The sequence below is a fragment of the Zingiber officinale genome, chromosome 6B (genome assembly GCF_018446385.1).
Source record: "Zingiber officinale cultivar Zhangliang chromosome 6B, Zo_v1.1, whole genome shotgun sequence".
NCBI lineage: Eukaryota > Viridiplantae > Streptophyta > Magnoliopsida > Zingiberales > Zingiberaceae > Zingiber > Zingiber officinale.
In genome coordinates this window covers 83,536,332-83,597,458 of record NC_055996.1, presented here as the reverse complement: position 1 = coordinate 83,597,458, position 61,127 = coordinate 83,536,332, and the positions used below count along the sequence as shown (strand labels likewise).

At 39.5% G+C, this 61,127-nt stretch overlaps 5 protein-coding genes across 10 annotated transcripts; 2 read left to right on the top strand and 3 right to left on the bottom strand.

Annotated features, from left to right (window-relative positions):
- Positions 1–21,361: 21,361 nt before the first annotated feature.
- LOC121992903 (putative kinase-like protein TMKL1) lies at positions 21,362–23,889 on the bottom strand. Its single transcript, XM_042547530.1, has 2 exons — positions 23,265–23,889; positions 21,362–22,933 (listed from the first exon to the last, which is right to left on the bottom strand). The coding sequence occupies exons 1-2, from the start codon at positions 23,755–23,757 to the stop codon at positions 22,332–22,334; spliced, it is 1,095 nt and encodes a 364-aa protein (XP_042403464.1). The 5' UTR covers positions 23,758–23,889; the 3' UTR covers positions 21,362–22,331.
- Positions 23,890–28,125: 4,236 nt separating this feature from the next.
- On the top strand, positions 28,126–29,669 carry LOC121992902 (homeobox-leucine zipper protein HAT4-like). The gene is made up of 3 exons (XM_042547529.1): positions 28,126–28,566; positions 28,641–28,999; positions 29,100–29,669. Exons 1-3 carry the CDS (start codon positions 28,437–28,439, stop codon positions 29,523–29,525), a joined length of 915 nt encoding a protein of 304 aa, XP_042403463.1. The 5' UTR covers positions 28,126–28,436; the 3' UTR covers positions 29,526–29,669.
- A 1,267-nt stretch (positions 29,670–30,936) lies between these two features.
- On the bottom strand, positions 30,937–35,113 carry LOC121992901 (60S ribosomal protein L3-like). Of its 2 annotated transcripts, none has more exons than XM_042547527.1 (6): positions 34,976–35,113; positions 34,567–34,677; positions 33,641–33,751; positions 32,834–33,138; positions 31,614–32,023; positions 30,937–31,402 (listed from the first exon to the last, which is right to left on the bottom strand). In XM_042547527.1, the coding sequence occupies exons 2-6, from the start codon at positions 34,649–34,651 to the stop codon at positions 31,144–31,146; spliced, it is 1,170 nt and encodes a 389-aa protein (XP_042403461.1). In that variant the 5' UTR covers positions 34,652–34,677; positions 34,976–35,113; the 3' UTR covers positions 30,937–31,143. The 2 variants fall into 2 exon arrangements, with proteins under 2 accessions (XP_042403461.1, XP_042403462.1); XM_042547528.1 differs by having other exon boundaries at positions 34,567–34,687; positions 34,976–35,064.
- A 95-nt stretch (positions 35,114–35,208) lies between these two features.
- On the bottom strand, positions 35,209–42,796 carry LOC121992899. Of its 5 annotated transcripts, none has more exons than XM_042547522.1 (10): positions 42,601–42,796; positions 40,180–40,240; positions 38,162–38,232; positions 37,838–37,964; positions 37,483–37,669; positions 36,667–36,795; positions 36,491–36,540; positions 36,307–36,404; positions 35,954–36,241; positions 35,209–35,849 (listed from the first exon to the last, which is right to left on the bottom strand). In XM_042547522.1, exons 3-10 carry the CDS (start codon positions 38,228–38,230, stop codon positions 35,361–35,363), a joined length of 1,437 nt encoding a protein of 478 aa, XP_042403456.1. In that variant the 5' UTR covers positions 38,231–38,232; positions 40,180–40,240; positions 42,601–42,796; the 3' UTR covers positions 35,209–35,360. The 5 variants fall into 5 exon arrangements, with proteins under 5 accessions (XP_042403456.1, XP_042403457.1, XP_042403459.1 ...); XM_042547523.1 differs by lacking the exon at positions 38,162–38,232 and adding an exon at positions 39,291–39,362 and having other exon boundaries at positions 42,601–42,795; XM_042547525.1 differs by lacking the exon at positions 38,162–38,232 and having other exon boundaries at positions 40,167–40,240; positions 42,601–42,794.
- Positions 42,797–43,500: 704 nt separating this feature from the next.
- Positions 43,501–53,879, top strand: LOC121992898 (coatomer subunit alpha-1-like). Its single transcript, XM_042547521.1, has 5 exons — positions 43,501–43,645; positions 43,768–43,977; positions 44,409–44,900; positions 45,213–48,173; positions 53,422–53,879. The coding sequence occupies exons 2-4, from the start codon at positions 43,770–43,772 to the stop codon at positions 48,161–48,163; spliced, it is 3,651 nt and encodes a 1,216-aa protein (XP_042403455.1). The 5' UTR covers positions 43,501–43,645; positions 43,768–43,769; the 3' UTR covers positions 48,164–48,173; positions 53,422–53,879.
- The last annotated feature ends 7,248 nt before the right edge of the window (positions 53,880–61,127 follow it).

The following is a 61,127-nucleotide window of genomic DNA, read 5'->3' as shown; positions in this document are numbered from 1 at the left end:
CTATCGGGTTCTCTATATGTTCAACCTGGCTATTGATGGGGCGTTCACTCAACTAAAGGAAGGTGGCTATCTCTCCACCGCTTTGACAAGAAAAGTCATCAGTAGGGACAAGTTGACTGAGTTTAGAATTTTTGGAGTGAGCCTGTGAGTTTGGCTTCTGTAAAATTTTCTTGAAGTATCAATGAATGTACGTCCATCCAGCGAACTACTATTTTTCCTTATCTCTTTTCTGGTCGTTTAGCATTTTTTGACTTGTATTTAGATAAAGTATTGTCGCGTTGACTGCAAGTGTGGCCTCATGTTTCTCCGATCAGCAACGGGTTATCTGTTTTCTTAAGCGATCAATCAGTTCTGATTTTAAGGTCTCTGCTCGGTAGTTTCATGGCGTAGTCGTGAGTTTAAAGTCGCTGCTCGATCGTTGATGGCAACAAGGGTTTAAAGTCGTCGGTCGACCGTCGGTGAAGACATGGGTTTAAGGTCACCGCTCGACCGCTAATGAAGACATGGGTTTAAGGTTGTCGCTCAATTGCTGATGATGGCATGGGTTTAAGGTCGCCACTCGATTATTGGTGAAGACAAAGGTTTAAGGTCACCACTCGACCGTCAGTGAAGACAAGGGTTTAAGGTTGCCACTCGACCGTCGGTGAAGACAAGGGTTTAAGGTCGTCGCTCGACTGCTAATGACGACATGGTTTAAGGTCGTCGCTCGACCATCGGTGAAGACAAGGATTTATGGTCGCTGCTCGACCGCTGATGATGACATGGGTTTAAGGTCGCCGCTCGACTGTCGGTGAAGACAAGGATTTATGGTCGTCGCTCGACCGTCGGTGAAGATGAGGGTTTAAGGTCGCCTCTCGACCGCTGATGACAACATGGGTTTAAGGTCGTTGCTCTACTATCCGTGAAGACAAGGGTTTAAGGTCATCGCTCGACCGTCAGTGAAGATAAGGGTTTAAGGTCACCGCTCGATCGATGTTGTCTCACCGACTCATGAGTCTGGAATGCTTGTGGGTTTATTCATTTTTGTCCTGCATTTGGAATACATGCACGCACATACAAGTAAAATAACAATTTACACACCTCTTAACTGGCCCTATAAGGTTGGAGGTGGTTCGCACTCCACGGTCGCTCAAGCCGTCTTCTATTTTCGTCTTCTAAATAATATGCTCCCGAGCGGAGTTTTTTCACGACCTTATAGGGTCCCACCTATGGAGCTTCTGTTAGGGTCAAAATGTAGCTAGAGCCCCTCTTCGCGATCTTGTGCTAGTCGTTTCTTGCTTCTTGTGATGATGTGCAGCGGAAAATATAAGAAACAACACACTACAATGCTAACACGTAGATTTACTTGGTATCCACCTCAAGAAGAGGTGACTAATCCAAGGATCCACACACTCACGTACCATCCGCTATGAAAACACTCCTTTACGATAACTACCGAAGGCGGAGAAGCCTTACAAGCTCACAATACAACAATAAGAAAGAAGGAAGCAAAATATAAATAAATCTTACAAAATTTTATACAATGAAACCCTAGCTTCTTCTTCTTCTTGTCGTAACTCACCTCTTGACTTGGACGTGCCTCCAAGAATCTTCAAGAACTAGTGGTGAGGATGAAAGAATCGCTGTGGAAGTTTTCTGTGATTGCCTGTGGAGAAGAGAGGAAGAAGTCTACAGAAAAACGCTCGCCAACGGCTTTATCCGCGCCAACGGCCGAATCCCAATCAATTGGATTGCTCCCAATCGATTGGGGAGGCTTTGGATCGATCGGTTGATCGATCCAGAGTGCCTCTGTGCTCTTGGAAAACACTTGAATCGATTGCCCAATCAATTCAACGTGTCTCGCGCTATTTCCAGAGCTATCGCATGATTTTCCAGCCTCCCAATCGATTGCCCGATCGATTGGAGGTTTTAATCGATCAACGGATCGATTAAGAAGCTCACTGTTTGCTCAAAAACTCTCCCAATTGATTGACCAATCGATTGGGGAAGTTTCAATCGATTACCCAATCGATTCAGCCCATTTCTGCACGAATTCGCGTCAACCAATCGATTGACCAATCGATTGAACCCCCCCCCCCCAAATCGATTGACCAATCAATTGGAAAGCAGAAAACTAGATAGAGATTGAAATTAGCTTCGTTTTGCATCTGAGATCACCTCATTCTGATATTCGAGTCAAAAGTTATGGCCTTCGGAAGTTTACTACGTCCGAACTTCCTAGTTCCATGCCAACTCCCTATTGGACTTACGACCGCTAAGAATTCGGTCAACTTTTGACCCATCTAAACTTTCTCTTTACCAACTTCTCGTTGGACTTCTGATCACCAAGTATGGTCCTCCTTGACCCACTTAGATTTACCGTCTCATGCCAAGTGCCTGGTCCTTCATGATCCACTTGGACTTTCACCAGATGTCCGGTCACCCTTGACCCATCTGGATTTCTTCGTGTCAAGTATCCAATCAATCCTTTGACTTACTTGGACTTTTCAACACCAGATTCCCGGTCAACCTTGACCCACCTGGATTTCCACTTGCCTAGCTTCACTCACCAGGTTTTCTCATCTACCTAGCTTCACTCACCAGGACTTTCCATCTGCCTACCTTCACTCACCAGGACTTTCACTTCTGCCTAGCTTCACTCACTAGGTCTTTCACCTGACTTCACTCACCAGGATTTTCCTTCTGCCTAGCTTCACTCACTATGTCTTTCACCTGGATTCACTCACTAGGACTTCCCATCTGCCTGGCTTCACTCATTAGGACTTTCCATCTGCCTGGCTTCACTCACCGGGACTTTTCAGTCAAATATCCAATCAATCTTGACCTACATGACTATTCTTCACATCTACCTGGTCAACCTTGACCAGAGGAAAATTGTACCAATAATCTCCCCAAATGAACGATTGCACCTGCAATATCCATTTACTATCAGTTTCCATGTATTGTCAAACATCGAAACACAAACATCAAGACTTGAGCTTGAGCCAACTCAAGCTTAGTCAACTTGGTCAACCTTGACCCTAAGGAATATTGCACCAACAGCTTCGAGTTTGGTGACTTCGTCGAGCGGGTTTATCTTCTTCCACACTAGATTGCCGACCTGGAAGGACCGCAGGATAACCCTCTAGTTATAGCTCTACTTTATCCGATGTGGTATGGCATCATTCGAACGGTTGCCTTGTCTCGTGCTTCGTCGACCAAGTCTAGCTCCATCAGTTTTCGTTCGTCGTTATCCTCATCATAGTGCTGCACTCGATCGGACTCCACTCCGACTTCCATCAGGACTAGTGCTTTACCACCGTACATCTGATGCAATGGCATTACGCCAGTCGCCTCCTTCAGGGTCGTGCTCAGGGCCCATAGGACGCTAGGGAGTTCATCGGCCCACTGCCTCTTGCGTGGTCAAGTTGAGCTCACAATCCTCTGAGAATCTCTCGATTGGCAACTTCCACTTGTCCATTGCTTTGGGGGTAAGCCACTGAGGTAAAGGCCTGATGGATACCATAGCTTTTGCACCACTCTTTGAGCCTCCGACCGGCGAATTACCTCCCGTTGTCTAAGATGAGCGTCGGGGGATGTTGAATCTGTTGGTACGGTTAGCACTAACGGTCTAATCCAAGTTTTGATGAATGACAAAATAGGTAAGTGATAACCATGATTTTGGCTATATTATCTTGATTCATAATGCATGTTTTAATGATATTTTTATAGCTTAATCTCACATTTTACATCATATCTCAATATTGCATTTGATTTTGGACCTAATTGCAAATTAGCTAATTTTCATGGTATTTAGTGCTAATATTTGATTCTTATTTTGTAGGCACCAAAAGGGTCATGGACCCGATCAAATCAGACCGCATTTGGGCTTAAATCAAGGGCTTAATGAGGCGATTATATCTTGGAGCTATTTGGACCGTTCATCTACAATCAAGAAGATCTGATCCATCCGTCAAGCATCTGGTCCATCCGACCTAATGAGGAGCAGATCTAGTCCATTGATGAAGATCCGGAAGTTTTGATTCAGATCCGAGATGATCCAACCGTTGATCGAGCCCAAATCAATCTGGACCGTCCGATCAGATGAGGAGAGGTTTAAAACGTTTGAGAAGATACAGTGCTTCCCTGGGCTCGGCGTTTTCACAACACTGTGCATCTTCTTCTCTTCTTCTCTGCGACGCCGAGTTCCCATTCCAGAATTTCAGATCCGAGAGCATCACTCTTCACCGACGGCGAGTTCCAAGCTTCGGCGTTCACCTTCCGAGATGAAGAGTGGCAAAGGGAGGTTTCTTAGCCGCGTCTTGGATTCTGTTTCACTGTCGCGATCCGGTTGAGGGAGTTCTTCTTAATTAGCGATCTTCACATCCACTGGAGCTTTGAGGGAGGTTTCTCGGAGTTTCTGAACCATTTCCGATCTGCATTCCACAGAGAAGCTAAGTAGATCTGATCAATTTAGTTAGCTTCGTAATTTTTAGAATCCGAGCTTTGTTTTTTGGCTGATGAGGTTTCCAGTTTGTGGGAGCTTAAGGGGAGGTTTCCAAGGGCTTTGAGCATATGCTGGAAATAGATGTGAGCTTGTACATTGTTGTCGGGTGCTTAAGGGGAGGTTTCCAAGAGTATCTCTGTTTCGGTAGAGAGGAGGAAGTTGAGTTCGGAATTTGAGTTGATGAGTGTTTTAGGGTTTTGTTTTCTTCAATTTTGTCTTCGAATTGTCCATGTTCTTGATCAGATCCTCAAATCTGATTCCTTTACTGCTTTGTTTTGTTTGAGTTTTCTTATGCAAGAGGAGTAAGTTAGTATTGTTGTTGATCTAACACTCTAATCGAGTGTGCAAGAGAAACCCAGACAGGTCGACGGGCTGACCTAATGTCTGACATGAAGCCCAACTAGGTTGACGGGTCGACCGGATAGTTGGCACGAAGTCCAAACAGGTCGACAGGCTGACCGAACGTTTGACACGAAGTCCAGCTAGGTCGACGGACTGACCGGATAGCTGGTAAGTAAGTAAAGGCAAGTCACTAGAGGGGAGTGACTGTGAGGATGCGTTCCCGGGAAGGGAACTTAGGCGCCGATCCGACTTAGAACCATTTCGGAACTCTAAGCCGAGATCTTGACTAGATTCCCGTCTCAGAGAGACGAAATCTAATTAATACTCTTTCTGTTAAACTATGAACTGTACTAATAATCTGTTTTACATGAGATATAAGTGCCTCGGACTAACGTTTTCTTGCAGGAAGGAAGCTGCTGGAAATCAAGGTCCGGGCGCCCGGGAGGAACCCGAGCGCCCGGAGGCAAAGTTTTATCCCCAACGTCACTGTGTCACGTGGAGTTCACTGGTTGGCTCAGCTACATCACTTCAGGGCGTCCCGAAGTGCTGCGGGCGCCCCGAAACCTCCTATATAAGGAGGGTCAAGGCCGGAGCCAGAACATCAACTCAAAAACTGAAGAACTGCTCTCATGTGCTCCTGCGACGTTGAAGCTTCTCTGACAACGTGTTCTTTCGTTTATTTTTATTATTGTAGGTATTTCATTTCTTTTAGCATTTTCTGTACTTTCAAATTGTAAAAACTTATTTGAATTGCTAGTGGATTGTCCATCGAAAGCACCCTTGTGTGGTGGCCTTGGAGTAGGAGTCGCCAAAGGTTCCGAACTAAGAAAAAAGAACTTGTGTTAGCCTTGCTCTTTTCTTGCTTATTCTTTTTTCGTTGTGCTTACTATTTACAAAATTTTTTATCGATATTCACCCCCCTCTATCGATTCTTCACGATCCAACAAGTGGTATCAGAGCAGGTACCGCTCTGATTTGGTGCAACCACCAATCAGGCAAAGGAGATTTTTTTAAAGAAAAATTTAGATATCGTTGATCTTTAAAATAAAACCCTACGCCTTTCATTTTTTCCCTCCAAAACTATTTTTGAAAAATACATCGTCATGTTTTCACCATTGCTTAGTATTGACAAAATATTACATTTTCAAAATTTTGAAATAAAATTTTTTATTAATATTTTATTAATATTTGATTATTTTTCTCGAAATTAGTGCAATACTATATTTTTTTCCAGCACTGCTAATCCAAGACCAAGTCTTGGCACCACTTTTTAGTTTTCCATCTTCAGCATTCAATGACTCTTCAAGAAGGACGGAACCCCCACGTACCACCACCATACGATCAAGAAGATTTCAACTACTGGAAGCGATTAATGGAATGCTTCGTAGGAAGCTTAGATTTCGATTATGTGCTAATATTGAGAAAACCTTCTCAGGACTTGGAACTGAACAAAAATGTAAGTAAAATTATTTGTAATATTTTACCTAACAATGTTTTATGCAGACTAGAAAAGTACAAGAATGCATATGAGCTTTGGACACAATTGATCAAACTTCATGAGAAGCCGTTGGAGTTGGGCGATCAAGTCAAAATCGAATCCAAACTTGAGTCAAATCCAACAGAAAAGCCTACTGAATTAGGGGTTGCGCTCAAGGGTAGTAATATTTACCAAAATATCCCTGCTAATAGTAGTTTAAAGAACATACATGTTAATTTGGATATTTCTGAAATACATGTGAAAATAATGTAGCTGACAATACTTGTAAAAATACCCCTAGGAAATTTTTTGATAAAATAAATCTAATTAATTTAGAAAATTCAGAAAATCTGAAAATAATTAATAACCCTAAAAATTTAAATTTAAACCTAAACAAATCTGAAAATTCAAATAATAATGATAAGGTCAATATTGATCTAGATAAAATTATTAAATTGTTTAGTAATCTAGACAATATCAATCTGGAAAATTCTATCCAAATGCAAAATAATTTAATTAACAAAAAACTATGTTTTAAAGATAAGACTTATTTAATAAATTCTACTAATTATATCAACTTAAAAGGTAAAGAAAATATAAGGACAAAATTAAACATAAAATCAAAAATAAATTTAACAAACTAAAAATTAAATGTTAAAGATAACATATTAAACAAAGTTAATCTAGAAAATTCAAAATTAACAGTTAATAAAAGGTTAAAAGATAAACTTTTAAAGAAATATAATTTAAACAATTTAATTAATTCAAATTTAAAAATTAATAAAAACTCAATCATTAACGATCATCTATTAAATAAAGACAATTCAATTAACTTAATAAAATTAAAATTGAAAGAAAATTCAAATATTAAATACACTCTTTTAAAGAAAGATAATTTGATCAATTTAATTAATTCAAAGTTAAAAACTTAAATTACAAATTAAACATTAAATCTTAACTAAAACTAAATTATACAAAAAAAATCTTAAAAGGAAAATCAATAATTTAGGGGGAGGCTCCAGAATAGCTGGCACCTCTAAAAATAATTTACCCGACAGGGTAACCGAAACCAGTCTACCCGGCAGGGTAATTAGGGCTAGAGTAAAAGAGCAAGGTTTAACTTGACCAATAGTACTAGTGAAGTTTTGGATGATAGTACGTTAGGGGAGCTTAGTCTATGCATGTCTAGGAAGATATGGCTTCAACCTGGTGCATTTGGTTAAGTGGAACTAACCGAAGCTACCCTTTATGGATCCTAACCAGTTAGACCAAGGTTTTGTACTAAGTTCAATGGATAGAGCTATTTAGAAAACCTCGAAGGCATGGTTACTCTAATGATGCCCAGGTGACTCACCATAGCCTAGAAGTTTATCCAAAAAATGCTTGTTTGTTGAGCCCAAAGTTAAACCTAAATCTAACACAAAATTAAATCAATTCCTAAAAAATTGAATTTAATTCATCTCACAAAATTATAGGATCCCCTGATTAAAAATTTAGATCGGATGAGATGACTAAGGTCTAAAAATTAAATTAAATCTAATCTAATTAAATCCAATAAAAATTAAATTAAGGTAACTAAAACTAAATTAACTTAAAAATTATTTTAAACAAATTATTTTTAAAAAAAATATTTTAAAAAATTATTTTAACATAAAATTTTTTTTTAACTTAAAAATTATTTTTTTAACTTAAAAATTATTTTTAAAATAAATTTAACTAAAAAATCATTTTAAAAATTATTTATTTTAAAAAATTCTTTGAAAAATCTTTTAAAAATTATTTAAAACTTCTTTTAAAAATTATTTAAAAATCATTTTAAAAATATTTTTAAAAAATTATTTAAACATCATTTTAAAAAATATTTTAAAACTTATTTTAAAAATCATTTTAAAAAACTTTTAAAACTTCTTTTAAAAATTATTTAAAAATCATTTTAAAAATCATTTAAAACTTCTTTAAAATTTTTAAAAATCATTTTAAAAATATTTTAAAACTTCTTTTAAAAATTATTCAAAAATCATTTTAAAAATCTTTTAAAACTTCTTTTAAAAATTATTTTAAAAGGTATTTTAAAAATTCTTTTAAAAATTATTTAAAAACTCTTTTGAAAATCATTTTAAAAAATTCTTTTAAATATTATTTTCCACTTTAATAAAATTTTGTTAACTTAAAAAAAATTATGTTTATAGATTATTTTTAAAAAAATTATTATTAGTTAGACTTTAAACTTATTTTTAACCTTAAACATTATTTTGACTTTAAACTTATTTTTAACCTTAAACATTATTTTGACCTTAAACATTATTTTAACCTTAAAATTATTTTTAAACTTAATTTAACTTAACTGAAAATTAAAACTTAAGTGAAAACTTAATATTGAAATTACAATCAAACTTTAAAAATTTAACTTAAACTTAAAATTAAACTTAAACTTAAATTAAACACTAATATTAATTTAAATATAAAATCCAAACTGAATTAAACGTATGTTAATTGTCATTAAACATATTATAAAAATCATTTTAAAATCCTTTTAAACATCCTGTTAGAAATTCCTTAAAAATAATAATAAAAAAAAAATCTTTTAAATTCATTTAAAACTTAGACACCTAATTTAAAATTTTAAATTCGATTAACTTAAACTTTAAACTTAATTATGTAATTAATAAGTAGAACTTAATTGTTTAAGTCTAACTTTATTTGAGAACTAAAATTGACTTGAATTAAACCTTACTTAACTGTGTTTAATAACTTTAACTTCATGCTAACTTCAAACTAAGTTAATCCTACTTAAAAGGAAGTAAATAAAAAAATAATTAATGGCATGAACTAACACTTTCATTAACCAACTCAATCAATTAATACGAAATTTAAATTATTTTACTAAGTATTAAATTATTAAATCAAGTAAAAATTAATCAATAAATTATTGATAATGGTTAACTGTTATTGAATTAATAAAATCTTATCTTATTTAACTTTAAACTGAAGCTTAAGCACCTGAATCTAAAATTAATTATTGATTAATCAAACTCAAATAAACAATTATACCAAGGATATAGAGATAATTATGTAAATAATATAAGTGTTACTAAATCCCCTAGAACAATTAGGTAGAAAAATATGTTAGGGCATTGAAAGTTAACACATCCAAACATTAGCATTAGATTAAGGGAGAGTAATAAATTAAAGAAGTATCAAATTCAGGGGAGGTTTATTTTTTTAATTGTCTCCTTAAGTGTTATTTTTTTAATTTTCTCTTTAAAATATCTTTAGAAAATTCTACCTCAATTTATTTTAAAAAAAATACTTTGAAAATCTTATATTAAATATTCTTAGCAACTATTTTCAAAAGCCTTATTTTAATAATGTCAGGTTCAGGGGGAGCAATAATTATTTTCATATTTTTTTATTAAAAATATTTTTGAAATTAGGTTTTGGAAAATATTCTTCTAAAAATGTTTTAGAAATGTGTTTATGAAACCTAACCTTTGTAAAACTAAGTTTTATGTTAAATTTTCTTTGGTTTTGAATATTGTATGGTATAAACTTGGTTTGAAAACTGGTTTTGAAAATCGAATGTTAGAAACTTAGTTTTGCAAATTAGATTTCACAAACTTAACTTTGAAAAATTAGATGTTGAACATTAAATTTTACCTGGTTTTTGAAAATTTTACTTTTGTAAAATTATCTTTTATGCTTGAAAAATCTTTCAAGTTCAAGTTCATTTTGAAACATATAAACTTATGTTTGGAAGTTTGGATTTGTTTTGGTTAAACTTTAAAACTTATACTTGAAAAATTAGCTTTTATAAATTTATGATTGCAATAATTATCTTTTGAAAATTAATCTACAAACTTACTACTAAGATATGTTACTAAATTAGTTATCTTTCTAACTTAGTCATTTTTTTTTTCAAAACTTAGCTATTTTGGAAAAGTTATTCTTTCTAAGTTATGTTTCTTAGCTATTTTGAAAAGGATAAGAGATACCTTTTAAAGTAAAATTTCTAATTATTTAACTCCCCTGAGTCAATCTGATTTGTGTTTGCATTCTTTTTGCAATATTTTTGCATTTATGATTATTTGATCCATGTTTATGTTTGATGAATGTCAAAGGGGGAGGGCTAGGTGGTTAAGTTAGCTAAAACAAATTGAAAATAAAAACTAACTTAAAAACCTGTTAATGCTTGTTTTACTTGTATTTTACACTAACTTAACCAAGTTGTCATTCCATCAAAAAGGGGGAGATTGTTGGTGCGGTTAGCACTAACGGTCTAACCCAAGTTTTGATGAATGACAAAATAAGTTAAGTTAGTATTGTTATTGATCTAACACTCTGATCGAGTGTGCAGGAGAAGCCCAGACAGGTCGATGGGCTGACCTGATGTCTAGCACGAAGCCCAGCTAGGTCGACGGGCCGACCGGATATCCAGCATGAAGTCCAAACGGGTCGACGGGCTAACCGAACGTTTGGCACGAAGTCCAGCTAGGTCAATGGGATGACCGAATAGCTGGCAGGTAAGTAAAGGCAAGTCACTAGAGGGGAGTGACTGTGAGGATGCATTCCCGGGAAGGGAACTTAGGCGTCGATCCGACTTAGAATCATTTCAAAACTCTAAGTCGAGATCTTGACTAGATTCCGGTCTCGGAGAGATGGAATCTAATTAATACTCTTTCTGTAAACTATGAACTGTGCTAATAATATGTTTTATAGGAGATATAAGTGCCTCGGACTAACGTTTTCTTATAGGAAGGAAGTTGCTGGAAATCAAGGTCCGGGCACCCGGGGGGTACCCGGGCGCCCGGAGGCAAAGTTTTATCCCCAACGTCGCTGTGCCACGTGGAGTTCGCTGGTTGGCTCGGCTACGTCACTTCAAGGCGGCTCGAAGGGCTGCGGGCGCCCCGAAACCTCCTATATAAGGAGGGTGAAGGCTGGAGCTAGAACATCAATTCAAAAACTAAAGAACTGCTCTCTTGTGCTCCTGCGACGTTGAAGCTTCTCCGACAACGTGTTCTTTCATTTATTTTTATTATTGTCGGTACTTCATTTCTTTTAGCATTTCCTGTACTTTCAATTTGTAAAAAGTTATTCGAATTGCTAGTGGATTGCCCATCGAAAGCACCCTTGTGTGCGGGTCTTGGATTAGGAGTCGCCAAAGGCTCCGAACCAAGTAAAAAGAACTTGTGTTAGCCTTGCTCTTTTCTTGCTTATTCTTTTTCCGTTGTGCTTACTATTTACGAAAATTTTTATCGATATTCACCCCCCTCTATCGATTCTTCACGATCCAACAGAATCGGCACAAGATATTTCGCCAGACGAACTTAATGATCATCTATTCACTTATCTTTGACAATGGTTCGGCCTCCACCCATTTTGAGAAATAGTCTACAGTGATGAGCAGGAACCTCCGCTGAGTTGTCGCCATCGGAAATGGCCTAACGATGTCCATGCCCCATTGGTCGAACGAATAGGACACCATGGATGTCTTCATCTCTTTGGTTCGTCGGTGTGGGATGTTATGATATTTCTTGCACGACAAGCAGTTGGCCACCGTCCGAGTGGCATCTTCTTAGAGTGTGGGCTAGAATATCTAACGAGAAGGATCTTCCGGGCTAATTGTTGACCCCCATGGTTGTTTTCATGTGATTAACGTTAGGTTTGGTCCTGTTTGGTTTTAATCCCTGTGTCTAAGTGTGCAGGAACTTAGGAGCGCAAGAAGTCAAGCAGAAGATGCAGCTAGCGAGAAGGACGATACGGGAAGGGAGCCGACAGGCTCGGTGCATCCGAAGGACGAAAGAGCTGCGGAAGAGTACTCCGATGGACGAAAATAACATGCGTGACTTTCGAGGGATCAGAAGTCGGGACGAAAGCCTGCTCGAAGAGAAGGCCGGAAATTTGGTTTGGCTGAGTCCTATTTCGGTTGGTCGCAATCACCCAAGTAATCAGAATTTCAGAAACTGAAAAGAAGAAGAAAGAAGCCTGGAAAGATAGCTGGAGGCGCCTCCAACATCAAGCTGATGAAAGCGCTCTCAATGGCATTGAGGGCGCCCTCAATACCCTTGGAGGCACCCTCAATGCCCTTGGAGGTGCCTCCAACTGGGTCAACATGACTGTTTCGAATATGGATAAAGTTTTATCCAATACCTTGGCTGGAGGTGCCCTCAACCCCTTTGGAGGCACCCTCAAGACTCGAGATAGAGTTTCCAGGAGCTATATAAAGGCCCTTGGACCTAGGAATTAATGAATCAACTTTGTAATCAATTCCTAGCAACTCTTGAGCTCTCTAAGTATATAAAAGGCTTCTCCATCTTCAAAGAATGAGACTTTTAGTACGTCGTTCAACCGCCTTAGATTAACAACCTTCTTGGTTGTAACTAAGTCAATTGCTGAGTTCATTTTCCTTCTTTTCTGTTATTTTTTATTTTATTGTTGCTAATTTTTTAGTTGAAAGTACGAGGAGGGTAGTTATCATTTTGCAGGCAATTCACCCCTCCCCTCTTGCCAGCCCCGCTACACCAACAAATGGTATCAGAGACAGACTGCCTCAGATGGACTGATCGTAGTCTGAAGCAACAAAGACCAAGATGATGGCCGGAACAAGTATTCATCCCCTAAAGTTCGACAGTGACTTCACGACATGGAGACGCCGAATGGAGGTATTTTTCAAAACGGATTTTGATATTTTATTAACAATGAAGTATGGTTTTGCAGCCCCAAAAGATAAGGAAGAATACCAATGGACCAAGAAAGAGCAAGTCAATTTCGTGGCCAACGGAAAGGCAGAGTTCCATCTGCTCAGCATCCTGCCGCCCCAGAAGGTAAGTCGGATCGGAAGCTACGACTCCGCCAAAGACCTCTGGGAAAAATTCCTGGAGCTCCATGAAGGCACCTCAAAAGAGAAATTAGCAAAGTGCGACATTATCCGGACTCAACTAACAAATCTTCGGATGAATAACGGCGAAAAGGTAGTGCAACTCTAAGTAAGAATAAAGGAGTTGATAACTCAACTGACCAATCTTGGAGAATCGGTAACGAACCGAGATTCTATCCGGTATGCACTCAATGTCTTCCCAAGAACTCTAAAGTGGGCGTCCTTAGTAGATGCTTACTACATCTCTGAGGACTTTGAGCTAAGTACGCTAGAAAACTTGTTTTTTACTTTCGAACTTCACGAGTCTCGAATTGCAGAACTGAAACAAATAGAGAAGTCAAACCTCAATGTTGCCCTACAAGCCTAGATGGGCGATCCCGACTCTGAAGCATCAATCGACGAAACTGAAGCGGCGCTATTGGTAAGAAAATTAAATAGTTTATTAAGACTAATAAATTTAGAACGCAATCAAGAAAGCATCAACACAACAAAAGGACGGTTCGATACTATAACTACAACGAGGAAGGGCACATCAAGGATGACTGCCCAAAATTAAATAAAAGGAATAAGGAGAAGTCTCAAAGATCGACGTCCTCTAAACGCAAGAGTCTGAAGGCTACATGGGATGAATTATCATCCTCCGAATCTGAAGTCGAAGCCTTCTCGGGACTAGCACTAATGGCCAACAATCAATTGGAAGAATAAACCAGCTCAGAGATGAGCATAGATGAAGGGGGAGGATCATCAGAAGAAGAAAGCTACGATGAATGGGGAGCATCAGAGATAGAGGTAAGTAAGGTATGTTCTCTAACACCCAAGCAATCCTTCCAGTTCATTGAAGTGCTTACTAAAGATTTAGTTTATAAGTTAGAAAAGGAAAATAATATGTTAAAATTAAATTTAGCAAATGCATGTCATCTAGAAATGTATGATAATCTAAAACTAGAGAATGAAACATTAAAAATTGAAATTGATAAATTGAAAAATAATCATACATGCTTAAATAAATTTTAAAAATTAAAACTTAGAATTTATTATAAATTAAATTGGTATATTAAACATCACCAAGGACAACATAGAAAAAATCTCAGAAATTATATACTCCCTAAGTTTTTGATTAATCCAGTAGGAATGAACATATACTGGATTCCAAAATCTTTTCTAGACTAAGTTTTTTTAAGTTAGCACTTTTAGCAAGAAAAATTAAATATTTTATTTATTTATGAGGATTTGTCTAAGAAAGTGATTGTTGCTCCAATAACCAAGAAGGCATAATGTCTCACCACTGCCTAGCAGCCAAAATATTGAAATAAAATGTTTAATTAACTTACTGATAAAGCATGAAAATAGAAATTGTATAATGCTTTAACAAGTTTTATTAAACAATATTGTTGGAAATTTCTCAAAAATATTGTTTAAATTGCCTAAAAGTTAGAATTAACTTTGAAAATTCCTATCCCATTTTTGCTGTGATCAAAGGGGGAGAGATAGGAACAAGTTTAGGGGGAGTTAAAAAAAAATTTCAAGTTATTTTTAAAAGTTTGATAGACAAATGCATTCTATACTTAGTATTGTAATTTATTTTTAATTGCAAACTTTATGCTTGAAATGTTAATTTTGTAATTTCTTTAAATTACTTGTTTGGTTTACCCTAACTTGAACTTGGGTTGATGCACATCAAAAAGGGGGAGATTGTTGAACCCCATGGTTATTTTGATATTATCAACCAAGTTAGGTTAGGTCCTGTTTGATTTTAATCCCTGTATCTAAGTGTGTAGGAGCTTAGGAGCGCAAGAAGTCGAGCAGAAGATGCAGCTAGCGAGAAGGACAACACGGAAAGGGAGTCGACGGGCTCGGTGCATCCGAATGACAAAAGAGCTACGGAAGAGTACTCCGGTGGACGAAAATAACATGCACGATGTTCGAGGGATGAGAAGCCGGGATGGAAGCCTGCTCGAGGAGAATGCCAGAAATTGGATTTGGGTGAGCCCTATTTCGGTTGGCCGCAATCATCCAAGTAATCGGAACTTCGGAAACTGAAAAGAAGAAGAAAGAAGCTTGGAAAGATAACTGGAGGCGCCCTCAATAGTCGTTGGAGGCGCCTCCAACATCAAGTTGATGAAGGCGCCCTCAATGGCATTGAGGGCGCCCTCAACAACCTTGGAGGCGCCCTCAATGCCCTTGGAGGCGCCTCCAACTGAGTCAACATGACCGTTTCGAATATGGATAAAGTTTTATCTAATGTCTTGGCTGGAGGCGTCCTTAACCCCTTTAGAGGCGCCCTCAAGACTCGAGATAGAGTTTCCAAGAGCTATATAAAGGCTCATGGACGTAGGAATTAATGAATCAACTCTATAATCAATTCCTAGCGACTCTTGAGCTCTCTAAGTGTGTAAAAGGTTTCTCCGCCTTCAGAGAAGGAGACTTTTAGTGCGCCGTTCAACCGCCTTGGATTAACAACCTTTTTGGTTGTAACCAAATCAATTGTTGAGTTCCTTTTCCTTCTTTTCTATTATTTTTTATTTTATTGTTGCTAATTTTTTAGTTGAAAGTACGAGGAGGGTAGTTATCATTTTGCAGGCAATTCACCCCTCCCCTCTTGCCGGTCCCGCTGCACCAACACTAATGAACGGCCATCCGGATGATTCCTACAGGAGCCTTGATGTACTTCTTGGAGGATGCACTCTATGTCTTCTAATCCAACGCACTTAAGTAGGGGGCTAGAAAAGGCTCTCTTGTAGAGTTGATCCCCGATCAATGTAAATCGTCCGACCTTTTTCTTCAGTGGACAATTTGCCTCCTGATCAGACGGTATCACACTCAATCAGAGAAATTTGATGAGTGACATCCTCCAGTCTCTTGGGAAGGAGAGACCTTCCATCCGATCAATGTGCACTACCCATAAAACTTGCTTGATCGGGCATTCAATCATGATCGGCGTTAATGAGCTAGCCAATTTGGCTAAGTCGTCTACCGAATGATTGTCTGATCGCGACGTCTTTTGTATAGTGACTTCTTGAAAACTTGCCCTCAGATTTTTGAAGGCTTCTGCGTAGAGCTTGAGTCGGGAGCTGTTTATTTTGAATGCCCCTGACAACTGCTGAGCGGCTAGCTGAGAATCCAAGTGGAAGAGGACCTTTGTGGCCCTGACGTACCGCGCTGCCTACAAGCTGACGATTAATGCTTCATGTTCGGCTTCATTATTGGTGGCCCGGTATTTTAGCCAAACGGAGAGCTGTAATCGATCTTTCCTTGGTGAGATCAATAGTATGCTCCCTTGCCAAGTGAAAGAGTCGCCCATATATATTCTCCAGGTTGCTTCTAGTTCTGCGTTCTGGACTTCTGTGACGAAATCAACTAAGGCTTGTGCTTTGATCGTCGTTCGGGGTTGATATTGAATATCAAACTCACTTAATTCGGTTGTCCATTTGATTAACCACCCGGACATCTCTGGATTGAGGAGGACCTTTCCCATGGTACTATTGGTCATGCCGATGATCGAGTGAGCAAGAAAGTAAGGGCAGAGTCTCCGAGTTGCAAGCACCAGAGAGTAAGCTAACTTTTCTAGAGCAGTGTAGCGAGATTCAGCATCTTTTAATATATGGCTTAAAAAAATACACAGACTGCTATTCATGGTCGTTCTACTTGACTAATGTCGAGCCGACCGCATGCTCAGTGGATGACAGATAGATCTAGAGAGACTCTCCGACTCTTGGCTTAGCTAGCACAGGCAAAGAGTTAAGATACTCCTTGAGCTCTTCCAAAGTCGGGTCACACTCTGCATCCCATTGAAATCTCGTAGCTCGGCATAGTACTTTGAAGAATGGCAGACTTTGATCAGACGTCTTAGAGATGAACCTTGAAAGTGCGGTGATTCATACGGTTAGCTGTTGTACCTCCTTCAAATTGCAAGGTGGAGGCGTGTCTTGCAAGATCTTCACCTTACTTGGATTTTCCTCGATCCCCCACTCAGTCACGAAATACCCGAGAAAATGACCGCTCCTCATGCCGAACAGGCACTTGCTGGGGTTCAGCTTCATTCCATAGGTTCTTAAAGTTTGGAACGTTTCCTCAACGTCCATACAGAGGTCGGCCGCTTAGAGGGATTTTATTAGTATGTCATCGACATAGACCTCCGTATTTCGGTCGATCTGCCTACGGAACACTTTATTCATTAGCCTTTGGTAGGTTGCTCCGGTATTCTTCAGTCCGAACAGCATGATGTTGTAGCAATAAGTTCCATCGGTCGTGATGAAACTGGCCTTCTCTTGATCTTCTCGAGCCAGCGGCACTTGGTGGTAGCCCTAGTATGCATCGAGCATGTATATTAATTCGCAATCGGTTGTGGAGTCCACCATTTGGTCTATTCGAGGCAATAGATAGAAGTCCTTTGGGCATGTCTTATTTAAGTCACGGAAGTCGATGCAGACCAGCTATTTATTGCCTGGCTTGGAGGCCAGTACCACATTAGCGAGCCAACATGATAATTGGAATTCTCGTATATGGCCTGCCTCTAGTAATTTCTCTATCTCCACCCGGATGATTAAATTCTGCTCTGGGTTGAAGTCTCTCTTCTTCTGTTTAACCGACCAAGAGTCCGATCGGACATGTAGCTCATGTTGAGCCACGTTCGAAAAAATGCAAGACAATTCGTGCGTCAACCAGGCGAACATGTCATAGTTTAGTCTGAGGCAGGTGACCAACTCTGTTTTCTTCTCGCTTTCTAGATCGACGGCGATAAAGATCGTCGATTCCGATCAGTTTGGATGGATCAGGACCTCCTCCTTTTCATCGTAGACCAGAGCAGGAGGCTTCTCCATGACACCGCTCACCTCTAAGCGAGGTGTCTTCCGAGCGGTTCGTGCTTCTGTTTTGACCATCCCGATGTAGCAACGTCGAGTGGCCAACTGATCGCCTCTGACCTCGCCCACCTTGTCCCCCACCGGGAACTTGATTTTCTAGTAGAAAGTGGATACCACCGCTCGGAACTCATTCAGCATCGATCGGCCCAGAATGACGTTGTAGGCTAACGACACATCCACCACGATGAATTGGTCGTCCGTGTCCTCTTCAACAGCTCTTCCCCTAGCGAAATGGCCAGGCGCAGTTGGTCGATCGACAATACTTCGTTGTCGGTGAACATGTAAAGTGGAGTCATCATGGGCAGTAAATCACCCCGGTTGATTTGCAACTAATCAAATGTTTTCTTAAAGATGATGTTCACCGAGCTTCCTGTGTTGACAAATGTACGGTGAATAACATAATTAGCTATTACCGCTAGGATAATCAGGGTGTTATCATGGGGGATCTCTATCCTCTCTAAATCCTTTAGACCGAAGCTGATCACAGGTCTCTCGCCCTTCCCCTTGCTACAGCTGACTGCATGAGTGTCAAGTCGTTGCGCGTTCAACTTTCTCGGTCGGTTGGAATCACCGTCAATCGGCCCCCCGACGATCATTCTTATTTCACCCCAGGAGGCGTTGCTCCTATTTTCTTCCTCTCGAGCTGAGTGTCGTCTCCGTTCGGCCTGCTCTTGAACAGGACTTGGACTGTTCTGTTGTTGAGATTGATGGCAGCGTGGTTCGACCGCTATCTTTTCGTCTTCTCTTCTCCCAACTGATCGGAGCCTATATCTTCGATCGGGCGACGATGATTGACGATACTACCTTCTTGGGGCCGGCCTGCTAGCCAGGTAGCAGTCCCGTGTATTATGAGTCACCGACTGATGGAATGAGCAAAATATCGGTGTTTATATTTTGCTCCTAGAGGCTTTTGGCCGTTCGGCCCCAAGGTGTTGCACGGCATGTGTCCTAGGCTCGTGTTGTGGTTGAGTTCCTCCTGATCGAGGCCCTTTAGGAGGTTGATGGCTCCTCGGTTGACACCACTCGGATGCCGCCACTGGTTTGGCGGGTGCCTCATTTTTCCTGACCGCCTGGGCTTCTTCTACATTGATGTATTCATTGGCCACTTTTTTATAGATGGCCAAAGTCCTTTGGCGGCTTCCAAATGAGTGATCGGAAAATTCTCCTTCAATGAATCCCTGAGTGAAAGTGTTTACCAATATATCCGATGAGACCGTCGGGATGTCCATCACCACCTGATTGAAGCGTTGGATATATGCCCTTAAGGCCTTTCGCGACCCCTTACTTCAGTGAGAATAAATTCACGCTCATCTTCTGGTGGTGGCGACTGCTAGCAAAGTGATGTAGGAAGGCCGCTCGGAGGTCTTCGAAGCTATGGATCAAGCCGCTCGACAAACGTTTGAACCAGCATTTTGCCGATCCAGATAACATGGTAATGAAGACTCAACATTTTACCGCATCGTGTATTGGTGCAGCTTGGCTCCATTGTCAAACTTGACTAGGTGGTCGTCAGGGTCGATCGTCCCATTATATTCCCTAATCGTCAATGGGGTGTAGTACTTCAGCAGAGGGTCATTTAGAATCCCCTCTGAAAACTGTTGGTTGTCTTGTTCGGGCGAGTCGCCCTCCCTGGGTTTTCTCTTTCTTGTGTTTCGAACGGGTGCCTCATTAGAGGATGATCTCCGATCTATATCAGCCTGACCCCTCTCTTCTGCCGGGGTTCGAAACGACGCTCGATGTAGGGGGGTCGGCGCATGAGGTTCTTCCCCATAGGTGTCGATCGGCCTCTTTCCATTCGGGTCCTGAATGGAAAGATGTTCCGTTCGGTCTTCTCACTCAGCTCGGCGACCTTCCGCGGAAGCTGCAGGCTCCTGTACTTGCCATTTGGCCAGCGCCTATTGTTACTGTTGCTCCAATATTTTCGTCACTTGAGCCTGTATTAATGCGTCGAGATCATCTCGTGTCAACGTCACTGTTGTGAGTCATCCAGTGTCTTCCATCTTCTTCTCGAATGCAGGCTACGTTCCCACAGACAACGCCAAAATGATCCTGTCCAAAGGCGCGAAGCTGGAAAGCCGGGAAGGTGGCAGTTCCGCTGACGAAATGAAGACCTCGCTCTCTGCAAAACAAAACCAAAACCAGGGAAGGGGTCTCTGGCGTTAGCCCTCTAACGCTCAAGGTAAACAGGAGAGGAAAAAAGTGAGCACTAAGGATAAAGATTTTTCTTATCTTTCTTCATACCTGTCGTGCCCTTTTTATACCTTTTTTGGTGACCCTCCATCTTCTCCTGTTTAATGATATTGATTACCGACAGAGGATATCTTTGTCTTGACTTCTTCTCATTTAATGATAGATGGAGTGTTCTATTTAGTTTTCTCTTTCCTTTATTAATTATCCATCTTTTCCTTTTTTATCATTTCATTGTTTCATTAAGTGTATAATGCCAACTCCATTCTTCGAGCCAGACGGGTGACCTGCTCGGCTCGGGCTCCCGACCTACGTAGCTTGTTCTCCTGCCGACCGGACTAACTATACTTCTTTACTCAAATAGTCGATTGGACAAGGGTCTCTCCGATCGGCCAATGATCCGCTCCATTTTTCAAGCCAGACGGGTGGCCCGCTCGGCTCGAGCTCCCAGTCCGCATAGCTTGTTCTCCTACCAACCAGACTAACTATACTTGTTTACTCAGATGGTCGATTCGACAAGGGTCTCTCCGATTGGTCAATGATCCGCTTCCTTGGTGTTGACCGTCTTGATTTTGACGTATACCGTGATAATTGACTCGTGTCAGATAGACTCTTCCTTACCACCGCATCAGTACGATTCTTTACCGCCGCATCAGTACGATTCTGATAACTATGGATTATTTAACAGCTTGGTCACCAGTTTTTCAATTCCTTGGTGGTTACTGAAATGTTATCATTTTCCATTGTAAAATTTAAATAATTTTAATTTTGTCGCTACAAACGGTAGCTAATATTCTTCTTTTTCTTCTTCTTCTGTGTTTTAATGGGACTTTCTTCTTCTGTGTTTTAATGGGACTGCAGCTTCATGAAGAAGCATGGTTCAGATTTTCATGGTCATCTTGATCGCAGTTGTGATATATGCCTCCTTTTTACAGTATCATGCTTCATGAACTAATGAGTTGTTATCATCTCTTTTTCTTCTTATTCGGCAGGAGAGGATTCCAACTCTATCAAATCACATTTACTGATTCAAACATTTTTGAAGGAGTGAGTGAAGTCGTGGTGAAATAAACATTAACTTCCTGAGGATTTTCAACAGACTAAAATTTAGACAGTTTAGGGACAAAAATCTGTGTTGCAAAATAATATTCTCAAGTAAATTAATGTAAAAGAACTAAATTTCCAACCACCAACATTCTCCAGCTGAATTATCTTAATTTGCCACGACTTTTCATGCAGTAAATTTACTGTAACCTATTTGATATCTGCTGGTGTGCCACAGGGTTCTGATGTTCAAGGCCTGCCAATTGGAATGCGTTGTTAGATCAACTTGAATAGGTGATTGGGAATAGTGACAAGCAGTTCTGATGATATACAGAGTGACTGTTGCAGTGTACATGATTGCTTCACGTGAGCTGATGAATGAAGTGGAGTTGATGGTTCAGACCACTCAATGATGCATTCTCATGTGTGGCCCATTCAAATCTGTATCGAGTAACAGGGAATCTCTGCAACGCTCCTGCTTTTTCCTCGTAGCATGCAGTAAGACAATGATGCAACACTTCAAAAAGCAGAAACTAGAGACAAAAGCTGAATCCTTGAATTATGTTCTTCTTTCTAATCAAATAAGCAGAATTCTCGAGTGCCTTCTGTGTAGTTGTCCCTACTCCCTAGCAACTAAAGAAATGATTCTTTGTTGCAGCAGCCACTGAGAAGGTTTTATTGACCAATCAATGCAGCCTCCGGTGTAATGTTATTGCACTCTGTTGTCATCTGCAAGTATACAGCTCGTCGTGTCCTGCAAAATGAGCCCACGGTTCTAATTCTTGCATTTAAAGAGCAGTAGGCTCTGGGTCCGACTTTCACTGTAAAATTTCAGATACATGTTTAGAACTCAGTTTGCAAATCTTATAGGCCATACTGGTATCTCTGGCGGTGCACTGGAGAGCGGAGACCACGTCCCGAGATACAAGTGACACAGACCTGTCACTGTTTCAATCAATAAAGGATTTTGTCATTTCTTCCTGGCTCTATGAACAAGTCTACTGTTTGAAGCAATCAAAGATCTTGCCTTTTCTTCATGGCAACAATAAGAGTGCATTGCTATTTTGACGATCGGTCACCAATGTCTTCGAGCCGAGCGATGACGAACTTGATTTCTGGTCTTCCAGAAGGCTGGGAGGAGCAACAAGCCATTGCCAATTGGAACAACATCAAGACACCTTGTTCATTGGTGGAGTTTTGATCAATGCTATGGTTAAGCAGGTCAGGGTTGAAAACATCTGAGATTCTGTGCTCGAGAGCTAAATTTAGCAGGGAACTGGGCAAATGAAAATCCTTGGAGTGCAAGAATTTGCTGTTGTTGACAGGATCCTTCTGAGTGAGCATCTCCAGGAGGATCACTCCGAAGCTATAGATGTCGGTTTCTTTGCTGACATCTCTCACCTTGACCAGCTCGGGGGCTTTGTATCCCTGAGCTGCAGAGGCTTCGAGCATCTCCTGCGCCGCTGAGGGATTCAAGATGAGGTGCAAGCCGAAATCCGAGAGGCGAGGCAGGTAATCGACATCAATCAAAATGTTGTTGCTCTTGAGGTTACCGTGCACAATAGGCTTCTCCAGTCCCGTGTGGAGATGATCCAATCCCTTGGCAATGCCGATAGATATCCTGTAAATGATATCCCATCGGTGTGCTTCTGCAACACCAGCTGTAGATTATACAATTCAGTTAGTCCTTGGAACAGATTGATTATCGTGATCGATCGATCGATCAGTGTTTCTTTCACGATTGATTTTTTTTTTTTTTTGGCTAAAAAAGAATTTTATTGATCACAATTCTGTTCCTCGTATTTATCAGGGAAAACAAACAGATCGTAAACGACAACACGAAATGAGACAATTTAGAAGGACAATTTGGATAGTAAAATTTGAACTGACGAAATAGCAGACAAAAAGAGGAAATTTAGACGGTTAAAATTGCTATCTTCTATTGTCAACACCAGATTCCCCTTTAATCTGGAAAAAACACGACAAACTCACCTCTCAAGAGCTGCTTCAGAGACCCAGCGGCGTAGAAGGGATGGACCAAGAGCTTCTCTCCTCGCGGCCCGACGTACATCGCCCGCAGCGGAACCACGTTAGGGTGCCGGATCGCCCCCAGCGCCCGGACCGCCGGAAGCACTTCCTCGGTCCGCGCCAAGCAGGCAGGCCGAACAAAGCGAAGCAGCACCACCGCGCCAGTCTGCTCGATGCTGGCCCTGTACAGCGTCCCGTAGCCCGATTTCGCCACAACCTCCCCCGGCGCGTCCAAGATGTCGTGCACCGTCAAGCTCTCACCCCCGGCGAACTTCATGAGGTCCTCCGGCTCCAAATCTCCCGCCGGAGTGCCGATCTCACCGCCGATCTCCGAGGATTCGCTTTTGCTCCGGAAAATCATTCTTTTACAGAGGAGGAAACACAATGCAACCAAAATGAGCGGAACGAAGGAGCAGAGAAAACCTAAGAGGAGCTTGATCTTGAAGTTTTTCTCCATGTCAGGCGTTCGAAACCCGATCTAGCAACCAGAAGCTAAGGAATTCAGCATTTTTGGTGAAATTTGAAGGGAAATGTGGGAGGTCGATCGGGATCGGTTTGGGGATCGAGGAGGTTGGAGGAAGTTTAAAAGGAGACAGAGAACAGAAGTGAGATGATGGTTAGGGAGCAGTGCCAGGACGGAATCTCCAACGAGTAACGTGGCTAGTAATGAGTGGTGGGTTGACGTGAGTCGTGTTGCCTGGTTGTTCTGCCGTGTAAAATAGGTCAGCGGGCGGGATGATGACAAGTGAAAATTAAGGGTGTCTTTTGTTTTTTTTAAAAAAAAAATTATTTGTTTAACAAATATAAAAAAGACACTCTTTTTATAAAAATTGTGCCAGAGCTATATTTATTTATTTATTTTATTTATTTATTTATTATAAAAGTAAGTCTCATTCCAGCTCTATACACTTCATTTTTTTAAAAAAAAATTATCTTATGTGTTTTACGCTATTATAGTAGCTATAGATTCTAACTTAGACAATAGTCACTGCATTATAAACATTTTAACTATCATTAATATAAAAAATTATAATATAATAACCATTATAGCATAAACATTTAGATTTTGATAAAATATATTACAATAATTTTTTTTCTTCGAATACTGATCAATATTATATTATAATAGTACTTTGATTCTAATCAACACTGTATTCTAACAACTATAGTTTGTAATTCTTCGGCATGAATTTCATCATTTCTATGGATCCCAACACATGCACTTGTCAATTTGAACTTTTGTTAAACTCCCTCTCAATGGTGTGAGATAGTTATTAAAGAGTCATTAACGTGATGATACCACATTTTTATAGTTCATAACTCTTACAATATGAAAGTTTCATATATGGTGAGCATTGTTTAATATTAGTCAATTAGAAAATATCATGTTATAGAAGTTGCAAAGTTATAGTTGTTATGAGAACTGTAATTGTTACAATTATATAATAGCTACATAATTGTAAATGTTATAATTACGTAATAGTTATGATCTCTTAGTTGCTATAAAAACGTAAAAATAAGAGCCATAGCACAGCCCTGTTTAAGTTTTATCTTATGTTTTTAATAATTTAGATATTCTATTTTAATCCACATATTAAATATCTACCTCCAAAATATTCATTCTATTTAAATTTAATTCTTAATTAATAATAAAATATTTATATTAAAAAAAATAAAAAATATTTCTATCTTAATTTGTTATTTTAATTCTTTTATAATACTAATCAAATATTATTATAATCATTTTCAATTTAAACTATATAATATTTAATCAAGATTATTTTAATCTGAATCTAAACTACTCTAATATTTATCGAATAACTGTAGAATTAATTAAAGCTAATAAAAATATTCAACTTAATTAAAAATATTATAATTATTATATAGTTTATTAAAACTATTACAACATAGAATTTCATATTATAATTGATAAATTATTATTATAATATTGAACTAATTAGGTGTGGAAACATTATTTAGGAAAAAAATATTTTTTTACATATTTTTTCTAACAAAAGAGTATTTAATCTCCTCTTTATTAGATTTTATGCATGAAAAATGAGAAAGAGCTCTTTGACATTGAAAGTTTTATTTTTTAAAATAAATTATAGTGCTAAACTAAGTGGAACACTTGTTTTGAATTAAGACTTTTATAATAACTTTTTTAAAAAAATTCTTTTATTTTTTTTAGCAATTTAATATTCAATTCTTTAAAACAACAAGTACTAAAGTAGTTAGTGGCGGAGCTAAGAATTATAAATGAACTAACAAATCCTAAAGATATCCATCCTATTTTTTACCATGGCATACTTGGAGAGGCAAAAACAATTAGATTATCTAATTATAGTCAAATTAAATAATGCAACTTGTTAGGCCACTCTCATAATTATTAGCCACTACTCCGTCCCCAAACATTCATGAGCATCACTAAGTTTATTTTCCTACGTATCATCTTTTTTTGGGTCAATTCATCTACACACCCTTATTTGAATTAGAGCCAAATTTCCCCCATCTACTTTTTCAACTCATAATTAAACGTGCATCACGAGTAGAAGTGGGCTACACGTTGCTTGTCGCATTGAAATAATAGCAGCAATAATGGCAATTTAATTCCTTAATTGTGGCAAATTTTACTATGTGCTCACATAAGTTTAATATTTTTCCCCAAATGGCATGCTCATAATCTAGTTTGTTCGTTGCATTAATTAAATATATTATTATTTTTATACATCTATAATAATTAATTTTTTTAAAAAATAATACTTCATAGTCAATGTTATAACTTAATGTACTAAAATTTTATTTTATATAAATTTATAAAAAAATAAACAATTATTCCCATTAGTCAAACTATTTTTTAAATTTTCTTAAAAAAACATTCTCCTTTCATTCACACCACTTTGGTATAACTTGTGGTTGGCTATAGACATTAATTAATTAATAAATAAATAAATATAATATCATTAAGTTTTGGAAGGCCCAACTACATTATTTAATGGGCTCGTAGACAGTAACGTGGGCCAAAGTGTGGTCCGACTTGATTGGGCTTCGAATTGGATGACTTTCTTCTAATTTAAGTATAGTTTTAGATAAATGCATTAAATGCCTATTAGTCTGACTTAAATAACATTGAGTGGACTACTAATATTTCCTCATATTTCTTAATTTCTCCATACGTAATCGATTAATATTTCTACTATCAAGGCAGGGGACACAATGCCCCACTTGTCCTGATTATCATTAACTAGTTCTAGTTGTGCCCCCACATTCTTTAGAGAACAAGGGATTGCAAAGTACACATTATTAAAGGTGCATGTGTAAGTGATTCCAATCATATGTACTCTGTGTTTTTTTAAAATAATTAATTAAATTAACGATCAAAATCATTGATTAGCTCGAGGACTAATTAGCAATCAAATTAGTGCACTTAATTCAGTGGGAAAATAAGTATTTGGAAGAACCAGTGGAGGTCCATTAGCTTAACTGCAAGTTAATCGCTAATTATGGTTAATCAATAGATTAGCTCTCTAATTACGACGTGCACGAGGTGTATGAGCTGGATTGTGGCCACGTGCGCATATAATAATAATTATAATCACATGGACGTTGCCGCATAATTAATTAAAGCTTTAAAAGGAAATTAGAATCAACCGGCTCCGTTCGATGAACCCCTGCTGCACGCGCCTCGACGGACGAGATTGGATCCGATTAGCGAGTGGCTAGGAATCATTAGAGGAATGATTCCAAGTCAATCAGTGGATATAATTATTGCTGCATGATTGTAACGGTTGGAAGATACCGCTCCGTTACACGTACGACTCAGCAGATGCGCTTTGGATTCCCGTGCCCCGGCGGGCGGTCGCGATCCGACGAGCCCGTCCATCCGACGGCCGGCATCTCAGTCAGCCATCGAAGCCACGAGGACACTCCGAGAATGATACGAATAGATTCCCTTTTTATCAATTAAAGAAAAAAAAGGTAAATCACGACCGTTGGTTAGACCGCACGTGCACGTGTTGGGTCGTACGCGCGCCTCGCTGTCCTCGCGGTGGTGTCACATGGCCGGGGGCACGAAGCCACCCGAAAGAGGCCCACCTGTATGCTCGAATTACGATGGCGCCACGAGTGGACTCGGGCGGAGTTAGTGCGAATCGCGCGGGGGTAAAATGGGAAGAGGAGGGCCTTGGGTGTTGGACCACGTGCGGGCCACATTAGTTTAGGGTTCAGGGAAATGATGAAGAGGATTGAGAGAGGGGGACACGTGGGACAGGTAAACATGCGATGATGGGGAGCAGGATTAATCATTAGTACGCTTCCGCGACACAATGACGGCTTTTAAATTCCAAGGTTCGATGGAAACATGATGGAGCTTCTTTTGCATTTATCACATAAAATCGGGGGGAAAAATATAAAAAAAACATTCACATATCGCTGTTTGTGCGGCCTTAATGAAAGTTAAAGACTTAATAGTTTGGCTAAACGCTGTTTGGAAAACTCTCTGATAAAATAGTAATAAATCGCAAGTCGTAAACTGCGAACTGATTGATCGGTGGTTGGCAAATGATAGATGCAGTGATGATGGTGGGGTCTCAGAAGGACATAATGATGAGCGGCATTGCTTGAATAGGGGGACATTGAATGTTGTGTAGGACGCCATGTCGTATCGCCATCAACGGACTGTAATAATTGCACAACTCCACTCCCCATCGCATGCAATGCCATGAGTTGTCTCACTGCCATAATTTTAAATTTTTTTTCATCTTCACATTTAATTTATATATATATCTATATATATAGGCAAAAGTCGCCGGTGCAAAGCGACGACGGCGATTAGGCAAAGTGAGCCACGGGTTTCGCGTGACCAGCTCAACTAACCATGGTTAGGAAAAAGCATGTGTGGTTAGGATAGACACAGAGCATGACACACACATGTAAAGGCGATCATAAAATCTGATCGACTATATATATGAATGCCGTTCTTCTCGGTCAGGGCCTCTGCATCTCGCATTTCGCTTCAGGAGGAGGACCGAGTGAGAAAAAGTGTGGAGGAAATAAAAAAGGAAGAGAAAGTATCAAAGAGATCGAATCGATCGAGAAAGGTAAATCGGTCAGGCAAGGAGGAGGAGGAGGAGGAGGATGCTGAGGAAGGAGGATATAGGGCTTAGCCTTAGTTTGAGCTCATCCGGTTACCAGCAGCAGCCGGCGGCGTCTCCTTGTCTCCGCGGCAACTACTGGGCTCATCTTCTTTCGGGGGACTCATCTGAAGGTATTTACGGGCCTGGTTATTTAGATCTGGTCAATAATGGCTCCGATCTTGAAGATTGGGTGTTGGTCTTGCAGAGAAGAGATCGGTGGTGGTGTTGACGGACGAGGCGGAGGCGGAGGCGACGCGGTCGCTGCTGCGGGGGATCGACGTGAATCGGGGGCCGGGGGAGAGGGACGTCGTCAGCGAAGAGGACGCAGGAGCGTCGTCGCCCAACAGCACGCTCTCGAGCGTCAGCGGGAAGAGGGCGGAGCGCGACAGTGGTCACCCTAGACTCGGCGATAACGAGGTTCTAGAAGCTGATCGGTCCTGCTCTCGCGGCGGGATCAGCGACGAGGAGGATGGCGGGGACGGCTCTCGAAAGAAGCTCCGTCTCTCCAAGGACCAGTCGGCTGTCCTGGAGGAGAGCTTCAAGGAGCACAACACCCTCAATCCCGTAAGCTCCTCCTCTCCTCTCCTCTCCTCTCCTCTCCTCCGATCCCTAATTCCTTCATTCCGCTATCATCGTTGATTCTCGAAACTGGTTTTGATGGCAGAAGCAAAAGATGGCGCTGGCGAAGCAGCTAAACCTGAGGCCGAGGCAAGTGGAGGTGTGGTTCCAGAACCGGAGGGCGAGGACGAAGCTGAAGCAGACGGAGGTGGATTGCGAGTTCATGAGGCGGTGCTGCGAGAAGCTGACGGAGGAGAACCGGAGGCTACAGAAGGAAGTGCAGGAGCTTAGAGCCCTGAAGCTGTCGCCGCAGCTGTACATGCACATGACTCCGCCCACCACGCTCACCATGTGCCCTTCCTGCGAGCGCGTCTCCAACTCTAACTCCACCGCCGCCGCCGCTTCCCCTTCTCCTGCGACGCCGATGCCGGACCACCACCAACAGTTCTTCCTCAGCCAGCGGCAGATCCCCTCGCCGTGGGCTCCCGTACCGCTCCGGCCCTTTCTGGAAGCTGCTTCTCTTCAGCGGTAGCTAATTAAAGCGCCATTTAGTTAATCAGGATCTGATCGATGCCTAATTAGCGAGCGAGTGGAGAGGGCTTTTGTGTTGTACGATGATGACGATGGCGACGGATGAGTGGGAATTCAAATTTAGTACGAGACATTAAAATTCGAATCCATTCTATAATAATTTTTTTAAAATACCAAAATAAAAAACAAAAGTACGTACACAACATATACACACAAAGTAAACCAATCAAGCTAGCTATGGATTTGCAGTACGCAAGTCAAGCTTAAGTGTATCCGACCACTTCTACAGGATTATGGTACGATCATATGCGGTGGGATGAATTTTTTAGTTAATAAAAATTTAAATCTCACTCAGAATATATTATAAATTTAAATTATTCGTGATGCTAGATTGATTTATTTGCGTTTTCTGATTAATAAATTTTTTTTATAGAAGTGAATTCATGATCCTCAATATTAATCAAATTGTAAGAGCCAAATAATTAGATTAAAAATATATATGTATATATCCGTCGACTTTTAAGTTGCTCTCTTCCTAGGCTTATGCTCTTTAATTATAAATTGGTCAGGTTAATATTTAAATATAAATGAAGGATGAGAATTGACTAAAAGGGGTGGGATCTCAGCTGCCCACCATAACATGGGGGACAAAAGCTGGGACTTAGCTTGCAAATTATTGATTTATGATTATAAAACTCGTATACTTTTTTATTTTCTAGCCTCTTTCTTTACTTCTAACACAGTGTTTGAATGTTGGAAAAAGAAAGAGTGAGGGCAGAGGATGATGACTCACGTGCTAACGTGAGTAGTGTTAGTGAAGCATCCGAGGAATATATATATACACATCAATATACATAAATATATAGACAATATTACAATGGGGTGCTACAATTTGCAGGGTGTTTTTTTTTATATGTAAACTATTTAATACATTCCCCTGAAACCATTTCAAATAGGTCCCCGCAATTGATAAAAACAAAAATGTAACTTGGTGTATAACAGTTAAACCATACGTATTTAGATATAAGAAGCAGAAAAAGAGGCTCACCAAGAAGGCACTAGAGACAGAAGCCAAAATTGCTGGACAAATCATTTGATTGCTGAAACTGAAGAACTCCAACTACAGGAAGGAGTACCCACGGACTTAAACAAGCTGGCAATATTGGCAGAAACAACAGGATCAGTTGCAATCATAGGCAGCAATCTCTTCAAAGATGTCTTTTAGTCCCCACAAAAGACAATGCAGGTAAAGAGAAGATTCGGTCACAGGAGGATTGTAGCATCATGGCAAGTTAGGGAAAGACGACTGCATTCAAAGTTGAACAAAATGCCAATGAAATTTTTTTGGGGGGAGCGAATGAAGACCACCTAAAATCTACAGACGAAGTTATGCATCTAGACATACACACTGATTTGGTTGAATATTCATGGGAAACTAGCATTAGCGTGCAAAAGCCAAGAGTTTATGTAAAACTTTATATGGAACATAATAGATAGACCTGAGATCATGGAATAACAACATAAATGATGCAACCAAAAAAACAAACAAACAAAAGATAATGCTAAATGCAGGAATAGTCAATCTCTATCAAAGGACCAAGTCTCGGACTACACTGAAATTAAGCCTTGAGTTTGCCATAGAATTTCTGCTTCTCCAGAGTAGTCTGGAAACGGCCATGCCCAAACTTGGATGAAGTATCGATAAACTTCAGCTTGACCTCCTCGAGGGCCACACGGGAAGTCTGCTTCAGAAGGGATTGGCGAAGGGTAACCACTCTCTTCTTCGGTCCCACACAGCAACCCTTGATCATGATATAGTCTTCTTTCACAATACCATAGTGAGGGAAACCACCCATAGGGGTAATGTCCTTCTCAGTTCTGTAGAAATAAACAGAAAGGTAATTGGTCAGAATGGAAATATGGAATGAGTTTAATAGTGCTTTTGAAAGATTTGCCAAAGTGAAGATGGTGATCAGAAACAACTAAGAAAACCATGGTTGTAAAATGACTACAAAAGGACTAGCTTATCATTGAGCAAGAATACTATAGGTGATCGTGAAACAAAAGATAAATGGATTTAAGAAATTACCTGTCAAACTCAGTCATAGCATTATGTGTTTCATCTCCAGAATTACCAATCTTGTATATCTTTTTGTTCATTTCAGTACGATGATGGTAGCCATTCTGTCCAGCACGTGCAACAGTATAAGATACTCTTGCAGGATGCCAAGCACCAATACAGGCAACCTTGCGCAACCCCCTGTGTGTCTTGCGTGGAAGGCGAGTGACACCCCAACGAGTGACAACACCTTCATAACCTTTACCTTTGGTTACACCAATAATATCAATCATCTCATCCTTTTGGAAGATGGCATCAATTGGGACTTGCTTTTCAAAAAAGTTGTACGCAAAATCAACCTTCTGTGCTACAGTTCCTCCGTTAACCTGGATCTCCATCAGGTGTGCCTTTTTCTGTTTCAGACCCTTCATCTTCCTAATCTGTAGGACAAAACACAAGTTGATCCTAATAAATGAATAATATAAATCTGCCAATGATTTAGAAAAATAAAACTCAAAATAAATAATTCTTGGGAAGAAAGTAATACTTAAACGTTGCCAAACTACTGGATGAGTATTTGTAATCCCATATGGTGGTTAATTTGAATTACACCAAACATAATGCTACCTAGGAACTGAAACAAGGTTACAAGTATTGTTAGAGTCCATCTTTCAGAGACTACAAGGGCAGGTCTATAGTTTACAGCCAATTCTTAATGAGTTGTGTTGGCAAATTCCTACAAGCAAAAACTTGATACTTATTGCACTACAAAATATTCATTTGGAAAGGAAATTTCTCCCCAATCCATATGAAAAAAAGACACGTTCCTCCCAAGAATGACATTGTCACTGGAATTGGATGAATTTAACTAATAAGCATGCCAATTGTTACTCAAACTACTAATGAAGGTCATTGGAATGCTTAACTCCAATAAGCTCCAAATGGGATCAACTAAATGGTTAAGGTTGCTCACGTTATGAAGTTATCAGGTTCTGCCAAATCATCAATTTTTTGGCATATCTGAGACAAGGATGGGACCTGATTCCAGGTTGAACTGCTTGGCCAATTAAACAGAGAGTCAACCTTGCATTTTGTATTCACAAACTTCTGTGAACATCATTTCTAACCACAATATATATGATGAATGATCATGGCTGAAGATTTTCTAACCATGACAACTAGCAAAACAGTCAAAATTGTCAAGAACTACTTGATTAACTGAAAAGAGAACCATTATCTTTCAGATTTACCTGAGTATGAGCCAGAACACGGATAACGGACCCATATTTCTTCATCTTTTCTAGCTGTGCCTGAATCTCTTTCTTTCCCTCATCACTGTCATACTTTTTAGAGTACTTATTGAAAGCCGTCTTCTTGCTCTTGTACCAGTTCTTGTAGAATCTCCTCCTGACTTCCTCACTTAAATGCTGAGCCCACACAGTATTAAGGGAACGAAGACCATGTGGCGTCTTCACATAAGCAACAAGCCCCACAACAACCATTGGTGGAGTCTCTATAATTGTTACTGCCTCACATGTTTCCTTCTTGTGAAGTTCTACAAGCAATAAGAATTTATGATGAACAGATGAATTTCAGATTAAAAATCATAAAATGTATGCTAAAAGGATGACATATTTCTGCCTTATAAAAATGTACAATACATTATATAAAGAAACTCTGGGTGCAAAGACAAACATTATGAAAAGAATCTCCTTTGCTTTGTTAAATTTGTAATTGATACATCAATTTCAAATTCAACAAAGATGGGCATCAGATCAGAGACTAGTAAAATATGCTCAATTTTGGGGGAATAAAATATAACAAGGATGCAAACTTTGAATTTGTAGATATGCATATTTGGGCACAAAGATTAACAATATTTAAAATATTTAATCTAGTGGCAGCAAGTTGATCTTTTACTAATTATAGATGGAAAACAAATCATGAATAAACAAGTTCCAATTTACTGTGCTCATAATATTGCAACGATTTCAGATTAATCTGTGTGAAAGTTCAATTTCGAAATGTGAAAATTTGACAATTTGATAAACACATACTGGATCCTGGTTTCTCCACCTCACGCACAATGTGGGTCATTCCTGCCTTGTAACCAAGGAATGCAGTTAACTTGCAGGGCTTTGTGGGATCATCCTTTGGAAAGGACTTCACTGCATTCATAAATCACACATAAAATTGAGAGAAAAATGGACAAGGTGAAAAATATTTAACCCAGAACCAAAAGACACACCGGTATTTTAACTATACCAAACAAAAAACCAAAGTACTAGTGCTCATGATGTTTAGCAGTCAAGTTGCAAGTACCAACAAGCTAAAACAAAGATAAGTATGATCCAGAGGATATGTACTACATTTACATAATAAATGTTTAGTCTTAAAAAATAAATATTAGAATATGGCTTAAATACATGATTGTCAGACAAATATCATTCTCAATTTACCTATGTGCTCTTCATGATTAGAATCAATAGTACAACAATACCAAATTCCTTTACAATCTAGAATAGATGTGAGTTAAGTTACATACGTCATCTAAGTTCATTCAAAATTGTCGTTGTACTAGATTTGCCAAATTTTCCAGGTGAAATATAATTGATTTCTCTTTTCTTCTGTTGCTAAAAGCTTATACAATAAGAAGAATAGAATAGATATTTGAGGTCAAAGTGTTGACTTAGCTTCAGAATGTTAAGTGCACAAATGGTTTGAAACACTAGACTAGATTTTCAAAAGCTTTAGAAAAAAAAGAGCAAAATTGAAACCAATTTATTCCTCTCGTATTTAGTTCAAATCTCCATGTGGTTTGGATTATAAATCTATCGAATTAGAATTATAATAGTTTAATATACGAACACTAATTATTGAAAGCAAGCAATGGAGTAATATGAAGACAAAAAAATTACACTGCCAATATAACTTAATTACAATGGATGGAAACATAAACAAAACGACAGTTTCTACTTGTTACCTTTTCCACGGTGACGAGATGCACGCTTACGAGGGAGAAATCCGAGTGATCCATGCCTTGGGTGCTCAAATTTCCGGTGAGACATCTTCCTTACCAACCGTCGTCAGAAGCCTAATCAACACTTGAATGTAAATAAAATACGATGATTTCAAGCATGAGAGATTGAAAAGAAAAAAAAATAGTAAAAAAATCGAGGCTATATTAACAATCTAGTCAAAATGAAATTGTTTCAGATCTATCCAGTTTAAAGAAAACCGGAAACGAAATCAGACAATCCACTTCCGTCTACCTTATAGTAACCAGAGAAGGCAAATATCATGAACTGCTAAGACAAACACAGGTGAAGATCAAGAACGAAGACGAAAAACAATGGCAAAGAAATTTTTTTAAACAGGATCGGGTTCCTCACCTGTGACGACGAGCAGGCGGCTGAAGACCCGGCAGTGAGGCTCAAAAACCCTAACGGGCGCTTATAACGCGGCGAAGGTAGCGTTACGACCAAAAAGCCCTCCTAAGTTTGAGAATTCCCAGGCGAGTTTACGGGGTCAGGTCGGACTCTAGTTGGAAGCAATTGAGACCCGAATCCGTTTTTCAAGTAATAGCCACAGACCCGAATCATTTTTTTAAAATGAAAATTATCACCTTAACTTTTGTCACTTTATATTATAAAGAAAATAAAAAGAAAGAAGGAAAGAAAAAGGAAACGTATGGTAAATTGTGTGTAAAAAACTACAAAGACATGGTCAGATTTACAATTTGCAGGCACGATTCTTGCCCATTGTGGCCCGTCACCTTTACTCATCTTTGTTAGTAAGGTCATGCGTTCTCTTATGTGCAACCTCCACAAGCAGTGTTAGAAGGGCTTCGCAGACTTTAGATGCATCGGTTTCGACAGGTTCATTCTTGGAGGACGAGTACACCATCCATGCATGGTCAAGCTTCTCGTCCGGCCGAACCACAACGGAACCAGGAACCTCAGCATCTCTTCTCGTCACAAGGCCGTCGCTTTTCTCCCCGTATCTCACCTGCAACAGTTGAGCACAGGCAGCCATGGCAGCTCCGAGCGGCATGACCACTGGAAGCTTCGTGGGCTGGCCGTCGGCGAGCGGCATGATGATAGGAAGCTCAGCATGCGCCACTGGGGAAAATGTAGCGAGGACGCCAGGCTTGATTCCTGCTTCTGTGTGGAAGGAAACGAGAGGAAGTTCCTGCGGCAATGGGTTTTTTCTTAAAAACTCTCTCCTGCGCTCGTACGTCAGATCTTCTAGTGCCTGTAAATCACCCTGCATGCACCAAAAGACTAAGTAAGCTGGAACATAAGATGCATCTAGCGTCACAACAAAAGAAGAACTCATTAAAGGCCAAAGAATGATAATGGTTTAAGCACCTTGAGGATTTTGCAAATCAAAGTTTCCGTGATTTTCCGCAGACTGACATAGTCTCCGAGCTGACCTTCACGCAGAATGTCAGAAGCAATTGGGCTTCCTCCATAAGGACTCTGAGCTAAGGCCAGTCCAGCAACCTTATCCTTCAACTCAGACCAGTACAAAGATAAAGCAGCTGCGGCATCAACTCCACCCTTGCTGTGCCCGAGAAGCAGCACACGTTTTCTTGAGCCCCAGAAGATTTCTTCTATGTACTGCTTTATCTCTCTCGCATTTTTTTCAACAGAAGCCTGCTAGCAGATATAATTAAACAATCTTCGATAAAAAATTTAACCAGCAGTACACAGACAATTACCTCGCTGTGAATCTTCGCTATGTGGCAAGTTAGCCCCATCTTCGAGAAGTATGTTTTTGTACTGACAAAGTACAGGGGCCCATGGTTGCTGAAAAGGCCTATCAGAATGATACTTCATGAGAGGGTAAACTAAAACATAAATACACAACAAACAATAATTGTTTCTGCACCTTCAAAGTAATACCTGGAACCAACAAGTAAACTACAGAGTTTGGCAACTTGTGCTCGTTATTCCTAACAAGGACAGGCATAAGATATTACATAATAAAAAGATTCAGATATACATTTTGCAAAGAAGTTCTGATACAATATATTGGGTTAGTTCTCCAATCCCAATGGATGGAGCTTGGATTAACCAACCTTATACTCTCTTGTATCTCCCGAAAACGTCGAGTTCCATCTTCAACTGGAGGCATGTCTATAGCTCGTTGTAGCCATCCTATGTCATCTGCTGAACCACGAACAGTTTTCCTTGCCCGTTCTATAAGGCTGCATATACAGATTGCGCATGTAATGTACAGAAAATTGTAAACGTTGCATGTGACTCCTAATTTTTTCTTGACACCAGTATAATTTTGGGTTTAATGTTCAAAGCAAAAAATGACGGAAATGAAGATGCACATAATTTAAAGATAATATAATAGAGATAACGATGCTAAGAAGCAACTCGTCATGGCTGCCAGATCATTAGTTTGTATTTCAAATGTAGTCCTGCATCTCAAACCTCCAAAATGATGCTTTTGCAAAACTGCCATATATAAAAAGAAAAGTAGCGAGAAATGCACTATTCTTATGTTTCCTGTTATTTTATCAAGTGACATCCTAAGATACTCTTCATGTTTACTTCAGAGGTCAGCCTTGAAACCCATGGTGGGACCTGGGCTATAGGGTTGAAAACATGAAAGCAGCCGCTTAGCTGGACATAGAATAGCAAGGACTAATACCACTGGCAGCCGCATGAAATGGTTAAATACCATATTCCATGATACCTAGACAATCAAGGTCTCAACCATCAAAACCAATGGAGAATGAAACTTAAAAACAATGGCTCTACTACAGTGACAATAAATTTCCTACATATATGAAAATTTTATTTTCAGCTAAATTTCCTTATCAATGATGCATTTGTATGACCTGAAGACAGTGAAAGCTGCTTAGTCTTTCAAGTGATCATACCCTTTGAACACTGAAGATCCATTTTGCAAAATGCGGCTTGACACCAATGGTTCATTTCTTCCCTGAGATGAACTTGCACCCATTTCCTCGATTGTGGATGAAGAAGTGCTGTCATCACCAGATGACCTGTATTCTTGTGTAGGAGAAAGAGTTATCAATTCCTGCGCTTCATCAAGCTCAACATCACCTGCACAAAGGGCAACAAAATGGCATATGTAACCGACTGAAAAATAAAGCAATCAGCTATCAGTCATTTGTGCACTGTAACTAATGAAATTTGATGAACAAAAAATCAGTTTGGGTATTTGTTGAGAAAGCATTGCTGAGAGGTGACTCAAATGTCAATGAAACTAACCAGCAGAACCAACAAAGCAACTTGTAAAGTATGTTGTTGTTTGTGCAAGATATGAAGCTGCATTATTGAGGGTTGGAATGGAAGTAAACAACTGAAGCCCTTCAGATGTTGAATAATCATCATGCACCTGGGAGAAGTAAATTTTCTAATAAGTTTGAGACATGTCAAATAATAATCACAAATATTAATTCTCCATATCATTTATTTGTTCATCTGAATGGAACTAAAATAAGAAACTTCAAGCTGAGTAATCTCAGCAAAAAAGCAGTAAATCCAAAGAAAGAATCACAAGAGAGGAAAGAAAAATACACAAAATGTACTCACAAGTAATATAAGCCACTGGCACTTCAATGTACCAAAGCAGCATGACTTATAGCCATATACAACTAGCATAACTACATGTCATGAAAAATGAATAAGCAGTTAAAAGTTTCAATGCATTAAACATTTCTTTGTAAAATATTGAAATAGATCAATATTCATCCCACATTAATGCATCAGAAAATTCTATGATCAAAGACTAACAATTAAAAAAAACTGACCTCAACTGGAATGTGGGCTCAATTTATTCAACCCTAGATTTGTTGCCAAAATAATAATAATAAAAAAAACTACTGCAAACCCATTTCATGTTAATGCATTTCCACTATTATCTCATCATCATTTGTTTGTTTGAAGTGTTGGATCATTGATGCAAGAAAATTATCAAAACAAATAAATGTATGTTGTATGTCATTGTTCCTTTTGCTCCAATAAATTGAATTTTTTTTTTTTTGGCCCTCAGGCTACGGTGTAGCGGCAAGGTGCCCATGCAGTCTCCCAAGCACCCATGGTTCAATTACTAGCTACGACGCATTGTTGGCCATTTTCCTCCCATGGGATGACAAACTCGAGATGTTGGGCTACTGGGTCGTTCGTTGCAAGCACTTCCGGATTTAGTCTGATGGCTGGTGGGAAACTTATGTGGGATTGGGCCGATCATCCCTTTGTCCGAAGGGTTGGATACCTAGTACTAGCTAAAAATAATAATAATAAAAATAAATAAATAAAGTGAAATGTTTTCATGAATTGTTGCATTACCCTTACCAATTTTTAAAGATTGATAATGCTTCCTTAAATGATTTATGCTCACCAAGAAATAATATATTTTAAGTTCAGAGCTTTGGGATTCACTTCATGCCAATTAATGCAGTAGATGCGCCATGAAGAAGCATTGGGTTACAAATACATGGTACATCTACTTGGTAAGAGAGATAGGAAAAAGATGGAACATTCACCTAGTAGGAAGATGAAAGACATGATAAAGGGGTGTGTTGAGGCATAACTATGACCAAACAACAAACTCTTGTAATCTTTCCAATCATCACATCATGAAATAAACAAAATAATAATAAAAAATAAACTCTAAATATCGTCAGAGTTGACAGGAACATGGAAAGGATATAAAACTCACCCACTTAATACCTGACTGATACATTTGCCTTCAATACAAAATGTCTACTCGGCCTTTGACAAAATATACCTCCTAAACGAAAATAAGACTATATATAACACCTTCAAATAGAGAAAAATGAAAAACCTCAGAAGTAGAAACATCAACTAGAATACCTCAAGTTCATTGTCATGAAGATATAACTATGTTTTCCCAAACCTAGACTCCACTAACCCTATTCCTCCTAAAAGTTCATATTTCTTCATGTTTGTAATGTCTCATATTACTTCTGACTCATAAATAACTTACAGATTGATTACAAATAAACATACACCACCTTAAATTGCTCCAAAACAATATGATCTTACACAAGCCCACACAAAAGCATGAAATGCAAGATGCATAACTGCTAGAAAATATTTTCCATAAAGTTGATATATTCTAAGATAAAAAACAAGTTTAAAATAGAAGGTGAATTTTATTTTATGCTCTAATAACTAGTAAATCCATTTGCAAATTCCATTCAACCAATTTAAAGCATGATCCTTCTGTTTGCAAATTCTTATAAATTTAAACTACCAAAATTTTCCAACATTAAGTAGCACAAACAAACACTTTTGAGAACTGATTTTACTGATGAGCAAAGCAAAATTTCCTGTTGTACATGACAAAGACTATGATATGGATGTCTAAAGAATTTAAATTACATGTCGAGGAGAATGAAGCACCATGTTATGTGAACTAAGTCAAAATCAAAGGGCTGGAATCACTCATTCAAGGCAATAGATCAACTTGATCAAACCAGTAAATAACTCAAAATAGGAGCAAAATGAGATGCAAAACCCTGCATTGGGTTCTTGACAGATGTAAATGCAAAGTTCGTAAGATAACACTCACAAATATTCCTCACCATCAAAGTTGAAGTTGACTCCCTCCCTCCATAGGAGCTTCCTTCCATGGTTGAAATAATCCTACATTCATTAGACTATTGTAAATGGTACTCTATTTATCACAAAGCATATTCATTAAAGTGAGTAGACTAAATGAAACACATTTCCAGAAAACTAGTGAAATTCATCTTCCCAACCCAAAATTCATGTTTGGTTCATTTCGTAGTCTATGCAATAATTAATTAAACACCAAATGACACATATGGGCTTAACCATAAAATGGGTCATATAAAACCTGGGGTGAGCTATGAGGGGCACCTGGGGTGAGTGTAATCACCTTTGCTACAATAAAATGGGCCACATAAAACCATTCACTATAATTGTAGGTTTGCATCATGTCATCTGCATATCCTTCTTATGTTCCAAACTAACTAAAAAGAAGACAATCATACAAATATAACTTCTATAATAAGAAAAAATAATCAAGGATTATTTAAATTAAAGAACATGAAGGTATTGCAAATAGAAGTTTTAGATATTTTAATCTATTAGTAAATAATGATATAAGATATCATTTACAATATAAAGAGTGAGTGGGTAAGATGAAAAAAGAGGCTTTGTAGTCATATGTAATCCTTGTGCACCCATTATGCTAAAATAAACATTTTGTAAGACAAATACATCTAAATATGGGTATTAAGGGGCCACGGCTGGGATGAACAAGGCTCGGGCCCATTAGGATCTTTTTCCTATGTTGAGCTAAACCTAGCATTGGAAAAAAGGGGTCATCCTCAACATATACCATAACTCCCATCTCCTGCCAAGATGCAAGAAAGTGTCATCCTCAACATGGCTCATGCCTCCCATCTCCTTATCTAACTAGAGTGGGTTGTGCACCTCATACTTATAAAGATGATATTTGGGAATTTTAGGTTATAGTTTTAAACATCATGTCATTTTGGTTGGTATGGTTCAGACAACTCATTTGATAGGGCAACTGAAATTGACATGAGCCTAGAATAAATGAATTGATAGAGATATATTCCAAACATTGGTCGCCTCTTTTGCTCATGAGATTAAAGCAACAAAGTCAACACAAAATGGAGCACAATTCATCATCTTCTTCTCACATAAGATCCATATAGAGAGATACCTACCATAGTAAGCAAGACCAGAGGCAACATCAATGAGAGAGATGCAGCAACAAGCAAGAATGTTAAATCTCTTTTTTGTTGCTCCTACACCTATTCCTCCAAGAAGGAAACTAGAGTTACTTCTCGTGTTGATTGCACCATGTTTGCACACTAACATGGTACTGTCCGTGGCACAAAATAATATTTTATATTGTATATTTTCATTGAGATAGACTTATTATGTTTTGATTACAAAGAAATAAAAATAAAAAGAATGATATAGTCATGTAATTCACACAAATGTAGCTCTAATTGATCGATGTTAAAATGAGTGAAAAGATGTTAAGAAAAAGATTTAACATGTTTAAGTACAACTGCTTAGATAAATAAGAAAAACACAGGCCCTACATCTTATATGTAAGCAATGTCTAAAATGTCCTAGATATTACTAATGATAACACGTGTCATAGTGCTCAATGACATTATAAGATCTATAGGGATGCATAGTTTTCATTGGTGCTCTTTCTATTACAATCCAAGTAAAATGATTTTGAAAAATGTTTAATTATTTCGTTCACTGGCTCCAAAACCTTAAATTGCCCATAGAAGGGCTCAATTTGAACTTTTATAGATTTAATACTCCCCTTTTGTGTGAGAACTGATGTTATATACACGAGCCCAACAGGCTGAAAATCAACAGAAGACTAATACTATAACATTTAAACACGTTAAAAATTTTTGTATGATCACTTGTACCAAAAACTTAACCTATTAAGAAAGGGAACAAACCATCGTCTAATTATCTTAACAAAAGTGTCAAGTTTATCTAAATTTCAAAAATTCCTCAATGGTTTGATTCCTACCCTATCAGACGAGCACAAATGCTTAAAACAAACATTTTTTTTCCATTAACGCCAGCACATGTACTATAATTCTATCCCTGACTTTGTTCGCCTCTGCAATATCAATCAAAAATCTCCTATACTTCATTTCTACTTTAGACCTTCTTCTCGTCTTGAAATCTGGTATCCAGCATTCTCTCTATGCTTCCATGCCTGACTAGTTTGAACAAACAAATTTTCCCCTCAAAATTTTCAATGTTCCAGATAAATTAAGCGAGCGCATGACTTATCAAAGGAAATATAAAACCATATCTGGGATCAGACAGAGAAATGTTTTTTAAAAAATAAATAAATAAACAACGATGATGAGGTGAGATTTCCTGTCTCCAAATAGGTCGTTCCATGAACCCGCCTAAATTCCCTAACATCAAAAAGAAGAAGAAAACCCAATCGAAACAAAGCGTACCTTGTCGGCGAGATCGGTAGACAGAATCCCGCGAGAAGCAGATCAGAGATAGGATCGCAACTCCTAAGCGCGAGGGCGATCGATCGGAAGTTAAAACGGAATCCCGTTCGTCGACGTTACTTATAACGAAGGCCAACTCCTCTCCTTATCTCACCTCCAGTTTCGTAGACCCATTCACCCGGATCGTCTCTTCGACAGACGGGGGACAAGAGGTCTCGCCTCTCTGATTTGAGGTACACTTTCGTGTACGCAACGTGTCACAAACCTAGGTGCACGCTTTTTTCCTTGGCCGTGAAGTTGTGGACCGGAAGGCCGGTCGAGGAATGGTCCGCGGTCCGAGAAGTGTCAAACGAGCAAATCAAGCCGCTCGCGCTGGGTCAGGGTCAGAGGAGAAAAGAGATCGAAATAACGAAAATACGAAGCGTTTTTCTCTAAAATGTCCTGTGCGCTTGGATGGATAAACAAAACACTGGAAGAATTAAAAACATCATACCTTACACAAATATGGATAAATTAATAGATGAATTCAATAAGTCAACTGACAAATTTAATGTTGTCAGATCAGTTTTTCTAAAATTTCTGTCTTCGGTTTGACTAACAAATCTAATACTTCATTTTTGAAGCAACTAACGCTAATTCTATGGATGAATTACGAGGCATTTGTGTTGCTTCTAGGTTAAGAACATTGCCGTTGTGGAATGATTAGTGTGAGAGGGGCTGAATTCTGCATTTTTGATATACTAAGGGTTTATTTGGTAATTGGTCGGATGGGATAGAGTTGCTAATTGTTTTGGTTTAGAAGATTTTCAAGGGCGTAATTGTATAAATGGTAAAAGTTTAGGGCCAACCTGAAACGCTGAGATTGAAAACGAAGTAATATGACTATATAATTTTGGGACGGGCGAAATGTAATTACTATGTAGCCGGAAAGAAGAGATCTCTCCTCAACCATCGGTCGTCGGGCGACCCTCTTCAGTTTTTCGTCTCCTCCTCCAGATCTCTTCCGGGAGCGATCTAATCTCGAGATCCAGTTCTCAGATTCCAGGTCGGAAGACTCCTCAAGATCCGACTTCCGATCTGAGCCCTAGATCTGATTTACAGTGTGCGCTTCCTCTTCCTGCGCCGGGAGCTGATTTACATTTGTTTCGTGCGGTTTTGATCTTGCAGCTATGCTGACCAAATTCGAGACGAAGAGCAATCGGGTGAAGGGGGTGAGCTTCCACAGCAAACGGCCCTGGGTGCTGGCCAGCCTTCACAGCGGCGTTGTCCAGCTATGGGACTACCGCATGGGCACCCTCATCGACCGCTTTGACGAGCACGACGGCCCTGTTCGCGGAGTCCACTTCCACAAATCCCAACCCCTTTTCGTCTCCGGAGGTGATTGTTACTTTGTCCTTACAATTTCCAGGCTTCCTTCGATCTGATTGCCCTAGCGTTGCATTCGATTTTGCTCGTCGAGTATGAGATCAGATCTTGCCCAGCCGTCCTTTGATCTACTTGCCCTGGCGTTATATTCTATTTTGCTCGTTGTGTCTGTGATCAGAGTTGGTTAGCGTTCCTTCGTCGTGTCTCGCAAATGGTGGTTGGTTTGCTTTCATGATTGATCGCTTGAGACTAGATGAAATTGCTATTGATGCATATTTTTTTATTTGAAAATCAAATCTTCGGGACGATAGATAGGAATATGCCGTTTTTTTGGCCTTGTTTTCTTTGACGTTTTCAAATTTGTTAGGTTCAGATCCGTTCCAATAACCTCAAGTGTTCAATTTACTTGTATTTGTTTTCTGACGGAGATGCTTTATTTGTAGGAGATGATTATAAGATTAAGGTCTGGAATTATAAGACACACCGGTGCTTGTTTACCCTCCTTGGTCATCTTGATTACATTCGCACTGTGCAATTCCATGATGAGCATCCATGGATCGTTAGCGCAAGTGATGATCAAACTATTAGGATTTGGAATTGGCAATCTCGGACCTGTATTTCGGTATTGACAGGGCACAACCACTATGTGATGTGTGCCTCGTTTCATCCAAAAGAAGACCTGGTTGTTTCTGCATCCCTGGATCAAACTATCCGTGTTTGGGATATTAGTTCCCTTAGGAAAAAGGTTGCGCCAGCTGATGATCTCCTGCGTTTGGGTCAGATAAACTCAGATTTATTCGGCGGTGTTGATGCTGTTGTCAAATATGTCTTGGAAGGTCATGATCGTGGAGTCAATTGGGCATCATTCCATCCTAGTTTGCCACTCATCGTGTCTGGAGCAGATGATCGACAAGTAAAATTATGGAGAATGAATGGTAACTTTGAAAATATCTGTCTGTTGAATCATTGACTTCCTTGCAACCTTTATAAAGTATTTAAACTTTATTTTTTCACTCCGGATAAAATCATATTTCATGGGATATCATCCACTAGAGTTGTGCAAATTTCTATTTTCATATTATATAAAATATGAAGAATATATAGATACTTACTTGCTTAGAACCATTCATTTTCTTGAGGATGGAAATGAAAAAAAAAAAAAAAAGATTATAAACTTCTGCAATAGTTTTTTTTTTTGAAATTCTGACAAACGAGTCGTGCCCCATTAAATATCCATTGTGTTGCAGATACAAAAGCTTGGGAAGTGGACACTTTGAGAGGTCACATGAATAATGTTTCCTGTGTGATGTTTCATGCAAAGCAAGATATCATTGTATCTAACTCAGAAGACAAAAGCATTCGCATTTGGGATGCTACAAAACGAACAGGTATTCAGACATTTCGCAGGGAACATGACCGTTTCTGGATTCTTGCAGCACATCCTGAATTGAACCTTCTGGCTGCTGGTCATGATAGTGGCATGATTGTTTTCAAATTGGAGAGGGAACGACCTGCTTTCTCTGTTAGTGGAGATGCTTTATACTATGTGAAAGATCGATTCTTGCGAGTCTATGAGTTCTCATCTCAGAAGGACAATCAGGTTGTTCCCATAAGAAGACCTGGTTCAGTTAGCTTGAACCAAGGACCTAGAACATTGTCTTTTAGCCCCACTGAGAATGCTGTCTTGATCTGTTCTGATGTGGATGGTGGATCATACGAGCTTTATATTGTTCCTAAAGATGCTGCTGGAAGAGGTGATTATATGCAGGATGCAAGGAAGGGAGCAGGGGCATCAGCTGTTTTTGTAGCTCGTAATAGATTTGCTGTTCTTGATAAGAGTAGCAATCAAGCCATAGTTAAGAATCTTAAAAATGAGATTGTAAAGAAGAGCCCTCTGCCAATTGGTACTGATGCTATATATTATGCTGGCACTGGTAATCTGTTGTGCAGGGCTGAGGACAGGGTGCTTATTTTTGACCTCCAACAGAGGATTGTACTTGGAGAACTTCAAACTCCATCTGTTAAATACATTGTGTGGTCAAGTGACATGGAATCAGTTGCTTTGCTAGGTAAACATACGATAGTAATTGCTAATAAGAAACTTGTGCACCGTTGCACATTGCATGAAACTATCCGTGTGAAAAGTGGTGCATGGGATGACAAAGGTGTGTTTATCTATACAACATTAAATCATATCAAGTATTGCCTTCCTAATGGAGATGGAGGAATAATAAAAACACTTGACAACACTATTTACATAACCAAGGTTTCTGGAAACAATATCTATTGCTTGGATCGAGATGGGAAGAACCATACAATATCAATTGATTCGACAGAGTATGTCTTCAAGCTCTCCCTGTTTCATAAACGTTATGATCATGTGATGAATATGATCAGGAACTCACAACTTTGTGGTCAGGCTGTCATTTCATATCTACAGCAGAAAGGCTTTCCTGAAGTGGCTCTCCATTTTGTGAAAGATGAAAAGACTAGATTCAACCTAGCTCTTGAGAGTGGTAACATTCAAATTGCTGTTGCTTCAGCAAAAGAGATTGATGATAAGGATCACTGGTACAGGTTGGGTATTGAGGCTCTTCGACAAGGAAATACTAGCATTGTGGAGTATGCATATCAGAGGACAAAGAACTTTGAGAGGTTATCTTTTCTTTATCTCATAACTGGTAACGAGGAGAAGCTGTCCAAAATGCTGAAAATAGCTGAAATCAAGAATGATATTATGGGCCAATTCCACAATGCCATGTATCTTGGTGATGTCCATGAGCGTATAAAGATATTGGAGCATGCTGGTCATTTGCCTCTAGCATATGTGACAGCTGTGAGTCATGGACTCAAGGAAATTGCTAGCAGGCTTGCTACTGAGTTGGGTGAAAATGTTCCCACTTTACCTGAAGGTAAAAAACGTTCTCTTCTCCTGCCACCTTCATCTCTGATTTGCTGTGGGGATTGGCCAATGCTGAGGGTAATGAGAGGTATTTTTGACAATGGGCTGGACACTGGTAAAGCAGGGAATGAGGAAGAGGAAGATGCTAGCAATGCTGACTGGGGCGATGAGGAATTGGACATTGTTGATGTGGATGACATGATACAGAATGCTGATATAGGTATAACTGCAGAACTTGATGATGGAATTCCAAATGAAGATAACGAGGAAGGAGGATGGGACCTTGAGGATTTGGAACTACCACCAGATGCTGATACACCAAAAGCTTCTGGCAATGCTACTTCATTATTTGTTGCCCCTACTCCCGGCATGCCTGTTAGCCAAATATGGATTCAGAAGTCATCTCTGGCAGGTGAGCATGTAGCTGCTGGAAATTTTGATACAGCCATGCGCTTGCTTACCCGACAATTGGGTTTCAAAAATTTTGCTCCTCTGAAGCCGCTTTTCATGGATCTTCTTCTGGGAAGTCACACCTATATGAATGCATTTGCTTCCGCTCCAGCTATGTCAAATGCTGTTGAGAGAAATTGGAGTGAGTCTGCAAGTCCTAATGTGAGAGGACCACCAGCACTCATATTTAAGTTTTTCCAGATGGATGAGAAGCTAAAGGCAGCTTATAGAGCCACAACTGATGGAAAGTTTCCAGAGGCTCTACGCCTATTTCTCAATATTTTGCATGCTATTCCGCTTATCGTAGTGGACTCAAGAAGGGAAGTCGATGAAGTGAAGGAGTTGATTGAAATTGCCAGAGAGTATGTTCTGGGCTTAAAATTTGAGGTCAAAAGAAAGGAACTTAAGGACAATTCAGTTCGACAGCAAGAACTTGCAGCTTATTTCACCAATTGTAAGCTTCAGAAGATTCATTCAAGGCTTGTCCTCACTAATGCTATGACTATCTGCTATAAGGGAGGAAATTTTGCGACAGCAGCAAATTTTGCCAGGATGCTTCTGGAGAACGGCCCAACTGAAATCCAAGCAAAAAAGGCAAGACAGGTGCTTCAACATGCTGGTGATAGACAGGATGCTAATCAGCTCAATTATGATTATAGAAATCCTTTTGTAGTGTGTGGGGAAACTTATGTTCCTATTTATCGGGGGCAGAAAGATGTTTCTTGTCCTTATTGTGGGGCTCGGTTTGTACCCTCTGCTGAGGGGCATCTCTGCTCTGTCTGTGAGCTTGCAGTGGTGGGAGCAGATGCCTCAGGTCTGCTTTGCTCTCCTGCACAATCAAGATAAATGAAAACAGGTACTTTTCTATGTAATACTTTTCTTCTGGCTAGTCTAACTTGTTACATATTGCTTTTCAAGCTGATTTTCGATTCTAAGTTTAAGATAACATTAGGCGAGTTGATTTTAATCATTTATCTTGGTTTAAGCGATTACTTGGATTAAAGGATAAGGTTTCAAAATTTATAAACTTTTTTTTTTCTTGTTTTCAATATGGGGAAATTCATTTTGGTTTTAGGATGTGTTTGTTTAGTTTTTCAATAAAAGGCCTTGTTATTCTTTAAGCTCACAATTTGTTTCCATTGTTTATAGTTGTTCATTTCCCTTGGATCTTCTATTGTTGTTCAGTGTACTTTCCGTCTTAATTTTATCAACCTATTTAACTATTCAATATCATTTTTTAAACTTTATTAATTAAATTAATTTATTATAACTTGAATTGATTCAAACTTTTATTAGCTATTTTCGGTTCACTATATTAATTGTGTTGTAGGTTGGTTGTCATATTCCGAACTGATTTTTGTTTCTAGAAGACCCAATTCAAACTTATCCGCACATTATTTCTTCTTGGTCGTACACTGTTCAATGTATAGTGTCTTGCCCATTGCCTAAGTCAAATGTCAGTCCCAACCCCCAAACTACCATCTACCCAACTCAACCTTATCTTAGCACACTAAGAATTAGATTTATAAATGAGCTAAGCAAAGCTAAGAGTTTTCAAGCTTGTTCATTTCTCTTACCGACCTTGTTTATTAAAATTCTTACTAAGCTCAACTAAGCTTGAGCTTATGACCATTTACCAAGCTCAATTTGAGAAATTATTGTATTTAAAATTTAGTTAAAACAATGATCCAATACATAAACTTTAGTATTTTTCTTATTTTTAAATAATTTAAAATTATATAATTGTAAGACATTATATATATATATATGTTTTGTGATCAAAAGGTTACGGGTTCAAATCCTGGAAATAACCTCTTGCAAAAAATAGGGTAAGGCTGCGTACAATGAATCCTTCTCCGGGACCCCGCATAGTGGGAGCTTCGTGCACTAAGTTGCCCAGAGAATATATATATATATATAAAGAAATAAAACTATAATGAGACTTTAGACCAATTAATACAAAAAGTATATTCATGAATTATTCACGAGCTTTGTTGATGAATGCTAATGAACCAAACGAGAAAATTACATTTTTAGTCCGTAAGTTGCACTTTTTCTAATTTTCGTCCCATTATCTATAAATTTACATTCTTAGTACATTAACTTGCATTGTTTTCCAATTTCAATCTTTTTTTGTCCGGAATTTGAATTGACCATCGATAATTGTATATATGGCGACGACGATGATAATATGGAGAATTTAGGTATTTTACTTTTGATGGACAAATCACTTACGTGACAAATTTTTTAAGTCCACCTGGGCATTAAGATAAATAAGGAACACAAAATCAAAGTCACCTCACTTTAAAAATAAAATCAATAAAATTATTTTCTTTAAAATATTGTGGTGGAGAAGAATGGGGGATCGTTGGTTTGGGGGAAGGGGGGAAGATATATAATGTGCGTAATTCCCTTTGAACCAAACTCATTAATGTTGCTTTTTAATTTGTTTTTAAATGTCGAATGAACATAACAAACTCTCTTATTGAGCTAATTATTGAGTTTGTTTATAATACCCTATTCATTTACAACCCTATTAAAAGTTAGTATGTCAATTAGGATAATTATCCTATGAATAATAAAATTTAAGATTAGTGTTTGATTGAATTTCAAAAGGTTAAATAAAGGACATGTATACATCTTATATGAAGAAAGAACTATTAGTTAAAATTAGAATTGCTGGGAAAACAATTATTTTTCATGCGTTTATGATAGTAAAAACTAGAACTCTTAGGTGGCGTTTAGTTTAGGGGTTTGAGAATGAGGGAATGGATTCATTCCCAAACCTTGTGTTTGGTTGATGGGAATGGAATTAAGATTTTGGAATGAAACCCAAAAATTTCGGTCTTGATGAAACCATCTCCTCCCTTGGGTTTTGATGAGAATGAAAATGAGAATTAAGTTTTGGACGAAAATACCCTTAATATATTTGTTGAATTTTTCTTTCATAGCACTTTCTCTCTCCTTATTTTCTCTCACTATACTTTTTCTCTCCTCATTCCATCATCACACTTTGTCTCTCATCATATTTTCTCTCTCAATCTCTCCCATCATACACTCTTCCCATTTTCTCCCATCACACCCTCTTTTCATTCTTTTCAATCACACTTTCGATCCCACAGGTCATTCGAGATGGTAAGTGGTGTCATGCTTGGCTGTCAGGGCGTAAATCCCCAGACCGTGTGCAACTCACCCCACCACCACTTGCCCTCTGGACTGCGTGATTTACCTCCCTCGTGATGGCCTGGGGTCGGGTGGGCGGGGGCGCTGGGGGCGAGTGATTTCGCCTTTTGCCACATGTTTTCTCTTCCATCACACTTCTTTCCTTATTTTGTTCTCATCATACTTTCTCTTTCATCATGTTTTCTCATCATAATTTCTCCCATCACGCCCTCTCTCCTCATTTTCTCTCAGCACTTTCTCTCTCTTTATTCTCTCCCATCACATTTTCTCTTTCATCATATTTTCTTTCTTATCCTCTTTCATCATGCTCTCTCCCATCACACTCTTTTTCCTCATTTTCTCTCATCATATTTTCTTTCTCATCACACTCTCTCTTATCATATTTTCTCACATTCAATTTTCTCTCACATCTAATTTTTTTCTCTAAGGATAAAAAAGAAAATTTTGGTTTATTTTGATAGAAAATATTCAACTAACCAAACATTGTTTTTAAGAGTAATATTCATGCTTATACCCATTCTCATTCCCTAATACTATGATTCCTATTCCCATTCTGATTCCTAGGAAAGAACCAAACACCACTTTAGATCCTTGAATAAATAGTGAAACAATAGTAGTGAGTTTTTTTGTGTCATCGCTCTCAACAACATTCTCACTCGAATTTCTACGAAAGTCATACGTTGATTCCCAGTGTCTCATACAGTTAGCCCCATAACCATCTATAGAGAGATAAATCAGGAACCGATCAGGCCACCACATGGGAGGATATTTCCTCCGGCTTCACAGAGAATCAACCCTCTCATTTATGCAAGTCTACCATGTGGTGACCAGCTCAGCTATGTCCTGGGACAACATTCTCACTCTAAAGAACCATATTAGTTGGGAATGAAAAGGTTAACTTTGTCTCATGAAATTATTATTAATTGCCTTAACATTTGTTTATGAGGGTCCCTTTACTCATGATGCTACATCTTTAAATTAAGTCGGAATATAATTCTTGCATCTAGCTTAACTTGGATGTACTGATCGAGTTATCTGATCCTGTCTAAAATCGGTGAGAGTTGGACTATCGGTGAGGTGTCATTGATGTTGACCAAGTTGCCATAATAAGGAGAAAGGAGAGGGTGAGTTGTCTTCAATATCGACCAGGTCGCGTAGCCTTCGAAGAATAGGGTGAGTTGTCCCTATCGCCAAAAGATTTTGCGAAGAGTAAAAAAGTGAGGAGGGAGGGGTTAGAATGGAGATCGGGTTGTCCCGACCTTCTACTTTGACACCCAAGTCAATCTTGTAGATGTGCACTCCTATGTGCGCGTACCTTGGCCTACAAGGGCGGGACTTTTATAACTTGAAGGAGTGATGTGCCACATTTGTGATTGTCAGAAAGGATGACGTGCTTCTCTCAGGATGTCGTATCACGATAACGAAGGTGTCCCATTGTCGTATAGGAGATCACATTACTCATATCTGGTACTCTAGAAGATCTCATGGGATCACGCTAAATCCACTGTACTGTTCCACGTGTCACACAAGCCCACATGCTAGAGCATCTAGATATCTAGGTCTGAGAGAATCGTTGGATAGGAGTGGAGGTGAGTCGGAGTGTCCAACCGATAGAGTTGATTGGACATGAGCTGTATCCGGTCGGAGAGTTGGGCCCCTGGAGTCAGGTGTACCGAGTAGTTCGGAATCAACAGGTGGATGCTTGGTTAGGGGAGCTGGGACGAACGGAGAGTTGTGTCGACAGGGCCGACTGGAGTGCTGGGTCCACAAGACGACTGCACAGTAGTGAGAGCTCGGAGGTCGGAGGCGGTGTCAAGAGCGCGGCTTTGAGGCAATGAGGGCTTAGAGGCCTGATTGACAATGGAAGTAGAGTGCAATGGGGGTGCACGACAACAATGATTAGGAGGCCCGAACAGTGATGACAACGGGCTCTGGCCCTCTGAGCGGCATGCTCCATAGGCGGTCGGATCTATGCTGGAGGCGGCAGCAGTTGCGGGGTTTGTGCCGGAGGCGACGACAGCGTGGGGTCTGTGTCGAAGGCGGCGACAACATCAGGGGTTGGTCGGAGATAGGCCGGCAAGGGAGCGTGGAGGTCCATGACAGAGACTAATGGTTGGCTACATGACGTGTTGGTCGGGTGCTATGAGAGGACGGTGGTGGCTATGGTGAAGTCAGCAGGGTGGAGACTACCTTAGGGGCCTGCTCAGGCGACGAGAGAGGAAGGGAGAGAGCTATTTGACGGTGGAGGGCATGGAGAAGGAGATTGGGGGCCGGAAGGCAGAGGCGACATAAGAGCATGCTCCGTGGTCTAGTAGTGCAAGATCCGGCGATAGCAGTGGGGGTGACGGCGGCATGGGGAAGGAGTGCCGATCAAATGAGTTTTTCATTAATCGTACAAATCTTTATGAGATCCATCAGAAGACATTAATAAAAGAACGTGAAATGGAATTTTTTTTTTTTTGGTGAAACTTAATTTTTTAGAGGTAGACATGCCTAGCTATCAGTCTTGTGCTATTTAAGTGTAGAAACCTCATATAAGGTAGTGGAAACGACCTCACATAAGAGTTAAGATTCTCAAGTTGCGTCAACTGAGTGCTAGAACTTGAGAATTCATTCTTGTTCGAACATGGCTATATCAAGATTTTCCCTCAACTGGCAAACCTGCTAGGGTTGAGATTTTGCAGGAACCCATGCAGATACACAACCTCAACTTACCTATCCAGTTGATGTACTGGTCTTTTGTCAATTGTCTTGGATGTCATTTTACCATGTCTCATAGAATGAAAATAATTTCCAAAAGTCTGAAGTCTGTATACGATACCTCAGAATTTTGTTAAACTACTCTTGATACATATTTTGTCTACAACTGATAAGTATAATTACTTTTTTCCTCAGAAAATAATTTTCTTTTTATGTTTCAGGTATGCCTACAAGCTGTCCTGCTTCGGAAACATGCATTGCTCAGAGGCCTTTGTCATCCCATCTGTTTCTCTAGCTTTAGTAAATCTTATTTTTCTGGGGTTTTGGCACGGCGCAGCTATTGCCTCTGTCTTTCGTGGATTATAGTACTGGGTGGATGTTCTTCATCCATGCACAGTGGCCAGATTTTTTCCGAGGATAAAACTTAGCTTGGAATGTCTTCCAAACATTCACTTCTGAAACATTTTTTATATATATAACTAGACGTCATAAGTTGGGTCCTAGCCACCAATCTCTATTCTCCTTTTTTGTTTCATTTTTAAGCATATCGATTTTTGTAAGTTTTCCATGCAATTAAGAATTTGTTGATGCGTTGTTGTCAAACCCGAAGGCATTTTTATTTTCCTTACAAGTTACTTAGATTGTGTGACAAATATTTCAATTTACAGAATTTTATGCATTACCGCTGCTGAAATTTAAAATAACCGTGCTGCATCATTTGTATCTTGCGATGGTATGTATGTGTTAAGATATCGATCGGTTATGTCAGCTTCTAGAAAGAAATATTTTTTTTTAATATTATTTTTTTGAATTTGAAATTTAATAAGCAGTTAACATCCAAGACTATCCTTATGAAACTTAGCCTATCGTTGTAGCTATAATTTTATTACATGACTTACATTTGGAAGTCACGCTTATTCTTAGGACGATTTTTGTGCATATCGATATGTTACGATAGAAACTTTTTATGATTCTCATGACTATATTTTAAAATATGAAATATGCTGGTGTGTGAATATGAAAATTATATGCAGGAACGTTTATTTAATGTTTAATTGCTTATGTATTTCATCGTTTGTTTAATTGTTATTGCCATTATACTTTTATAATTATTTTGTTATTTTAATTAATGATTAGAATGAGAAATATAGAGGTTTAAGACAGTAAATCTCTGCCAATTTGAAAAAGCTTATTTGAAGGTGAGCTTTAGATTTTGAATTGCCTAATTATTATTGTTTTTGTTTGTATTTCCTAACTTAAATGAGTTATAAAATATCAAGAAAGAGAAAAATTATTAGAAAATTTAATTATGTTATTTAGATATGTTTACACTGTAATTCAAATTAAGTGGTCTGTGTGTTTTCAATATGTGTATTAAGTGTACAAATACTTGAAATTAGGGCGGTAAACAAATCGAGTCGAGCCGAACTTTGGGGTATTCAAGTTTGTTTGATAAGATAATCAATCCGAACAAAGCCGAGCTTAAAATGAACTAAGTTTTTGAAATGAGTCTTCAAGCTTGACTTGGTTTATTTTTTATGAGTTTGAGCTTATTTGAAGCTTGCCTTGAGCTTGATTCATTTAGATGTTATCAAGCTCTCAATTCAAACTTGACTTGAGCTTAGTTCGAGTTTGGCTTGAGCTTGGCTTGAGCTTGGTCAGAGCTTGGCTTGAGCTTGGTTCGAGCTTGGTTCGTTTAGATATTATCAAGCTCTCAATTCAAGCTTGTTTGATTGTTTGAAACTTTTAGTTGTTTGATTGATTATTGAGTTTGATAATTTAAATTTATTTTATTTTATTTTATTTTATTTTATTATTTATTTAGCATATTGAAAAGAGTTTTATTAATTAATATGGTTCGTGAACATTGTTCACGAATATTGTTCACGAACATTAACGAGTTGAACACATATATTCAAGCTTATTTATTTAGCTTAACGAGTTGTTCAAGTTTGTTTGTTTAATTAATCTTATGTATATTGAATGGATATAAACAAGTTCTTACTAAGCCGAATACTAAATTTATTCACGAACGCTTGGATCATTTATATCCTTACCAAGTAATAGTGCACATAAAGTCCATGGATCTTGTTGAGTTAAAAGTGTTAATTTATGTTTTGTTTAACGAATCAATGGCTTAAAATGGAATGATGAATTTTCGGAGGAATACAAAAGAATTTAGGGTATGAACCATTGATTTGTTGACTCAGCTAGAGACAGAAGAATACATGAAAGAATAGAACAATGAGAGACACACGAGCGAACGTAATCCTAGTGGCATTTGTGATTGTTGAAACCTTCAACTATGGAATGATTTATAGGGATTTAACATACTGAACGTGAGACCACCAAAGTGCCGTCAAGTTGTCACTAGTATTTGATGTGGGAATATTAAAAGCCTCCCCTTATTACAAGAAGGTCAATAGACACGTTGAAATGGTTGACTAAGTCAAGATGGATCAATTAGGATGACCGATGGATATTTATTCCGTCGGGGGTTCTTGGCGGAAAAATGATTCCGTCATAGTATTATCATAGGAAAATATTAGATAATGAATAAGGTCTACCGACGGAATAAAATTTTTGTCGGTGTATGTCGACAAAAATATGATTTTGTCGGTATATTGTCGTAGATTTAAACGTGCGCATTGAAATCTTACTGTTGAAGATTCGCTAACATAATCACATTTCCATCGACGAACTACTATGGAATTTCTATTCCATAGGAAATTATCGATAGAATCTTATTTCTGTCAGTCTATATGGATAAAAATTTTATTCCGTTGGTAAGCCTAGGTTGAAAAATTAGGACACAATCCTAATTTTCTTACGCACACTGCTCTTCCCGATTCCTTCCGCATTCGCCCTCTCTCTCTCCCTCTCTCCGATGACAACTGTGGCAAGCTCCTCTCTCCCTGTCTCCCCCTCCTTGGTACCCATAAGTTCGTAGCAGGCCAAGCTGGCGGCCGATAGCCTAGTCGATCGCCAACTTGCTACCGCCACTTCTTGGTCGCGAGCTTGGTCGGCCCTCAGCACATGACTGGGAGCTTTGGTGGTCGTGAGCCTACAATCGCCAGCTCAGTCCTAAAATGAACTTGGTCTACACCAACTTACAACTACGAGCTCGGCCTACCACTAGCTTGCGGCTACAAGCTCAGTCTACTGCAAGCTTAGCTCCTTCTTTATTGTGATTGTTTGTGATTAATTTTAGCTATTTTTTTATATTTTGTAGTATACTAGATTTGTTGCTCCTCTCCAACTGCTGATCTAGGACTATTCACCTTCAGGTATAATTTATTACCTGTATATTATTTTATATGGTTGAATTTAGGTGTAGATTAACTTAGTATTTTGACATTTTGTTATTTTAGTGTTAATATATTTATAGAATGTATGAACAAATAGTTTTAGCAACACATATACTTTGCAATAAATTGTATAAAATTATATTCACAATAGATAACAATGTATAGGAACAAAGTTTGGATGTACAATCAATTATAAAATAGATTTATTAGAGATGATTTTATTGCTTAAATTGAACAGTTTGTGAACTTTGCTAAACTCATCCAAAGTATATGAATGACGTCAAGTTACGATGCTTATGTAATCATTAAAAATGTAAAAATAGAGCCTTTTATAATGAGGATATCGTGAAAGTATATATATATATATATATATATATATATATATATATATATATATATATATATATATATATATATATATATATATATATATATATATATATATATATATATATATATAATTTTATGCTAAATTATTTCAATTAGTACTGTCACAGAGAATCTTAATTGTATGAATCATTTGGGTCTTCTGGTGGTTCATCATCTAACACAACTGTTGTTGGGGAATCATCAACTAATGATATTGTAATACAATCAATGGTTCACGATACGATGAATGTAGTTGATTATTCTAATATAGATGAAATACCAACACCTGAATATCAACAACTATATGAAATGTTAAAGACTAGTAAAAAAAGAAGTGTGAAAAGACATTCCTTTTGGTCATTCCCAACTTCTATTATTGAATATGAAAGCAAAATATCATTTTTCAGAAAGATATTATGATAATATTGTCAATTGATGTCAGAGTTACTCTCTGTTGATAACATAATGACTGATAGTTTCTACAGTATAAAGAAAATTAGCTAGAGGTTTAGGTTTGTATGTAGAGAAGATTGATTATTTTATAAATAACCGCATGATATTTTAGAATGAAGATAACGTATTGATTGAATGCAGAATCTGTATTCACCCTCGTTATAAGCATCGCACTCACATACCAGGGATGAAGAAGAAAAATATTGTTTGGAAATTAAGTGATGTATTACTTTTCACTAACTATTAGATTTCAACGCTTGTTTGCATCTGCCGCTATAGCTTGCCACATGATGTGGCATCATAGCATTGAGCACGAAAGAGATATAATATGTCATCCTTATTGATCCCGTCAAGAAGCTGAGTTAAACGGACCGTCGGGTGAGGTAGATGGAATGTTGACCGAGTCACGGTGTCCCGGAGGGGGGTGTGCTGAGATGGCTTCCGTGTTGACCAAGTCTTCAGAAGTCCTTTGGTCAATGCTATCTGCAGCCAGCGACCGGGTTGACCCGGTCCTCGGTACCTCGATGTTCGAGGCAGATCCAACGAATATATGAATAACAGACTAATAATATAATAATGAAATAAATGAATGGTGAGTACGAAAATGTACCCTGGCCCAGGGGGCGCCCTCGGTTAGGACGTTGCTCGAGTGGTTAGGACCTGGAAGAGTGGATGACTGCGTCGGACGAGGAGCTAGATCTGACGACACGGAGCCGAATGCGATGGCCCGAAACCGGAAGACGAATTGCAGGTCGGGAAATACTAGCAGCACGCAGGTCGGGCTAAAATGTTGGCACGCAGGCCGGGACACGAGATCGGCACGCAAGCCGCGATACAGTGGACGCGCCCACGTAAGATAATGATACAAGGATCAAAACATAACCTCGGCTCGTAGGCCAGAATGCAACAAAGACAGAGCACGATCAGACCGGAGTCCACGGGCGACGAGGGCCTAGAGGTCCGACCCACATCGAAAGCACACGGCATCCGTGCTTGAGCAGCGGCACCCTCAGCTAGCTTCGAGAGGAGAAAGAAGGAAGGGGGAAAGGTGGGCAGCTTCTCTAGCGGCAGTGTTGTGAGGAGGAAGAGTCTCTCCGGCGACAGTGTTGTGAGGAGGAGGGAGAAAGGATGGGTTGTGGCTGTCGCAGGGAGAAAGTTCACGTGAGGGAAGGGGGTTGTGGCCGTCGCCGGGAGGAGGAAGAAGGGAGTGGTGGTCGTTGCCGGCGAGGCGTTGCCCGAAGGTGGCAGCGAGAGAGGGAGAAGAAGGCTTCCTGCCTTCACTGTGCGTCGAGCGGCAGAGGAGAAGGAGAGAGGAAAGGGAGTCACCGGCGTCGGGTCTGTCTGACGGCGTCGCAAGGAGGAAAAAGAAGAAAGGTGGGCCGGTCTCTCTGGCAAGGAGTTGAGCACGAGGGGAAGAAGGGGAGGAGAAGAGGTGGAGGCCGCCGGCCGGCGTCGGTGCCGACGAGGAGCATGAGAGTGAAGAAAGTTTCTGGCGACGGCGTCCAAATCCCACACGAACCCCAGCCCCCCCCCCCTGCTACAGTGTGTCCTTTTTCCTCTTAAAGCCCTAACAGGCCAAAAGACCAAAAGACCAAAATGCCCTCCCATCTCCACTTAATTACCCCTCTGTCATATATTCATATTACAAGCCTCCCCCTCAAGTCTAGTCAAAGGAGGCGCAAGTCCGACTGACTAGACTCATCCAAATGAAACACAGAATCACTAATGAATGCAGAGTCATATCGCGGGTCTGTCATATAACGTCGAACGAGTAGCTGTGGACAACGAGTACCCGGCAAAGCGATGAAAAGAATAAGCACCGACTGAGCGACAAAAGACATATCGAGCGAGTGTCGAAAGAGTGATCTGGCGAATGTCGAGCGATATCGAGCAGATGGTCGAGAGATGCCGAGTAAAATGATCGAGCGACAATAAATCAATACCGGGCAACCGAAAAAATATCGACCGAGCTATAGTAAATTACGACCGGACAATAGAGAGAATGATGAACGAGCAGAGCCGTGAGCGCTACCGAGAAAAATATCGACCGAGCATCAATAAATTGCAACCGAGCAATAGAGAGACTGATGGACTAGCAAACCTGTGAACGCGACCGAGCAAGTGTCGACCGAGCGATAGTAAATCGTGACCGGGGCATCGAATAAGGCTGACCTGGATCAAAGAATGCTGAGCGGATCGAAAGACGATGGGCGAGCGGTATCAAACACGCGATCAAAAAAATACCGACCAGGAAACGAATATAATGCCGACCGGTAGAACTAAGAACGGGCAAAGCCGTGAGCGCGAACGAGAGAATGCTGACCGAGCGATAGTGAATTGCGACCGAGCGATAAAGAGAATGATGGACGCGCAAAGCCGTGAGTGCGAATGAGAGAATGACGACCAAGCGATAGTGAATCGCGACCGGGCGATAAAGAGAATGATGGACGCGCAAAGCTGTGAACGCGAACGAGAGAATGACGACCAAGCGATAGTGAATCGCGATCGGGCGATAAAGAGAATGATGGACGCACAAAGTCGTGAGCGCGAACGAGCGAGTGTTGATCGAGCGATAGTAAATCGTGACCGGGCGATAAAGAGAATGATGGACGCGCAAAGTCGTGAGCGCGAACGAGAGAATGACGACCAAGCGATAGTGAATCGTGACCGAGCGATAAAGAAAATGATGGACGCGCAAAGTCGTGAGCGCGAACAAGCGAGTGTTGACCGAGCGATAGTAAATCGCGACCGAGCGATAAAGAGAATGATGGACGCGCAAAGTCGTAAGCACGAACGAGAGAATGACGACCAAGCGATAGTGAATCGCGATCGGGCGATAAAGAAAATGATGGACGCACAAAGTCGTGAGCGCGAATGAGCGAGTGCTGACTGAACGATAGTAAATCGCGACCGGACGATAAAGAGAATGATGGGCACGCAAAGTCGTGAGCGCGAACGAGCGAGTGCTGACCGAGCGATAGCGGTGAGCGAAATGCGAATGATGAGTGCCGAGCAGAGCGGCTAGTGAAGTGCGTGTGATGAGTATCGGTCAGAGCTACGAGTGGAGCGGTGAGTGCCGACCGAGCAACAGCGGCGATCGAAACGCAGATGCTGAGTGTCGGGCAAAGCGACGAGTGAAGCGAATATGATTAGTGCTGGGCAGAGCGGCAAGTGAGCGGTGAACACCGACCGAGAAGTCGTTGGGCTTGAGAGCATGCTCACTTATAACTCGCACTGAGGCGAGAGTCTGGGACACCGACCGGGAAGGTCGTTGGGCGTGAGAGCATGCTCACTTATAACTTGCACTGAGGCGAGAGTCTGGGACCCGACCTGCCGGTCGTTAGGTGTGAGAGCATGCTCACTTATAACTCGCACTGAGGCGAGAGTCTGGAGGCGTGAGAGCATGCTCACTTATAAATCACACTGGGGCGAGAGTCTGGGACCCGACCTGCTAGTCGTTGGGCGTGAGAGCATGCTCACTTATAACTCGCACTTAGGCGAGAGTTTGGAGGCGTGAGAGCATGCTCACTTATAACTCATACTCGGGAGAGAGTCTAGGACCCGACCTGCCGGTCGTTGGGTGTGAGAGCATGCTCACTGAGGAGAGAGTCGAGAGGCGTGAGAGCATGCTCACTTATAACTCACACTGGGACGAGAGTCTGGGACCCGACCTACCGGTCATTGGGCGTGAGAGCATGCTCACTTATAACTCGCACTGAGGTGAGAGTCTGGAGGTGTGAGAGCAAGTTCACTTATAACTCACACTGGGGCGAGAGTTTGGGACCCGACCTGTCGGT

What these genes read in the sequence shown, in the direction of transcription:
- LOC121992902 (XM_042547529.1), top strand. Translation starts at nt 28,437, where the DNA reads ATGCTGAGGAAGGAGGATATAGGGCTTAGCCTTAGTTTGAGCTCATCC. An exon ending in TTCGGGGGACTCATCTGAAG is followed by an intron (nt 28,567 to 28,640) that starts GTATTTACGGGC and finishes TTGGTCTTGCAG; the next exon opens with AGAAGAGATCGGTGGTGGTG. An exon ending in AGCACAACACCCTCAATCCC is followed by an intron (nt 29,000 to 29,099) that starts GTAAGCTCCTCC and finishes TTTTGATGGCAG; the next exon opens with AAGCAAAAGATGGCGCTGGC.
- LOC121992903 (XM_042547530.1), bottom strand. Translation starts at nt 23,757, where the DNA reads ATGGAGAAAAACTTCAAGATCAAGCTCCTCTTAGGTTTTCTCTGCTCC. An exon ending in TCTGAAGCAGCTCTTGAGAG is followed by an intron (nt 22,934 to 23,264) that starts GTGAGTTTGTCG and finishes TATAATCTACAG; the next exon opens with CTGGTGTTGCAGAAGCACAC.
- LOC121992901 (XM_042547527.1), bottom strand. Translation starts at nt 34,651, where the DNA reads ATGTCTCACCGGAAATTTGAGCACCCAAGGCATGGATCACTCGGATTT. An exon ending in GGTGGAGAAACCAGGATCCA is followed by an intron (nt 33,139 to 33,640) that starts GTATGTGTTTAT and finishes TATTGCTTGTAG; the next exon opens with AACTTCACAAGAAGGAAACA. An exon ending in GCTATGACTGAGTTTGACAG is followed by an intron (nt 31,403 to 31,613) that starts GTAATTTCTTAA and finishes TTATTTCTACAG; the next exon opens with AACTGAGAAGGACATTACCC.
- LOC121992898 (XM_042547521.1), top strand. Translation starts at nt 43,770, where the DNA reads ATGCTGACCAAATTCGAGACGAAGAGCAATCGGGTGAAGGGGGTGAGC. An exon ending in ACCCCTTTTCGTCTCCGGAG is followed by an intron (nt 43,978 to 44,408) that starts GTGATTGTTACT and finishes CTTTATTTGTAG; the next exon opens with GAGATGATTATAAGATTAAG. An exon ending in AAAATTATGGAGAATGAATG is followed by an intron (nt 44,901 to 45,212) that starts GTAACTTTGAAA and finishes ATTGTGTTGCAG; the next exon opens with ATACAAAAGCTTGGGAAGTG.
- LOC121992899 (XM_042547522.1), bottom strand. Translation starts at nt 38,230, where the DNA reads ATGCTAGTTGTATATGGCTATAAGTCATGCTGCTTTGGTACATTGAAG. An exon ending in TTGCTTTGTTGGTTCTGCTG is followed by an intron (nt 37,670 to 37,837) that starts GTTAGTTTCATT and finishes CCCTTTGTGCAG; the next exon opens with GTGATGTTGAGCTTGATGAA. An exon ending in AGTTTACTTGTTGGTTCCAG is followed by an intron (nt 36,405 to 36,490) that starts GTATTACTTTGA and finishes TCATTCTGATAG; the next exon opens with GCCTTTTCAGCAACCATGGG.